At 40.3% G+C, this 72,089-nt stretch overlaps 2 protein-coding genes and 1 long non-coding RNA gene across 12 annotated transcripts in view; all 3 read right to left on the bottom strand.

Moving 5' to 3' along the window:
- Positions 1 to 22,059: 22,059 nt before the first annotated feature.
- Positions 22,060 to 45,261, bottom strand: LOC121322923 (tumor protein p63-regulated gene 1-like protein). 4 transcript variants are annotated; one of them, XM_041263539.1, is made up of 7 exons: positions 44,779 to 45,261; positions 43,065 to 43,281; positions 42,022 to 42,114; positions 39,992 to 40,168; positions 39,417 to 39,518; positions 24,077 to 24,230; positions 22,060 to 22,641 (listed from the first exon to the last, which is right to left on the bottom strand). In XM_041263539.1, the coding sequence occupies exons 3-7, from the start codon at positions 42,066 to 42,068 to the stop codon at positions 22,447 to 22,449; spliced, it is 675 nt and encodes a 224-aa protein (XP_041119473.1). In that variant the 5' UTR covers positions 42,069 to 42,114; positions 43,065 to 43,281; positions 44,779 to 45,261; the 3' UTR covers positions 22,060 to 22,446. The 4 variants fall into 4 exon arrangements, with proteins under 4 accessions (XP_041119473.1, XP_041119474.1, XP_041119477.1 ...); XM_041263540.1 differs by having other exon boundaries at positions 42,034 to 42,114; XM_041263543.1 differs by lacking the exon at positions 42,022 to 42,114 and having other exon boundaries at positions 44,779 to 45,252.
- A 3,278-nt stretch (positions 45,262 to 48,539) lies between these two features.
- On the bottom strand, positions 48,540 to 53,101 carry LOC121323501. The gene is made up of 3 exons (XR_005951142.1): positions 51,964 to 53,101; positions 49,712 to 50,946; positions 48,540 to 49,473 (listed from the first exon to the last, which is right to left on the bottom strand). It is a non-coding gene; the product is annotated as an uncharacterized LOC121323501 (long non-coding RNA).
- Positions 53,102 to 65,689: 12,588 nt separating this feature from the next.
- The window catches only part of LOC121322829 (lipoma-preferred partner homolog), a 128,953-nt gene continuing 122,553 nt past the window's right edge, over positions 65,690 to 72,089 (bottom strand). For all 7 annotated transcript variants that reach the window (XM_041263178.1, XM_041263182.1, XM_041263177.1 and 4 more), the window contains 3 exons: positions 68,821 to 68,999; positions 67,496 to 67,616; positions 65,690 to 66,599 (listed from right to left, as the gene is read on the bottom strand). In XM_041263178.1, coding sequence (XP_041119112.1) covers positions 66,471 to 66,599; positions 67,496 to 67,616; positions 68,821 to 68,999 — 429 coding nt within the window. In that variant the 3' untranslated portion in view covers positions 65,690 to 66,470. The remainder of the gene's footprint in view (positions 66,600 to 67,495; positions 67,617 to 68,820; positions 69,000 to 72,089) is intronic.

The raw sequence follows: 72,089 nt of genomic DNA, 5'->3' as shown, positions 1-72,089 counted from the left end.
AAACTGTAGTGAGTAGGCCTCGATGGCTGTTTCCCCCTCAGAACATGCGTGCTAAAGAGGAAAAGGCATGGTCGTTATGGTCTAGGTGGATGGCTCTGGACCAGAGAAATGCATTTCAAAGCCTGCTGGGTGTAACTACCTCTGATCAGCTTCAGACCGGGTCTGCCCTTTCTTCAGGCAAGGAGGCTCCTGCCAATGTGGGCACACCCATGTGGTCAGTGCCAGTCATTAGAATACCCTTTAACATCTCCAACACTTGCTGGCACTTCACCCACACAGCGGTGCTTCTGAAATCCATAACTCAGGGCTGCTGCCAAATCACAACACCCACAACCTCTGAAAATGTAGCTTCTCAGATGTGCTGGTTGTGAATTCTGTTGCTCCAGTACTGAATTTTGATTGCCGTCATGCCTGTAAAAACCTAGCTGCTGACACCTTTTGGGTGCAGTACTTCCTGATTCCAAAGAAATCACTCAGTGCTGTGACCTGTGAACTCTGCTGGCCCCAGCAGTGCTCATGACAAAGCTGAAAGGCCACTGTGGTCAAAAGTACTCAAAAAGAGCTGGCAACTAGGATTCTATAGGAACAGATGTCAGGTGGATTCTTATACCAAGATAAATTATTCAAATTCAAAACTGGAGGAGCAACTGAACTCGGAACCACTGTGTGAACATCATAAACGAGTCATAAAATTACACGTGAAGCTATTTACTGTGCTCTTTAACATGGTCAATTTGATGTGTGTCCGTTTTATGTTATTTCCAAAGGTCCAGCTCTGTTTCACTGGATTGGGTGCTACATAGATTTCTTTATTGATATTTTGTCATGCAAACAATAACAGTAGCTCCAACGAGATTGTATTTTTCTTCTTGATAAAAAAATGAATGTGCAAAAGCACAGATTCATTGACACAAGTCCAGCTTGAACTTCTGGAGGGAACAGCATTTTTGTGGTTTGATGGCACTATTCAGTTCTGTCTCTTTTTAATTCAAATCAGTTATCATTGCATCACGACTCATGTTTTCCACCTCCATAGGGTTTGCCCTGTTTTAAAGAGAGGCATATTTTTCTGATTGGAATAAAACGGAAGAAAGAGACAATTTAATTGCAACTGCAGCACAATCAGTTTAGGGAAGTTGCTAGTTTTATATCGTTAAAATAGTTCTCATCCCTGTCAGAAAATGTGCCTTTGTTGTTGTTAGATAGGGTCCCGAACTTTTCATAAAAGAAATCTGATGATAAGACTAAAGGTTGAACATGAATGTTAGAAGTTAAAAGGGTGTTCCCCTAATTTCTGTTTTAGCTGCTTGCTAAAGTACTTGAATTGTTTATAATACAAGGCAATTACAGACAGAACAGGCCTAACCCTAAAGCTCAGAACCCTAATCCTAACCCTAAAGTTCAGAACCCTAACCCTAACTCTATTCAAACCCAGACCTCGAACCCAGGACCTGTTATTACTTTTGCTCAAACCATCCTATTGATCCAGCTCAATGGAAAATCCTGGGAATGAGTATACAGAAGCGTAGGGATTATCACACCACACTGAGAAAATATTTCTGATCCCCCCTGATTTGGGGACAAATTGTGATTGAATGAAAGGTACAGTGGAACTGTTGCCCAGTTACCTTTTAGGCACTTTTATTTTTATCGAATTTGCATATAAGCGTTTGCTTGTTACATCACAAGGATCCCCGAAAGGCTTTGTCTGTTAGTCCACTTTTGTGTAAAACCTTTCTTGCTGTATCAGCAGCCATAATGTTCACGCAGCTCACTTGTGATCAGCACCCAGCTTGGCAGCTGCTTCACAAAAAGAGATGCTGAAATCTGTTTGTTGTATTATTTTTCTCATGTCATAACCCTGTCAGTCCTTATCTTAGTGCTGTATGTTAAGATGTCGTTGGAAATCGTGTTGAAACCTCATGGGACTCCTAAGTCCCAGTCTGAGGTCGTGTAGAAATATATGTAAAAAAAAAAAAAAAATTAAAAAAGAAATGTTGTCCTGTTCTTGTATACTGTACAGTCAATGAAAGAGTTTCTTTTTTAACTTAATTTGACATTCCTCAGCTCGACAAAAAACAATTCAGGACTGAATGGGTTAAGCAGTATTGATTTATTCACTTTTGCCGCAATAATTACTACTAATGAGAAATGTCACACACCAATTGCTTAACATGTATTCCACTGGTACAGGCAGCTTTGCAGCAGGTGTTGACAATATGCCAAATGAAGGGAGGGTTGCTTCGATATTGTTGTGCAGACGATCAGCCTGAATAAATGAGTCCTGTTTGACAGCTTTTGGTGGGAATCAGCATTTTTGTGGTTTGAAGTAAACAAGCATGTAGCATTTGTTGACCCTTTGAGGCCTTTTTCAGGAAGTACCGGTTACTATAAAAACATCTTTGCAATCAAAACATCACAATATACAAAATATATTAAAACTGTCTAAAGTGTCAGTGTGTAATAGAACAGAGGTGGACGTCCTGAAGCCCAATCCCTTTGTGAAGAAGAGGCACACAATGAATAAAGCTGCTTGGTATCGCATTATGTATTGCAATTTAGATTTAATAATCGAGGTTTGAATCAATTGTTTACACCGCTAGAAGGATATGGTTTCAGTTTATTAAACCTTTGCTCCTGTCAGTACAGAGAGCTGAGAACAATAACAAAAAACACTGCAGGGAGTTCCTATTTGCAGCCAGTTAAATCATGTAGAATCAGAGTGGAATAAAGACTTCAGCTGAACTGCCCTGATCAGAATCTTTTATTGGGACTTAGCACCAGAAAATCAGGGCTGTGTGTTTTAGAATGAAATCTCATCAATTTAGACAAAAATTTCCACAAAAACGCCAAACGTACCTTCATACCCAGAAAGCGGAGGTTGTGAAAGAGCACTAGAGATCACTCTGTGGCTGCCCCCGGAGGGAGCAGGAGTTGGAAGCTGTATGAAGGGGACCAGTGTAAACCAGTTCTGTACCCTGAGGGCACCAAAAACCTTATTTACACAAGAACAAGGAACAAGAAAACTTCTTTCTCAATACTGGCAGTAAATATGAATATGAATGACTAATGTTTGACAAGCTTACTGCAACCGAGAACCTGTAATCATGCAATAAGTGTTGAGCATTGCCCACAGCCTGTATTCATAGGATACGATGTATGTGAGAAACCCTGAGTCATTTTCAGAAGCAGGAAGAGACACGGGGGTCTTATTCACCCTGAAAGGGTCTGTAGAGTAAAGTTCTCCCGAAGTATCCTCACAGCACAAGCAGTGGCAATGAAAGATTCTTATACATTTCCTCATGAGCAGAGCTGCTCTAAAGCATGTCTGAGACCAGCCAAACACCTTTCACATGTGAACCAGATTCAAACCCAAACATCTTTCACATGTGAACCAGATTCAAACCCAAACATCTTTCACATGTGAACCAGATTCAGACTCAAACACCTTTCACATGTGAACCATATCCAAACCCAAACACCTTTCATATGTGAAGCCAGATTGAAACCCAAATACCTTTCAAATGTGAAGCCAGATTCAAACCCAGACACCTTTCACATGTGAACCAGATTCAAACCCAAACACCGTTCACATGTGAACCAGATTAAATTCTAGCCCCTTCAGGGATAAAACTCATTTCTGCTGCCCCACCTAGCCCCCATGGTGTTTCTAAGAAATATTCAGTCACACTTTCAATGACCTGCTCATGATATCTCATTGTACAGTATTGAATGTATCACAGTTTGGTATGAAGTCCATGTTAAGTAGATGTAAGGCATGTGAATTTGATAAAACAATCTATTATTTAAACAAGTACCTTACAATATTGGCTAAAGACAGCCAGCTGTTAATAAGACATACTGACCCTTTATAATAACATGTTTCCTTGCTAGTGAAGGCTCTATAATTATATTGTATATCAAATGGAGGAAAGGTTTTTAATAGCGCATATTTTAGCCGAGCGCTGCGCACAAACCTTTCAAACAGCAGGTGTTGTTAGATTAGAAAGGGCTGCCTCAGCAGCACACTTAGGTAATAATATCTTTCATATTCTGTAACTTTCTGAAATATAGTCCATGATGTAAACCTAGGGAATCATGTTTCATTGCTAGGATACTGGTAACCTGGGGACAGAAAGGGAAGCCTGATTGGTCTACAACAGAGACTGCTGCAGCCAATTAAAATCCTTGCTCATGCAGTATGTAAGGATGTTCATCCTGTATCCACAATCTGACCCCTCCACACACCACAACCCCTTGTAATATAAGAAACAGTGTCCTGTATCTTTTGTCACTGGATATGTTTTTAAAAATACTGCATCTAGTAAGCATGGAGAGGTTTTAAATGCAAGCAAATGTTTAAAGCAATCCTTTTATGGTGCCCTGGTTGGTGCTCATATGTGACTGTTTTTTCTTGTCCTTTTTCCTCAAGTTTGCTTATATTTTTGTTTTAGTAATATTTCAGATTCTGGCCAATACTGTTTTTGAACTTGGGGCTCACATCATCCAGACCCCAGGTGTAAATCTGGTACCTCTCAACCTCCCTGAGCATCAGTAATAAGAGCAGAGGAGTTAATAGCGGTTTAAACAAACACACTTGAGGCCCGCTAGGTTTTTAAACACCAGTCCATACAATGGAAAGCTGAATTTCTAAACTGTTTATACAAACCCTCGTGGGTCATCTCCGCTTCTGTAGGCTGACTTTCAAAATACTAGAGTCACATTTCAATATTCCAACAGAGGTGTGCAAAAAAATGTTACTCATACTCGGAATTGTCTTTAAGAAATATTTAAATCAGCAGGTATTCGATAAATCAGTTTACTAATGTGCTGATTTCAAAACAAGAAAAGCTCTCTCACATTTATAATTACTGTCACGTAAGAGCCTCGGTACGCCAGTGTGACAGTAAATATGTCAGCGCCCCAGATGAGAGGAAAATAATCTTCCAATCTTCCAAAACAATGTGGAAGTTAATTGCCATTGGATTTACTGAACACCTGTCGATAAATACTTAAAGGCAATTACGAGTAGGAGTAACGAGTTTCTGCAGACCTCTACTACCCATTCACAATGAGCGTCAACAATTCAAGATAATGATGTACTGTATAACTCTCCAGTCCTGTGATTTCCGTTAGGATCCATACTGCATCACCCACTGTATATTTAATTACAGCACAGTGCAAACTTTTAAATCAATTCAATACGATCAGTTCAGACTGGTAGGAGAGGTTGGCCCACCTTCAATGGACGCTGATTTCAATTTTTAATATAGAAAGCTTGACGCACAAACAAGGCACACAGGCGATGCTAAATGCATTATGCATATTCAATTTCTACTGAGTTCCGATGCGTTCTAATCACAAGATTGACCTTTTTTTTTTGTAGTCCTTGCAAGTGACTGCTTAATTCTGCTTAATTAGCTCAGAGGGCTGGTAATGTGTTTTTCTAACTGGAATGGCTTAAAGAATTGAAACAGTGATAGCTGTGTATGAAAGCTGAGCTGCAGGTTCCTGGCTGATAACGTCACTTGTCAATCTTTTCAACAGCTGCTGAGAGGGGTCGATGTATAAAATCAAGATAGCGCGATGGGTAAGCCATTTTGTTTTTGCTTTCGACACATTCCTGACACAGGGCATCATACGCCTTGTATTGTAGTTCCTGCTCAGATGGCCTGAGGTCATGCACAAGTCAACAACTGCTGAGCTGGCTTCTAATGCAAGGTGGAATGGGCAAGATAGGCTTAAAAGCAGGGAGGGTCGGGTGGCTGAACGAGAGGGGAGAGCGGAGCTGACAGTCTCATCTGAACCCTGATCTAGGGTGACATAAGGTGGTTAAAAGAACATCCACAGGGATTCTAAATAAAAAAATAGACAGCGCTAACCTGGCAACTGTGCAACACAATAGTCATTACCATCATAACAGGGCCTGTAAATGGGGTTATGTTGCAGTAATGAAGAAGAATGCTGATTTTGATCTATTTTGTTGGCACAATGTATGTAATTTTTTTTTTTACATCTTGGCCAACCACAAAACATCAAACAGGATATTGTTTCTTTCTCTCTTTTTTTTTTTTGTAAAAAGAATTATTAGTCTAGTTACAAACACTTCTTTAAACTATACCCCTATTTTTTGTAGTTTTGTTATATTAACATTTTTATTTTAATTTCGTAAAACAATGGTGCAAACTTCAGTTTGGTGTAAGGACCTTTTTCTAATAGGTGGATTTACTCGCTTGCATAATTTGAAATGCATATTATTTTACAAGGAACTATTTACTGCTCTCAGTTTACTAGCCTCTGAGCATCTGTCAAGCAGTCAGTAGAATCTTTCAGCCGAGGGGAATAACTCTGACGAGCTCCTGTATTAGAATCCACTCAAGTCCGATATGGAAATTCCCGTCCTGTACTGTGCAAACAGTATCATGCTTTGTGATTAAAAGTGCATCAAAGTGTAGCTTTAATGCAATCAATATCATGCATCAGAGTGTGAAATGAACCCTTTATTCACTCGTCTGTTTCTGATACATTTTGCATTTAAATGTGTGTGTGCAACCAAACTGGTTTTCTTTTACAGTAAGTGACTTGTTGTGTGATTAAACTTGTTCTGGTAAAGCCTGGAGTGGCATATACAGAGGGTCAAACCCGTCTTGGAAGCTGTTCTGTTGTAACTATATGATCCTTCTCTTTTTTCACTTGTTTATATGCTCCCTCCTTGTGCCTTCTGGGGTTTCAGAACTTGTTTGACAGGGACTGATGTTTATGACTATGAAAATACCCTCATAGAGAAAATGAAACATTCTAGGACATTCTATATCAATTACATACCATTTTAAATATAGAGGAAATATGTATTTTTTACATAAACCACGGAGTGTTTGGAGGGACAGATTAATGGTTACACTCAGGGTAAACTTATATTACAAACTAATAAGTATATTTCATTTGTTACCTGTTTAAAATCCTGGTATGTGTGCCCTCCATCATTCTATATTTCCCCTTGCACACTAACAACTTCAGCCAATATGTCCCTTTTCAATCATTGGGTCTGCTACTGAAAGGACTCTTAAAAGCTGACTCTCTGAAGTGAAGTGCTTTCAAAATTGAAGCCGTGTTGCTCAGCTTCAATTTCCATCTCCTTGTAACTGATTTCAGGATAGAGATATTTCCATTTACTAACTCTCCATTGCTACAGTTGCGGAGGGGTCGGAACCCACCGTAGCGGTCATTTCTGAACCCATCTCACTCCAGAAAAGCATCTTTCACTACTCTTTCTAGAAGCAGAAGCCCTTGTTGAAAGGCGATATTAGTAAGCAACAGATTTTTAGAAAAACACCTTGAGATATAACGTCCTGTTCCGGGTTAATCTGTCTAACCTTTAATCAAATTTGATTCTGAAGTAACCAAAAGCCCTACAGCTAATGTCTTCATTCTACATGTATACAAACAGGTTACAGTGACAGAACTGGTCTGTTCTGGATCGCTAAACTATCTGAATTTCCACCACATTGCATAATAATATGAACAATGCAAACACTGGCACTGGAACATGGCATTACGTTTTCCTAAAGGAATCCCAGATCAGTTAAGAGTAACTAAGAAACGATTCTGTCTCAAATGAACACACATTATAATACATTTCATTATTTCACATGGTTCCAGTTTTAACGTTAAGCTTACTGATTCTGTTAGAAGAAAACCAACATGTAAATCGCATACTGTAATAACTAAAGTAACCCACTGTTGCAAGAAATTCATCAAGATAACATACTGTATCTATCAATCAGACAAACATTTCTCAAGATTCTGAGAGAGATGCATTATAGATACCCTTATAACAGTTTATTTTTTGCATTGTATTTTTGCAGTTTTCCCATGCGTATTACTGTGCATTTACCATAGTTTACCCTGGTTTGCCATGTTATTTTCAATATACTTTCTCATGCCTTGCTATTCTACAGTGCTCTACCATGCTTTCACTATGCTTTATTACACTTTGCTATGGTTTTACCATGGGAAACTTTTATGAGGGTATATTTAAAACAATTGTTATTTAAAGAAAATTGATTTAAAAAAAAAAAAAAAAAAAAAACTCCAGAAGTGGTTTGCATAAAGTTGTGAAGAAATCCCCACTAGCCATTGTGGCATGCTTTCACTAGCAAGGTACTTTTTTGTACTCTTTTGCATGGCTCTACTGAGCCTGTAAAGACGATATTATACAATAAATCTCAAAATATTTTCTGTCCTGTCCTGCAGAGGGCATCACGGGAAAACTGCTACAGCCGTGCACAGGGCATCATGGGAAAACTGCTACAGCCCTGCACAGGGCGTCATGGGAAAACTGCTACAGCCATGCCCATTGCATCATGGGAAACTGCTACAGCTGTGCACAGGGCATCACAGGAAAACTGCTACAGCCGTGCACAGGGCATCACGGGATCAAAGTACAGAGAGCTCTACTAGGTGACCTTAAGGAGGCCAGGCTGGCAAGAATCCCATATATTATACATTTGCTTGGGATCACATTGCCCACCCCACATAAACAGGTTTATCCCTTTTGTTCGCCATTTAATTCATTTTTTTCTAAGGCTGTTTATCTGAACTCTATGGGGAATGAGAAGTTGCCTGCCAAGACTTTAAAAAATACATATATGCATTATAAAGAATAGCACAGTATGAAGAATAGCGTTGATCGAATAGGACTATTTGTGGTATAATTATACATGCAGTGAGCAAATTATTCTAAGCAGAAAAGAGGAGACTGCAGCTGGGAACAACTGTTAGAATTATAATGGGTTCACTGCAGTATTCTACACCTAATAAACACAATGGATCAAATTACCATGAGAGACCAATGAAGAAACAAGTTTAACACGTGGTCATGTGAGGAATAGGGAATTGTGGTGTTCTTTGAAATTCTAATTGACCGAATGTTGAGAAAAATTTGTAGAGAAAAGCACCCCAAAGAACAGGAGGTTGAGGGTTACCAAAGAGAAACAAGCTTGCTGGTGGAATCTCTTCATGAAGTCCTGTAAATGTGCCGTGTGACTGGAACTGAGGCCAGAGTCGAGGTGTGCAGCCTCTTCTCACATGCCTTTGAAGACTACACCCAATCCTCTTTTTCTGGGGTTTATTTGAGTCTATTTGAATATTTACTTGAATGCTCTTTTAATATATTTTACATTAGAAGATTGCTGTCAACGTTACTTTCCTGGACACTTAAAGCATGGTAGGATAATGGATGTAATTTATCCCATTGATAAGTTTTTGAAATACCTCTTTGTACTAAAATAACACATGGGGGTTTAAAGTAAGTGACTGAAGTAAGGATTAATATGTGATAAAATTTCAGACATTCAATTTGAAAGCGGTGGCCTTTGAAATCCAGTTTGCCTGCTCAAAGATTCAAGTGACCTATGGCTGAAATCAAAATCAGAGGCCTTACCTGTGGTTTTTGAAGACTGATTTTGTCAATGTCATCATGATTCATTTAAGGAAAAAGCCCAATGATGGTGTAAACAGTTCAATGTTAAAAACAAGAACAATTGAAAGAAAAATAAGTTAGTTGCTCGACCAGTTTGTTTAACCCTAAGGCAACTTGATTCTTCCCAAGCTTGGGTTCATAACACAGTATGGTTTTATGAGTGAAGTCACTGTGGGAACCAGTCACTGAGAGCTGGCAATGCCACACACCCTTCATTGTATTGGCTCAGAGCATTAGTTTGCTCTCTTTTCCAGTCTTGCCAGATTCACACAAAATCATTTCACTTAAGTGGCTGTACAGAGAAGCAGAAAGCATTATTAAGGCCCTATACTGAAGCTGGTGCAAAAGAAAGAATGCATTTGTTTTACGGCTATAAAAATAACACCAGAATCTTCTCAGAACAACAATGGACCTGCTCCTTCCTCACTGGGACTAGGCTGCTGGACCTACATTTGATTTTGGTCTTCTTTGGGTAAATTTAGTACATGATGGTCTCAGGCCAAAGAAAATAAAATTCACATTTGCCTGCTTGTCTCAACTCTTACAAGGGTACATTTGCGTAGTAATTACATAGTAGTTCCCCAAGTTTTCCTGTGGCATTGTCTATGCAATTAATTCTATTTGCTATCCATAGTTTTTTCAAAGCATTTCCATACTCACCTGTACCATACGTTCAGTAAACTGTTTTATGATAGGATACCACCATAAAGTGTAAGTGATACCTTAGAAATGATGTGTTTACAGTCCTGGATGAAATAACATGGCACTGAGACTCTACCAAGAATTTCAAGCAAACAAACCCACTGGTGGGCCAGGGTCTCGGATACATCCAATGTGAGGAGCTGGTCTTGCGTTTTTTTTTTTCCTCAGTTTCCCATAGTAAAAGCATAGTGAAGTGTGATAACGAGTGGGCACAGTACAGGAAGCATTGTAAAGAATAGCAAGGGACGGTAAAGCATATTATTATACATGGCAAACCAGGGTACACTATGGTAAATGCAGAGTATAACTGTGGGGAAAAGCATAGTAAAACATAGTAAAAGCATGGTAAAACATAGTAAAAGCATAGCAAAACATAGTAAAAGCATGGTAAAACTGCAAAAATACAGTGGTGAACATTTCTAAGTGACATTGTATGGTGATGTTTTAAAATGCAGATGTCCCTTTGAAAAATGAAAACTGCATTCATGGCAGATATGTTGATATTAACGGAGGCCACACTAATGCTTTATTAATATCTCACTGCCACTGGGCCATGGTGCAGGCCGGGCATTTCTTGTAATAAGTCGTCGATTCTGGGTAAATGTTTGCGACGAGTCAATCCTGTGCGTCACGTTCCGGTTTACACCTCGCATAATCCTGGCTCTGTGAAAGTACTCATTGAGCACTTAAACGATAAGGCCGCTGTGGCCCCTGCTTTCTACCGGGCCTCCTCAAGTTGCGGGAAGGTTAAAATGCCAGACATCTGGTTGAAACCGTAGCCCCAGCTGTCACTAAGCTGACATCTCCTTTCAGGCGGATTTATCTCCCTCTCCTCTACATCTGCTCACGGCCTGCCAGCCATCTCAAGAAAATATTTGAGAGTTGCGAGGGGAGGCCATGTACACAGTGGCGGAGTGACAGTATTGTGGGGTTTAACGAGACGATGATATCAGGGCTCTGCCACTCACAGCACACAACCATCACATTCCTGCTTTAGGGGTCAAGCAAGGGTAGAAATGAAAAACACACTGCTGTCCTATCTGTTCTCATCTATTGCTCATATCATATCTATCTATCTATCTATCTATCTATCTATCTATCTATCTATCTATCTATCTATCTATCTATCTTGTTTAGGTTTCTGATTAAATCCTGTATCTTTAGACTGTATCTAAAAAAAATGCCTTGATGAATAAACAAAGAGTGAAGTTGGCCAGTGCCCGAATATGTTTTAGTGTGTTAGGAAAACACTGCTTTGCACACGTGCAATACATAAATCTCAAATCTGCTATCTGCAAGTGTTAGCATTAACACTCCAGTTTAAATTAGCTCTGTTAAGGCTGTTGGTAGGTATCGCCCCCTATTGCTACATACCGGTAAGGCAGCAAGAGGCAGACTCAGCTAAAAGTAGTGGACAAAAAAATGGAAACACCAATGTAAAGTCACTTAATAGGGCGTTGGACTGCCACGTGCAGCCAGTACGGCCTGTATGCCCCATGTCAAGAAGTCTACCAGCCTCTGGAATTCTGCAGGAGGGATGCGGCACCATTCTTCCACAAGAAAGTCAAGCATCTCACGCTTGGTTGATGGAGGTGGAAAACTCAGGCGTCTCTGGCATCCTTCCAGAATGTCCCATAAATGCTTGATTGGGTTTGGATCTGGTGACTGAGAAGGCCATGACATATGGATAACATCAGTGTCATGCTCATCAAACCATTGGGCGACCACATGTGCTCTGTGGATGGGGGCATTGTCACCCTGGAAGACATGCTGCAACATGAGGTGAAGATGATCACTCAGTACCATTAAGCAGCGATTAGCATTGACCTTGCCTGCTAAAGGAATGAGTGCACCCAAACCATGCCAGGAAAATGCACCCCACAACATTACGGAACCACCAGAGCCCTTCACTGTTGGAACCAAGCACTCAGGGCTGTTCTTTAGATTGACGCCACACGTGCACTTGTCCATTTGTCGAGAACATGGTGAGCAGATCACATTCATCTGAGCAGATCACATTTCTCCACTGCTTGGTAGTCTGTTGGTCTTGGTTCTCTTTGCACCACTGGACTTGCAAACGTGCATTGCCAGGTGTGGAGTTGAAACTGGCTGCTCGCGCCCCAGGTTGAAATTTGCAGTCAATTGATCTGCAGTTGCTTGCCTGTTTTGCCTTGCACTATGAATTAATGCATGAATATCATGATCATGGAGTATGCGCTTCCATCCACTGTTGCCCTTTGTTGATGATGTCTTTCTCTCAGCGTTCCATGTCGACATCACCTTAGACACTATTGTTCGTGAAACATCAATAAGTTGAGCTGTCTTGGTCACTGACATTCCTGCCAAACGTGCCCCAACAATCACCCCTCTTTCAAAGTCACTGAGGTGACTTTTCAAAGTCCAGAGTTTTTATACATGACCCTAAGAATGCTGGGATGTTATTTGCTTAATTAACGCATGAGCCACACCTGTGTGGAAGCCCTTGTTCAATATACTTGGTGTCCCTCATTTATTGAGGTGTTTCCATTATTTTGTCCACTACCTGTATGTACAGTATTAATGTATTTTTTTTTATTATTATTTTTACTTGGGGTAAATCTGCATTTACAAAAAATGTTGGTTTTATATCTGCAGCACATTAATGTAACAGTATTAACCATTTAACAAAGAAAGCACTGCTACACACAAATGCATAACACTAAATGAAATGTTAACATGCGGTCACTGTCTTAATAAATGCTTATACTGTACTGACTCTTACTACTGAAATCAATATCAATAGCTTGTTATCTGATAGCTCCTCCCCCCCACCCGCACCTCGCACTATTCTTTTTGTCTGGTTGTATGTACACTTGTATAGTGCACACTGTAGAAACAGTCCCCAGTTCACCAGGGAAAGCCCCAGTCGACCAGAAAAATGTCCCAAGTCCTGTTATGAGCGAGACATTTTTAACACATGTGAGAAACAGTGCTGACTCATCTAAATGTACCCAATACCCTTGAGCAAAGCCATGTAAACTGAGATGTTTGCTGATTCCGAGCTCTGCAGAGTGTCCAATCTCAAGGCAGAGTGGTCAGTTTCAGTAGCAAATCTTCCCCATTTATACAGTCACACCCTACTGCTGTGCATCAGCCTGTTGCCCATTTGTTGTTCCCATTTATATTCCATCAATAACATCTTGCTGCAGTCACTATTTTTACGTTGTGGAACTAGAGATTGTATTGGAACAGAACTTTGTTACATTGTGTTACATGCTGATGTTTCCATGTGATAATACAGCCCACGCCAGGGGAGCACACTAACACACAGCAGGGCCAGAGTCTGAAAGCTATTTACTTCAAATTACCATCAGTGCAATTATTGCCTCAAAGTAAAATTAAAAACACAAGTTAAAATTCTAAAACTACCCCCGAAAACTCACAAACCCTGTTTTGTTAATTTCTGGTTGAGGTGCACCTTCACATATCTAGAAAAATCGTGTTAATGTTATTTTGGAATAAATAACTCTGCGTATCAAGCCCATTGGCTCTGCCCCTCCTTAGATATCAGTCCCACCAGCATAAAGCGTGACTACCTACCCTAGCTCCTAATAGAGATTACTGACCTTTTAGCAACCTCCTTTATTTTGATTGAGTGAAATCAAACAGCCAGTTGCCTAGATTACAGTAACACATTCCCTGCCTCAGAAAGCTGGATTTGAATGGAAATGGCAGTGTCACCCTACAGTCTGCAGTGACACCAGAGCTTGCTGTACTAAAAGGTCGGTCTTTCCACACCCCCACCAAGGATATGTACAGCTGGACTTCTACCGAGTCCCCCCCTCCACTTCCCTCTTTCTAACCTGTCCTCACCTAGTCCCAGCGCTGTTCGTTCTCTCAGCTTCTTCCTTGGCAGAATGCCCCCATCCTTCTCAGGAAAATCAGCCGCTGTGAAGGCAAATCAAGACAACTGTGTATATTCAAGGGGCTTAAGAAAAAACAACACGTTTGTGGGCCGATCCAGCACTTCCTGATATTCTGAAAATGGGAGGTATTTCTTTTATGCAAGGGTATTATCAAACACTAACCATGTCCATAGCTATTAAACACACAGGAGTACAGAATTTAAAAAAGTGTCCCATTAAGTCATTAAAGGCTACCCTGGAACTATGACCCAGTGTGCCAGATCCTCAGTCCTTTATCAAGTGTACAGCTGTGGCCAAATGTTTTGCATCACCCTATAGAATGAACTAATTTTGCTTGACAAAGTCGAATGAAACCTGTTGAATGATGCTACGTTAACATTGAATTACACACAGCTTTTGTAGTTTTCCATATATTTAACAACACATATTGAAAAATATTTTTCAAAATCTAACATGAAATACTGTCCTACTATTATGGCTTTCGGTAGACTTTTGCGATATCATTTTGTAGTTTTGATTACATGAAGTTAAATAAAAGATCTAAGTTATGTTCATATCGTTTGTTTTTTATTACATCTCATTCCAAAAATTCTAGATGATACAAAACCTTTGTCAGTAGCTGTACTGCTTCTTAAAGGTATTAGTTGTACATTGTGTAGTTTTGACTAGAGTGGTTCCTACACAGCACAGCATAGAGCTCAGCTCCAGCTGGTCCACTAATATCATCCGTGCTTCAGAACATTCAGCTCCAGCTGGTCCACTAATATCATCCGTGCTTCAGAACATTCAGCTCCAGCTGGTCCACTAATATCATCCGTGCTTCAGAACATTCAGCTCCAGTTGGTCCACTAATATCATCCGTGCTTCAGAACATTCAGCTCCAGCTCGTTCACTGATATCATCCGTGCTTCAGAACATTCAGCTCCAGCTGGTCCACTAATATCATCCGTGCTTCAGAACATTCAGCTCCAGCTCGTTCACTGATATCATCCGTGCTTCAGAACATTCAGCTCCAGCTGGTCCACTAATATCATCCGTGCTTCAGAACATTCAGCTCCAGCTGGTCCACTAATATCGTCCATGCTTCAGAACATTCAGCTCCAGCTGGTCCACTAATATCATCCATGCTTCAGAACATTCAGCTCCAGCTGGTCCACTAATATCGTCCATGCTTCAGAACATTCAGCTCCAGCTGGTCCACTAATATCGTCCGTGCTTCAGAACATTCAGCTCCAGCTGGTCCACTAATATCGTCCGTGCTTCAGAACATTCAGCTCCAGCTGGTCCACTAATATCATCCGTGCTTCAGAACATTCAGCTCCAGCTGGTCCACTGATATCGTCCGTGCTTCAGAACATTCAGGCAGATCAATAACGGGCCTTGCTTTGCCAGCCACTCATTCAAGCAGAAATCCGGGCACTGCACCAGTATGGAAAAACACCGGTAAGCTTATTCATTCAGGGAAGGAAAATGACAAATTCCAAGAAGATTCAATCGTTCCGTTACACTTTCATCTGAAACAATGTTGGTACTAGAAACTGGCTCAATTCAATCTGTCTTGGCACTCTCTGCACACGTTCCACAACAAGATCACTGTTTATTCTTACGGTACATGGAACGAGGAAAAACGAGTAGTGTGGGGATATGTGCGGTAAACAAATACAAACAATAGAATGGAAAATAAACTGGGGGGGTGGTAATACTCGAACATGGAATTGCCTTCCAGAAGCATGCATCGGCAGGTATTAAATAAATCCATTCATTAATAATGTGTGATTTCAAAACAAGAAACAGTCCCCTTCCCTCACCTTTAACAGCTGACTACCAATCTGCTTCCTCATTGAGTATTTTAAAGCATTTGGAAGCGAATATTCCCCTCACCCAGGGTGCTGACAGTGTTACTGCAGTACCGCTACATTGTAGTGGGAGTATCAGCACACCCCTCAAAATAACTATAGAGGGTCACACAGAACACTCTGAACAAGGTATAAAACAAGTATGAAGAACTGAATATGTGCAAAATATAGATGGCAAAGTATACTTAAATTGCATCCATACTCATAGAACATGGAAGAAACTATCACTGTGACTTGTTGATTATACTCTGTCACTGGTAACACACCCTTGTTCAGTGTTGAATCCGGCGCAGGGATGGACAGTGCACTGCTGCTTCTGTCTCTTAGGACCCCCTTGTGAAAGAGCCGTGAATGGCGACAGGTTCCTCTCAAGGTTACCGAGCGAAACATTTCAGCAAATAAAAATAATGTTGGCATTTGTCCCACTGCTATTGTTTTACAGCTAAAGAAGTTCAGGGTGTGTTCTTCTCTTCATTTTCCAGAGGGCTAGCAGTGTCGAGGCTCTTCCAAGTAATGCATATCCCTCGAAGTTCAACGCAGTTCCCCAGACACAACAGTGGCAGCTGTGACCGGTACAGGGGGAGAGAATAAATAAAAACAAAGTATTCCACTGGAGAACAACCTACTCATCCAGACAGACAGACAGCACATGGGCGCATACAGCTGTGCAAGCAACAGGTGGGGAAAAGTGAGAGAGGGAGAAGGGGAAAAAGTTCTGCAAATGTAAGTAATGTTGTTGAAGTCTTGGAGTAGCTGCCCTGCATTCCTGAAACAGCTGCAGAGTGTTTACTATGCAAACAAGAAGGGCAGACGTCGGAAAAAAAAAAAAAAAAAAAAAAAAAAACAGGTCACATGACCCTGTGACCCAGCGGTCATTGCAATCCGCAGTGGTCTTGTGACCGCTCTGGCATGGGCGGCAGCAATTTGGACACAAGGTGGAATTCTAAAAGATTGCTTCTTTTAGAATTCCATTAATGCCGCTTGTCTGAGAAATCCTGTCCAGTTGTAATTCTGCCACGGCTACATCCATTGAATTCCAGAATCTGAGTATCAGGGTCCCTCGAGTTCCAGAAATAAGAGTTAAAGCAAAACATCCAGGGTTTGTCTTTCTTTTAAAAACTTTCAACTTTCTGTTACTTAGTTGCCCAAAGTGCTTTGTCATCAAGATTTTCTTGATTTGTGTCTTATTATATTGTCTGGTTCTCATCCGCACATAACTGTTATATTGTGCAGAGTATACTGCGCTAAAAGCAAAATAAATAATAGAAGAAGAAAAAAACAGTTCAGTAGTATAATAAATCACAGGCAAATATGGTCAATCACAGATGACTATGGTAAATCAAGTGTTAAAACATGGTTTGCATAAGTATGGTGACTACTTTGTAAATGCATGGTAAAATGCACAATAATCATTGAGTCAAGGGCATTGAATCAAGCAATGTTTTATTTATTTTTTTTTTAAATCTAAGCTTAAAGAAAAAATATTTTTCATTTGGCCATTGACTGGCAAGCAGTTTCAGTAGGTGGAACGGGTGTGGTCTGGTATACACTTTAATACTTTCCCCCTCACAGACTCAGCACTACAGGGGTCCCACCAGTGCAACAGGATTTCAACACAGGAAGGTTAAGCAGCAACTGCAGAGGGGTTTAACACGTGATCTTAAATAACCTAGTCCACTAGTGCCTGTCAGCTTTAATTACACATCTCAAACCTTCTATCGAAATGTTCAGCAGAAGCCAGTTCAAAACCACTGAGATCAGCCCTGGCTGCTGGAAAAACGGGTCAGCAAATCCACCTCTGGGCTTTCTGCTTTAACCATAGTAATGATCTCAACCTGTTTCTAAACATTTCAGAGATTAACATTTTTTATTTCAAATGTTTATTTTCTTGGCAAATACATTCTTTATTATAGAGGATTTGACACTGATTTCATACTGTTTTATGAAAAAACCCAGTTCTATGATGAAAAAGATTTTTTTTTTTAAATGAGTATGTTTGTTCCATCCTGATGTACTGGATCTCCTAGTGGCTGATGAGTTAATAATACCGACATCAGCATGTACTTGCCTCTCGATTACAGAGATTGCTCTTTAGTTAAATAGTAAGAAGTTTGTCCAGTCCTTGTCTCCCCATTCAATTCAATAGGCTGAGATGCCAAGCCATTGACCGTAGGCCACTGACATTTACTGTGTTGACAAATTCATATTCTATACAGTGTAGACGTCTTTAACCATTTTGTGGGTTATAAAGTACAAAAATACACTAAACATTATGGTAGCACTAGTCTGTCCTGTAGCATGAATTCTGAAAAGAGATTCAGCAGGAACTCTGGATCAGAAGCCAACTGTCCCAAGAGGCAAGGAGTGCATTGGACTGAGAGAGAGTGGAAGACTAGCAAAGTGAATCAATATTGTCCAGAATTCCAACAAGGAATGCAGCAGGCCAGCAAGGGTTCTATACTGTTCTGTACTGCTTCATTCTTTACCAGGGTGAAAGCTGAAAGTAAGTTAAAGCATGAGTTTTAAATAATTCACTGGGTAATTCTCATATAGAGAGAGAGAGAGAGAGAGAGAGAGAGAGAGAGAGAGAGAGAGAGAGAGAGAGAGAGAGAGACTCACACACACACACACACACACACGACAGTGATATAGATGTTCTGTATTCTGTATCCCAGGGCTCTGTTCTATTTCTCCAGACTGGCACACGCCTGCTTTGTTTTCAATAATGGAGATAATTATACTTTAAAAACGTTGCACTGCAAATCTACCATGCAATTAAATGTGTGAGATTGCGTAGGAAAATGGGAAAAGGTAATAAAGGATTACAGCCCAAAACTATAAATCATATTACTAATACGCACTTACTCCACTCTCTGAATAACTTTAGCATTGCGTCTTCAGCCTGTTTTTACAGCTTGTGTGTGTTTTTTTTTTCTTTTAAGAGTTGGCACTGTCATTGTGAAAGCACTTTGTGTATCACTATCAGGGTTCCATTGGGTCCATACTGTGGTTTATCAAATGGTTTTAAAAAAAAAATAAAAAAAAATCGAAATCTATCACGCCTCTATTACATTATCCAGTAGTACACATAGCCAGCAAGGGGCGACATTCCCTTTTTCTTTAGTTTTCTACTTATGTTTAGATTTGTATCTGCGTGTAGAACAAGGAGAAAGCCAGGCTTCATGTCTTCATGTCTGAGGTACATTTTCTCATCACACATCATTGGTTTATGTAAACAAAGTCACTGGCTCACAGTTTAGTACTACTGTAGGCACATACAAGAGAAGTAATTTCTGGTCCTTCATTCTTATCTAGCTGCAGATCAAGTGAGTTTCTCATGGCTTAACCCAAGCCTTTCTTCACTGGGGCTTCATCACGGAAGACTTTCCCAAGGTATCTTCAACCTGGTAAATCGCTCTACAGCACGGGAACTTGCCAAGGTATCAACAGAAACATATTCCAGTAATTATCAAAAACATATAATTAGCAAATCCATGGGAAAAATAGACAGTCGCTCCTCATTACTACTACAAAGTGACAGTTGGAGCGATTTAGCGCAATCCTCCAAAAAAAAAATGTGCTATCTGCATATACTTTAAAAGGGGCCAGGTTATTTCCCTGCTTTGTGGATGACACAAGTGTTTCATGCAATACAGGCCCACTGCTGTTGAACTCTTTTATCGGTGTCCTGTTAACCAGTAACCCTAAATTCAGGAGTTTTATTTTCACATATAGATTTCAGGTAGAAAATATGTATCACACCCAGCATTTTAGCAACCAATCAGTCAGACGTCACCGTACAACCACTGAAGCATTCAGGGCAGGCAGGGCGAGGCTGCAAAGCACCACTCCACCTAATCCCTATTGGATAGACTGGAAACGGAGTACCTCCACAGCCTGCTATCAATCCAAGCAGCTTTGTCACCAACCGAAAAGCGACACAGATAGTAACGGCGATCATCTTTTGGGAAATTTTGCTTGTGTTTTGCCCCTATATTTAACACTGTCTCCCAGATGAGGCTTGATATTCAGGTAGGCTGGTTATTCCTAGATCTATGAGCATAGTCGTTTCGAACACACCTTTGTGTGATTTGCTGAGCTAGGCAAATAACCTTCCAGTTTACACTATAGGGAGCCTCAACATGATCCTGGATAGACAAAAATCTTTTCGGAGCTTATATGCACTTTCACTATTTAAACAGTACAGTGCAAGTAAATGCTTGCAGGTATACAGCTCACAACAATGTTAAAACAGAACAATAAAGTCCTGATTATCAATTCAATTCCATCGTTTAGAAAACACTGAAGGGGTGTTAACACCTGTCAGCTGCTTATATGACTTGGTAATGCCACTTTCTTTTTTACATCAACTTGAGTGCTAGTTTTACCAAAACCAAATACCTCAAATTCCCTTCACTTGTGGATGCCTTTTATACTTCCACACTGGAAGACAGCACTTTCCAAGCTAAAGACATCGATGTGGAAATTGTTTTCAATAATACCTGTACATGGAACACATGTGTTGCAAGGGGGGCAGATTATTGGTTACACATTGGTGTATCAGCTGTACTTTGAAAGTTCTACATAGGGCACAGGGGTGATTCCAGTTAACACAGTTAACAGTATATACTGTATTAATGTCAGCACAAACAGGAAATATCTATTTATTATTATTATCAAATAAACAAGCCCAAATATAATGATTCTTACTTCGTTTTGCACATTATTTAGATTTAAAAGCTATTTCAAACAATGTAAAGTGTCCCCGTGCTTTGATGTAGCATTGGCTGTTTTCCAGTAAAGGGGCAATTGAAGGTTGTTGGGAATTTCCCATATTGCAGATTACTGCCAAACCATCATCATGCCACTGTCTTAAACTAAAGAATGAAGACATTATACTTCAAGGTGCCTTTTACGGCACATATATAACATTACGCTATTGTAAAGGTCTGACATAAACTGGTTAGGCCACGTGATGTAAAAAAAACAAAAAATCAACACTCAATCAGAAACAGTAACAAAAACCTTTTTGCTTTGTAGTTTTACCCTTGATCTCAAGAAAGATTTTTTTTAGGTTTCTGATTCTAATGAAAGGGATTGGATTGGCTGAAATGGGGAAACAAATTTGGTAACGTACAGTAACTCCTGAAGTAACATTCAGTAGCATTCACTGTAAACAGATAGATACCTGCTCTCTGCAACGGTAACAGTTCATAAGTGCTGGTCAATAGCACTGATACAATGTTTTCCCATCACCTTGCAACAATCCAAAGAAAGAAAACATGAAACACCAACAGCATTTATAGCAACAAACATAAATTGAATAAGTGGACAGTGTTAACAGAAACACATTAGTTGACCTAAATTGCAACTGGGACTAATAAAGTACACCGTAATCTTCACACTATAACCTGCACCAGTGTGTGTGTGTCATCAATCAATCAATCAATCAATCTATTTTATATAGTGCCTTTCACAATGGAACACCATCACAAAGCACTTTACAAGATGCAATAAATACAAGAAAATGCATAATACCTCAAACAGAGAAATGCATAATACATGATATACAGTGGAAAGTACATAAGTACATGCAATGTACAGGTAACTTGTACACTAGGTGCTCAGTATACTTGTGTAGTATTCTATAGTATACTGTGTTTTTATTTCTAGGTTAGTATGCAACAGGTGCACAAGGAATGCAACTGCTCAGTCATGAACACTGCACAGTACACAAAACTGTATATGCTGAAGAATTATGGTAATCTTTGTTATATTTTTAAATTAAAAATCAAATACAAAAAAACCCACTGTATAATAAAAATTAGATGAAAAACATTTAAAAATGAAAAAAAAAAAAAGGTTTAACGTATTTACCTACAGTAGAACCCCAGAGTTACAAACAGCAAAACTTACGAACTGACTGGTCTACTGAACCCCCACTTTCAACAGGAAATATGCAATCACTCAACCATGCGTGCAATGCAACCAGATAGACGCTCCTGTAAGCGGCATGCTGGTCACAGAGAATGCAGAATTACTGAACCAACAAATGTATCCAGAAAGGTGAGGCAGATTTCAAAGCAAGTACAGGCACTTTTACTGGAACATTTTAGTTTTAAACATTTTTTTTTCCCCAAGCCAAACAAGCCAAGCTGCATGAATGCATTTTGTTTAAAACAAGCACTGTATTAACCCAAGTTTACATGGACGTTTTAATCTGTGTTTTTGCTACAGTTATGATTTCAATGGTAGCCTTTTTTCCATTTATAATAGGTTTTAAAGACTTTAGAACCAAAACAACAAGTATTTTACTGTACTGTATCATTTTATTATTCTTCAGATTGAGGGTGTAGGTAGCAGGTGTCCACATTTAATAAACCAAAGAGTTACACACATTTCAGACTTACGAACAACCTCCATTCCCATGGGGTTCGTAACTCTGAGGTTCTGCTGCATATATGATTGGTACAGAAGATGCCAAGGCGTGGTGGAACTGCATTTAGAATCCCATGTTCCCTCGTGCCAGGCAGAACCCCAGCTTGTTCTGGTTTCCAATGAAGGACATGAGTCCCACGTAGGTCTCTATGAGGATGGGGTGCTTCAGCACCGGGACTCTGTTGGCGTTGCCGGGGATCGGCTTCTTCTCATGAGCTCTCTGAACTGCCTGTGTCAGCTGATCCATGAACTGGTCCAGCTTGGGGGGGTGGGGGGGAGGGGGGAACGACAACAATAACTTAGCAATTATGAAGTCTCGATCTGAAATGGATTCTGAGATATTAGGTGTGGAAAGTGACAATACTTCATTCCAAAAAATAAATAAATAAAAAAATAAAGCATTACAAATCGCTCAGTGGAGGTGCAGTGAAACCATGTAACTTCGCTGAAAGTTAGCAAGGAACAGGAAAGTGGGCTGAGTGTTTCTTCAGTCCATTGTGCTTTTTGCTTCACTTCCGAGGTGTGGCTCTGTAAGTCACTTCCTGTTTACACAGCATGTTCCTTCATGGACTATTTCAGCCCACAGTTACAATTCCTATGAATATCAGTCATGACGCCCTGAGGCTACCTGTCTGACCAAGCACACATTTTATCACTGTTGCACATTTGTCAGACATTAACCCACAAACTGCTGCAAACTTGTGCTCCAAAAATAATTATTCTAGTTTATAATTCTTCCGCTAACACAAAGCATTTTTTTTTTCCTTTTACTGTTTATGTAAAATTTAGGCAGGGAAAGTAGGCAATCAAGTGACTGCTCTAAACCCTTACAAAGTGACTGCTCTAAACCCCTGCAAAGTGACTGCTCTAAACCCCTGCAAAGTGACTGCTCTAAACCCCTGCAAAGTGACTCCTCTAAACCCCTGCAAAGTGACTGCTCTAAACCCCTGCAAAGTGACTGCTCTAAACCCCTACAAAGTGACTGCTCTAAACCCCTGCAAAGTGGCTCCTCTAAACCCCTGCAATGTGACTGCTCTAAACCCCTGCAAAGTGACTGCTCTAAACCCCTGCAAAGTGACTCCTCTAAACCCATGCAAAGTGACTCCTCTAAACCCCTGCAAAGTGACTCCTCTAAACCCCTGCAAAGTGACTGCTCTAAACCCATGCAAAGTAACTGCTCTAAACCCCTTACAAAGTGACTCCTCTAAACCCCTACAAAGTGAACACTGGTTTGGTTCCACATGCACACCTACAGTACCCGAATCTGTTAAAATCTTTGATCAAAACACATTAAAACACCATGTGAAATTGTTTCAGCTGGATAATATTGTAGCAAATGTAGATGGGATGGAAATAAGACTCCTATTACACAGCAGTTTCACCTATTCCAGGTTTAACTATGAGCTTGATTAACCACAGTGTGTACAGATAACAAGCTGAGGTGTGTCTTATTAAACTACTAGTAAAATAAAAAATAGATCAAACCGCTATGCAATGGGAGTCTTATTTCCAGTATTATGTACTGTAATGAAATGAAACGTCTGAACTCTGCTACCTCTTTGTGATCTCCACTCCTTGTAAATGAGATGATCTGTCTTCATGGTTTTTCACCAGATTAAATATTTTAAACCATGAATAAATAAAATAACTGACTAAATAAATAAATACGCAGGACAGCTGAATAAAGTACCTACCGCACACATCTTAGTGAACTTGTCATTGGCCTCCAGAACTGGGTGCTTGGTGAAGGTGCAGAATGGAAAGTCCCCCGAGAAGGGGTTCCAGCGAGACAAGAAGGTTGGCTCACGCAGTCTGTCCCAGATAATGCGCAGTCCTTCCCCTTCTCTCCTTCACCAGACAACAAAACAAACACGTATAGGATTAGGTGATGTGAACTGGACTTGTCTTTTAAGACCCCTCCTGCAATTGCAACACCTGGTGGCAGCTTGTGCATCATTACAATGCACATTACAATGCACATTTAAAAAAAAAAAAAAAATAAAAAAAAAAAAATATATATATATATATATATATATATATACATACATGTAGCAATGACTAAGAGCACACATACTGCACCAGCACAGCAACGTGTAGCAATGACTAAGAGCACACATACTGCACCAGCACAGCGACATGTAGCAATGACTAAGAGCACACATACTGCGCCAGCACAGCGACGTGTAGCAATGACTAAGAGCACACATACTGCGCCAGCACAGCGACGACATGTAGCAATGACTAAGAGCACACATACTGCGCCAGCACAGCGACATGTAGCAATGACTAAGAGCACACATACTGAACCAGCACAGCGACATGTAGCAATGACTAAGAGCACACATACTGCGCCAGCACAGCGACATGTAGCAATGACTAAGAGCACACACACTGAACCAGCACAGCAACGTGTAGCAATGACTAAGAGAACACATACTGTGCCAGCACAGCGACATGTAGCAATGACTAAGAGCACACATACTGTGCCAGCACAGCGACATGTAGCAATGACTAAGAGCACACATACTGCGCCAGCACAGCGACATGTAGCAATGACTAAGAGCACACACACTGAACCAGCACAGCAACGTGTAGCAATGACTAAGAGCACACATACTGTGCCAGCACAGCGACATGTAGCAATGACTAAGAGCACACATACTGAGCCAGCACAGCGACATGTAGCAATGACTAAGAGCACACATACTGTGCCAGCACAGCGACATGTAGCAATGACTAAGAGCACACATACTGCACCAGCACAGCGACATGTAGCAATGACTAAGAGCACACATACTGCACCAGCACAGCGACGTGTAGCAATGACTAAGAGCACACATACTGCGCCAGCACAACGACATGTAGCAATGACTAAGAGCACACATACTGAGCCAGCACAGCGACATGTAGCAATGACTAAGAGCACACATACTGTGCCAGCACAGCGACATATAGCAATGACTAAGAGCACACACACTGAGCCAGCACAGCGACATGTAGCAATGACTAAGAGAACACATACTGCGCCAGCACAGCGACATGTAGCAATGACTAAGAGCACACATACTGTGCCAGCACAGCGACATATAGCAATGACTAAGAGCACACACACTGAGCCAGCACAGCGACATGTAGCAATGACTAAGAGAACACATACTGCGCCAGCACAGCGACATGTAGCAATGACTAAGAGCACACATACTGTGCCAGCACAGCGACATGTAGCAATGACTAAGAGCACACATACTGCGCCAGCACAGCGACATGTAGCAATGACTAAGAGCATACATACTGAGCCAGCACAGCGACATGTAGCAATGACTAAGAGCACACATACTGCACTTGGCTTTCGAACATAAAACCCTATAGTGCACTATTCATTTATATAAGGAGAATGGCTGGTAATATTTTAAAAACTAGTCTAAACGCTACTACCCTTATAAAAGTTTACCACTGGAAATTTGCACTGTATTTTTGCAGTTTCTCCATGCCTTTTCCATTGTTATACCATGCTTACACTATACTTTATTACACTCTGCTATGCTTTTACCATGCTAAACTTGTATAGGGGTAGATCAGCCAAATGTGCAGCTCTTTTGGCTAAGCTGGCAATAATTCCATATTACTAGTCCAGTTGTCCCTCCTCCTATTACAGCACCCCATCACAGACAGTACGTTACTAATGGTTTTATAGGATCAACCATTCCAAAATAAGTTCAATACAGTGTGTTTTTAAGCCTGTTTTAAAATGTCCTCAACATGGCTTACTGGAAACACTCAAGAATAAGTTCAGAGGAACCCTGCCCGAGTGAAGTCACACAGTGAAACTCAACAAAGCATCAAGTGCTGATCAACATCTCGACAGACTGGCAGGACAAACTGCTTCCAAAATAAACTTTCAGCTTGCGGGTGAAATGTTGTTTTGATTTTAGCCACTGGGTGAAAGTTACCTAATCACTCAGTTCTAATAAGCCCACTGTAGCATAACAGTTAAGATGGCAAAGCTACGGAAAAGCTGAGAGAAGACGAGACAGCTGATCAGAAGGTACTGTGTTGACTGGGAAGAAAAACACAATTCAAACATGAACACAATTTAGAGACGGGAAGAAGAGTGTAGCGATTACGGTATCAGGGGCCACATCTGAATTAAGACACAGATAGAAGGAGCTGATTAAAAGTTATACTATGTCAACCATCTTCCCTTCAGAGTCACTGCAATACTTAAAGATCGCTCCACGTACTGTTTGCTTGTAGTCCTGGAAGGTCATTTCTTGTTTGTTCACCATAAAAGCACCTAAAACTCTTTTTAATAAGGCTAAAAAAACCAAAAACAAACCTGAGGCACATTTTAAAAATGAATTAAACCCCCTAAGAGGCTTGCATGCCTGGTAACAACATCCAGCACTGTGAAATACACTGGTATACTTGGGGCTGAGATTACCTTGGCAGCCCTCCAGCATGTACTGCTCTTGCACAATGACATATTTTGTGCTTTGTGTATCAATCAGTGCTCACTGTGCAAATCAGTTTATACCCAGAAGGCATGAATATCTGCCAGTCTTATCTTAAAAAAATAACTAGCTTTTCCCCAGAAGACAGCTCTGCAGTCAGAGTTTTTTAACCGTGTGCAAAAAATCCCCAAAAACATTCTTTTGAGGGGTAGCACCAGAATATTCTGGGTATATTTTCTTATTACTTACCCAGTCCACCCTACCCTATAAAGACCTTGCAACTGACAGGGTGTGTGACCTTGCAACAGTAGACAGCTCTGTATGATGGTAGCACACTCGCCCCTGGGCTGCAGGATCGCAAGGTCCCAATCCTGCATGACTGGTTTGTTCTGAGCATGGACTCAAGACTTATTTGTGTAAAACATCTGTGTTTGCCACCGACTCCTCTTTCCTGAATACTCAATGCAAGCACACTCACTTTCACCAAGTGAACACTCAATGCAAGCACACTCACTTTCACTAAGGACCACACATGGGCGGAGATTGGGGTTGGGGGGGGCATTATATCACCAATTGACTTTTTCAGTAATTTAACACATAAAAAATTCTCCATCTCTTTCATAAACACTTTATACTCACCTGATGGCTACAGCTGTCACGACCCACCTGCTCTGCTTTTGGTACCGCCCCTCACACCAGGCATCGCGAGACTCGTGACTGGTGGGGTAAGCTTCTGGTGGTACCTACGCAAGCTAGTGCATCAATACACAACCATTTTGTGAGACAGGGAGCTTCTGCTAATTTCAATCAGTGAACTTCAACCTATTTCAAGCTCTGACTCGGTTAAGAAAATTACTATGCTATATTACTAGCCAAATTCTGATTGAGGATAAAATGGACAGTTAAATGCAACTGGTCTGCTTATTGATTCTTGTTAGCGTTAACTGCTCAACATGACAAAGACCAGCGAACGAAAAACTGCAAAGTCAAACTCCGCCTATGGTCTTGAATAGGCATATAGTTGCATGTCAGGAGTTCATTTAAAAAGTTTTTTTTGTACAATAGCTTTCTGGTTGTTTTGATTAAAATTCATACCATATTAGCCTTTGGAAGTCTCTTGTCAGCTAACCTCACCTCAGTCTCAAGTAAGAAAAAAAACTAAAACGGGAGATCCTGTGCACTAAAAAGTATAAATGGGAAGAAAGAAAAAAAAAAAAAAGGCTTGGAGCCTTCAAACAATTTTCTATCTCAATAGCTTGGTGTTGTTGCCACCTACTGTGCAATAAAAATCACTTTTTTTGAAGTCACTTGCCATTTTACTGCTTTTTTATTTTTAGATAGTGCTGTGCAGGTGAACCCATAGCTGTAAAAACATAGAAACATGGTCATTATACTAAAAGAACCTTATAAAATTATATGACAAACATTTCACCTAGCTGTCTTTTTCAATGTCTTCGATGTTGTCATAGTTTCTTTTACATTACAACTGTGGAGAAGAGACTTCTCATTAACAAACTCATCCCGGGCCTTCGAAAACCATAAACCCTCTATTGGGAAAACCCTGATTTAAAGATGTTGAAAATAGGAATAATGCTACAAGCAATCACTAGAAAAAACAACAGGACATAATGCAGTAGTCAGGAGATCGCTTGCAGCTGAGCACCATAGATCACACGTGCCCTTTCAAACTTCACCACCACAAACTCCAACTCAGGTCAGCCTTTATAAAGTGTTTTCTGTGTTTAATCACCTGTACATAAAGTCCACAATGTTTCTAAAGAGCTTGCGGTGGTCATTAGAAGCAGTTTTGGCAGTATTTTCCTAACAGCAGAACAAAAGATGAAACATATCCCCTTCTATACACCCAATAATAACAGCCCTCAAACTCAAAGGCCTTCGGTCTGTTTCTTACCCTGCAGTCAGTCGCCACCCAGACTGTTTGCTGACATTAAGAAAAGTAAATTTGCATTGGAGAGTGCTAGAGGAAATAGATGAGAAAGGGAGAAAAAAATGTTGCTTTGCTGACTGAATGACCTCAAGTGAGTTGTTTTCGTTGGAGCGATGCTGGCACAGTGTCAGTAGCTCGCCTAGGTTTTGGGTCTACCATCCTGTCATGCCCTCAGGACACAGGCAGGTGTTGCTTTATCTGCAATCCAGTTTGGTGTCATTTGGCTCAGCTTCTAATGTGGTTTAACCCTTGCAGTGCACCAGCTAGCCAACAAAAAAAAAAACATCATTGGCAGCTTTATCAATCGTTTACAGTTAATACAAAATGCAGCAGCCATAATCTTGACTGGCAATGGACATGGACTACCTGTCTGTTCCTGTGTCACTTTTATGATTCTGCTGCTGACATATAAGGCCCTTCATGATCAGGGTCCTTCTTGCATCACTGACCTTCTTAGTCCATACATCCCTGGGAGACAGCTTAGGTCTTCCAATTCACGACTTCTTCAATGCATTTCATCTAAGCATATTCCTCTTGGTGGGCGCAGCTTTAGTTGCATCCCCCCTTTCTTATGGAACTCTCTGTCCAGTTGCATTCCAAATTCTACTTCAGTTGCTCGGTTTAAAACTTCTCTTGAAACGCACCTTTATGGCTGTCTTCTCTTTTTAGGCTTCCTAGGTTTTTAAGTATGAACTGAGATTCTGTATCTTCTTTTTATGCTTGCACTGCTTACCAATGTATTTGGGAAAGTCTGCTTTTATTTAGTTTGTATTTAAGTTTACAATGTTTATCAGTGAATTTGTATCCTGGACATTTTGATTGTGCAGCAACTTGGGACACTTCAGTGTAAATGGCGCTATATTTGAATTAAAGTTATTATTATTATTATTATTATTATTATTATTATTATTATTATTGTAGAAAATCTGGACACCAATCAGGTTTCCCTCCTGAAAAATCCCAGCAATCAAACTGCATTCCTTAATTGTTTTCATAAAATTTGTTTATTTTTAAAATCCCAAATAAAGGTTCATTTCATTGGTTAAAACAGGCTTACTTCCTCTCATCTTGACAAAATAGAAACGTTAAAAGTTTATAAGATCTAAAATATGTAGCATCTCTTTTAAAACCTAAAAAAAATGAAATATCATTCCATGGTTTTTATATCCTATCCATATTGTGTTTCAACAGGGTGCAATTAACATGAATAGGTGTCCAAATCCTGTCCTACACCCTACCAGTGTCCTAATAAAGGTTTATCACAGTAAAAGCATAGCAAAATCCAATAAAACCTAGGCAAGCATTGTAAAGAATAGGGAGGCATGGCAAACCAGAGTAAACTATGGGAAATGCATTAGTATAACCATGGGAAAAGAATGGTTAAAAAAAAAAAAAAAAAGTGGCAAAATAACATGCAAAAATACAGTGGTAAACTTAAGAGTGAGGGACGAGAATCTAACACATTCAGTCACCAACTTCTCTCTTTTCTGCAACCTGTGACTAGTGTGAGTGTAATTATTTTACAAACTTTGAAACAGCTGAGGTTAGTATCTAAGTTATCACAACAAAATATTTTCGCTGCATGCAGCTGATCTTTAAAAGCTAAATACCTCTTAAAGTGTTTTGTTTTTTCATATCTCCAAACACAAACGCTTTCTCAATTAAAGCATGCTCATTCGCCATGTAAGCATCAAAGGGTGTAAGGAGGCAATGTAACGAGACACGGTTTATCATCATGCTGGCTGACAGTATAAAGGGTGCAGGATTCACCAACTTCTCTCTTTTCTGCAACCTGTGACTAGTGTGAGTGTAATTATTTTACAAACTTTGAAACAGCTGAGGTTAGTATCTAAGCTATCACAACAAAATATTTTCGCTGCATGCAGCTGATCTTTAAAAGCTAAATACCTCTTAAGGTGTTTTGTTTTTTCATATCTCCAAACACAAACGCTTTCTCAATTAAAGCATGCTCATTCGCCATGTAAGCATCAAAGGGTGTAAGGAGGCAATGTAACGAGACACGGTTTATCATCATGCTGGCTGACAGTATAAAGGGTGCAGGATTTATTCACCGTCTACAAAAATGCCAAAGATCTCAAATTAGAGAAGTCTGTGCAATGATTTATTTATGCTCCAGTAAACGCAAGTTCCGACCTCCAGGTTGCTGTTTGGGTTTTGTTTCTCGTGACAACAATTACCTTTCTTGCCTGACAATTTGCATAGATCACATTCAAGCTGTGGCTTGATTTCAAAGTGCTAGTTTTATCTTAAATAAAAAAATTTAAAAAAACCTGAATGCAAATTATAATCACACTGTGCTAAATAAAAAGAAACAGACCAAGTAATGAATGAAGATACAGAAATACATTTAGGACCGGGGGGAAAAGGAGGGGGACAAAGAATTAGAATCCAGTGCAAGTCCATTTCAGTCTCCTTGGGCACCACATCAGACCAGACAGGCCTGTAATTGAGGGAAGGAAGTAGGTGCTCACTTGGCAGGTGCTTCTGAATCCAAACCTACGGTTGTTTTGGGGTGTTTGGGGAACAGTCTTCATTGCAGATTTGCACTCTAACCACTAGAATTTCTGCATTTCTAGTGAGGTACACTTTTTAAAAATAATTTAGTATGCCCAATTATGTTACCCCCCGACTGTTTCCAAAATTACAATGTCCAATTATTTTTTCCCTCCATCACTGTAGCAATTCCCCACACAGCTCAGAGGAACTGAATGTTCACTGAAAGATCCTCCGATCCACAACCAAGTTAGGAACTCGAGAGAGGATATCAGCAAGCTACCGGCCTCTGGAGGACAAAGGACAGCCCTGCAGGTGTCCACCCAAGCTCACCAGGCACCTAACCGGAAGGGTCCCTAACCTGAGGGAGCGCCAAGGCCAACGTGACACTCCCCTCTGCGCTCCCCTGGCTGAATGACTCACCATGCGCACGTCATGAACCACTCTGAGACCCCTAAACTTCTCTTATCTGTACAATGGTTAGTGGGATTAAAATCAGGCAGATAACGCGTGCAAACCCTTGATCGAAGAGGCATTCTTCAGCACTGGCACGCCCTACACTTGAAAACTGAAAAGGGTTTATTAAAAAAAAAAATGTTCAAAGCATCTGTATGTGTTTGTGTGGTGAGGTCATTCCTGATGATGAGTGAAGAATGTATATGATATGTATTTTTGTTTTTTAAATTAGTTGCAAAATATTATTTTCATTCGGGGTAATTTAACTTGGAATTAAAATGCATTCGGGCTTGGTTATATCTGCTTACTTAATAGACATCTGAAAACTTTAAATGTAGTAACTTGTTAAATAAACATTAGGGCAAACAATGGTCTACAGCTGCAGGCAAAATTTCATGAAGTAACTTAAGTCATGGTACAAAGACCAGGAAGGCTGTGGAGGAATAGTGTTTCCAGTCCCAGCTCAGCTCCAGCCTCACAGTGTGACCCCTGGCTCGGGTTAACGAACCACCTCAAGACTGTCCCAGCAGCTATGAAACGAGGCACAAGCAAGACAGACAACCACCTGGCAAACAAAACACAGAGCCTTGGGAAAGAAAATAGTGTCTAGTAATCTATCATTTACCAGGGAATGGTGGAGGTTAGCATACCAGTCATTTACAAAGTAGTTGCCCAACTTTTCTAAAATCTTTTCTAAAATCCCCCCCGCCTTCCAAGTAAAGCAAAACAGGGACTTTGTTGAGAGACACAAAAGAGACGCTACAGCCAGCGGAGTGTTTGAATATATTCAGTTTCTGGGGGGGAGGGGGGAGGTGTTGTTGCATATACTTCCTTTTTAAACACTGAGCGGTTTTCTTTGTATCGAAAACCACAGAATTCCAAAAGCTATCACTGCGCGTGGACCAGCCCAGACAGGCTGGCTTCATTAATAAAGCACCTCGTTATAACTTCACGCTTAATCTTATTCATGCATCGAGTGTTCAGACTTTCACTACTCACAGAGAGAGGGAGGGAGGGAGGGGGAGAGAGAGAGAGAGAGAGAGAGAGAGCAAAAGGTAAAATATTATTCAATCAAATCTGTCACTATTCCTTGTCAGTTTGAAGAAAATAATAATTTCCCCACCATTCAGACAGTCCTTAAAAAAGAAAAGCAAACAAAAAGTAAACCAGCTGCAAGACTCTAAAGCAAACACAACAGACAAGTTACTTCATAAACGCACACCCGCACCCCTAAGTGTGTGCACACAAAAACACACAAACGCAATCGCTCTCACACGCACTCACATTCACTCTCTCACACACACACAAACAGACACACATGTATTCTCACACCCACCCACTCACTCTAACACAGACTCTCACACACTCTCAAACTCACTTTCACCTACACAAACAGACACAAGCATTCTCTCACCCTCTCTCTCTCACACACACACACACACGCACGCATTCTCACAACCACTCTCTCACACACACACACTTTTCTTTTGGTTAAGCCTCTAGGGCATGAATAGAAATTCCAATACCTTCTCTTGCAACAAGGCTGTGTTCTGGGTAAGTCAACGCTGTGGATAAACACCAGGCTTGGCCTCAGCTGTCGTGGACTCTGGCTTACGGCCCGCATTGTCTTCAAGCCAATAAACAAATCTCCTGATTGCTCAATACTATTCTATAACACCCCCTCCCTGCTCTACCCAACACGTACCCCTGGAGGTAATGGCCTTGCTGGCTATGGAGTAATAATCTCCATTAAAAAAATAGACAGCTGGCAGGTGTGTCCAACATTTGTTCTCATCTTAAGAACACCAGCTCCCACACCTCGGGGCATGAACGATCCTTTATTAAAACTGCAAAATTAAAAAACAAATCCACATTATTATTTTTCTGATGTGTGTCAAGATTGTTTAGGGCGGTAGCAACAGCAGCAGCAGCAGCTAAGTTCACTCATGGTTTTCTTTGTGCAAGGAAACACACAACAGTATGTTAATTTCGGTGGTCCAGCTTCATTTCCCACCGCTGGTAATTATCTTCCCTAAATTATCATTGGTGTGATTTTTTGACAAAGGAAAAACACACCCAGGAAAGGAAAGTTACCAAACCAGAAATATACAACTCCGACATCTCATTGAGGGGCTTTCAGAGTTTTTTCTTCCTTGTTATAAGAGAGACTTTGATTGCTCTGCTTTTTTCATGGTATACTACACTTCTAGAAGGGTAAAGCAAAGTGTTGTAAAACTAAGTACATTTTACTTGTGGTAACATGAAACGTTTACCGCTTGGATTAACTCTGTATATATTTTCAAGTTAAAAGTCGAAAATACACTTCAACAACATCTGTCAGATGGGGTTTCTTTAACATGGGACTATATAATACAGAGTATGACATGGACTATACATGCAGTAGAGAAAAAAGAGAACAAAAAAGAACTGCTACATTTCAACAGGATGGGCAGAACCATTATTTTAAAACTGGGCACTAGCACCTCCTGCTGTTCACCCAGTGTAATTGCAGCAAGTGTTAACACAGCACAGGATGAGCCATCTACTTGGAATTGCAGCAGCATGCATGCAAACCATCACTAGCAACACAATGGCATGTCTTTTCTTGTGTGTGTTGTACTTGAACGTGAATGCAGGCTGTCATCGATACACGTGTATGTGACAAAGTGAGCTGCTATTTACAACGGGGGATGAAGCTGAACTCCTTTGTTCGGCTTCCAAAGAACAGCAAGTTAAATCCTGAAAAGAAGAATGAGGAAACACCAAGTCAGAAGCTCAGTATGGTGCTCGTCCCCACAGCTTTTCAAATTGCCCTTGGGCATGCCTGCTTTGCATCAGCAGGTAACCTGGTGTGGCACTCAAGCTGGCCTGTGGCAGCCCTTGCAGTCACTTGTTTTGTTGCAATGTAACACGACTGAGGATCCTTGTGCAGTCCAGAGGACGTATCTTAAGTCTTACAGTATTTGGCTCTCATGGAGCATCCACAACATGGCTGCTTTGATATAGGAGTGAAGTGTCCTATTCAAGGCTTTCAAAAGATTTGAAAGCCTTAAACATGGTATTGCAAATTGAGCTCTACAGCTCTGGCCAAAGGCTTTGCATCACCTAGAATCGTAGGATGAGACAATTTAAAACAAACAAAAAACCTACATGAACAAAATTTAGACCATGTAAATCAAAGAAACTACAAAATGATATCACAAAAATCTACTGGAAAACTACAAAGCGGTGGTATGTAACTCAAGAGGTTAATGTAACATTATTGAGCTTATTTCACTTGACTTTATGAAATTTGTTCATTCTATAGGGAGATACAACACTTTTGGCCAGAGCTGCATTTTAAAGGAGTTTGCTTTCAAACTTTGTTTTCCGGAACAGAGAGTCTCAGCCAGACTGCAGTAGCTCATTTTATACCTACAACAGAGAAAACTTTACTTGAACATGGGACAGGGCATCTACAGAGTTCTGTCTGTCCACAATGAAAACTATTCTGCAGACAGATAAAAAACAATAACTTCTAAGGGTCTAAGGGGAAATAACTGTGAGTCTTAAAACTGCGCTGCAATCACCTTTGGGTGAAACAAACATTTCAAATACTTTTATAGGTAGTGCGAAGTAATTACATTGTCTAGACAAAAAAAAAAAAAAAAAGCAGCTTAGAGAATGTTTTACTCTCCCTTCTACCAAACCACAGGGATGCTGTTTTGTTATACCTCACAGACAGACACGAGCCAAGAGAAACGCACAGAGATTACTAATGGTTTTCTGTAGCAAAAGTGCAAAACAACATGAATGGGTTTTCAATTAGGAAATCTCGTCGGGAAGATACACAAAAAAACACCTGACTGAAGAAGATAATCTCTCTTGTCATGTGTGGTGAATTATAAATATCTATCTATCTACAGTGGCTCTCAAAAGTATTCACCCCCCTTGGACTTTTCCACATTTTATTGTGTTACAACATGGAATCAAAATGGATTTAATTAGGAGTTTTTGTCACTGATCAACACAAAAAAGTCCATAATGTCAAAGTGAAAAATCCACAAATTGTTCTAAATTAATTACAAATACAAAACAGAAAATAATTGATTGCACAAGTATTCACCCCCTTTAGTCAATATTTGGTAGAGGCACCTTTGGCAGCATTTACAGCCATGAGTCTATCTGAATAAGTCTACCAGCTTTGCACATCTGGACACTGCAATTTTTGCCCATTCTTCTTTGCAAAATTGCTCAAGCTCCGTCAAGTTGGATGGGGACCTTTGGTGAACAGCAATTTTCAACTCTTTCCACATACATCAATTGGACTGAGGTCCAGGCTTTGACTTGACCACTCCAGGACATCGACCTTTTTGTTTTTAAGCCACTCCAGTGTGGCTTTGGCTGTTATGTTTGGGGTCATTGTCCTGCTGGAAGATGAATCTTCTCCCAAGTCCCAGGTCTCCTGCAGACCAGCAGGTTTTCCTCCAGGATTTCTCTGTACTTTGCTGCATCCATTTTGCTCTCTATCTTCACGAGCTTTCCAGCCCCTGACGTAGAGAAGCATCCCCATAGCATGATGCTGCCACCACCATGCTGTGTTGACTTGGTGGTGTTAGACTTGCACCAAACATAGAGCCTAGCGTTAAGGCCAAAAAGCTCTATTTTGGTCTCATCAGACCATAGAATCTTCTTCCACTTGGTCTCGGAGTCTCCCACATGCCTTCTGGCAAACTAGCTGAGATTTGATGTGAGTTTTTCCACTTTCCCATAAAGACCAGCTTTGAAGCACCCGGGCTATTGTTGCCGTATGCAGTGTCTCTCTGCTCAGTCGTGAAAGACTGTTACTCCTTTAGAGTTGACATAGGCCTCTTGGTGGCCTCCCTGACTAATGCCCTTCTCGCCCGGTTACTCAGTTTTGAGGACGGCCTGTTCTAGACAGATTCATAGTTGTGCCATATTCTCTCCATTTCTTAATGATGGACTTTACTGTACTCCAGGGGATATTCAATGCCTTGGAAATGTTCTTATATCCTACCCCCGATTGGTGCTTTTGAAGAACCTTATTCCGGATTTGCTTTGAATGTTCCTTTGTCTTGATGATGTAGTTTTTGTTAGGAAATGTACTAACCAACTGTGGGACCTCCCAGAGACGGGTGTATTTAACCTGAAATCATGTGAAACACCTTAATTGCCCAAAGATGGACCCCATTCAACTAATTATATGACTTCTAAAGACAATTGGTTGCACCAGAGCTTATTTAGGTGTGTCATAGCAAAGGGGATGAATACTTATGCCATCAATTATTTTCTGTTTTATATTTGTAATTCATTTTGAACAATTTGTAGATTTTATTTTTCACTTTGACATTATGGACTTTTTTGTGTTGATCAGTGGCAAAAACTCCTAATTAAATCCATTGTGATTCCATGTTGTAACACAATAAAATGTGAAAAAGTTCAAGGGGGGTGAATCTCTATATCTTTATCTATATCTAAATATAGTGCCAGGTTGGACACACACACACACACACACACACACACACACACACACACACACACATATATATAACTTTATGAATTTAAAAGGTTAAAAAGGATGCCAATGCATTTAATGCTGTGTAAAAAAATGTCAGCAATAATGTTTAATAACAAAAGAACAGTAAAAAAAACAACCCCCCCCCCCCCCCCCCCCCCCCCCCCCCCCCCCCCCCCCCCACCCCCCCCCCCCCCCCCCCCCCACCCCCCCCCCCCCCCCCCCCCCCCCCCCCCCCCCCCCCCCCCCCCCCCCCACCACCCCACCCCCCCCCCCCCCCCCCCCCCCCCCCCCCCCCCCCCCCCCCCCCCCACCCCCCCCCCCCCCCCCCCCCCCCCCACCCCCCCCCCCCCCCCCCCCCCCCCCCCCCCCACCCCCCCCCCCCCAACACCCCCCCCTCCCCCCCCCCCCCCCCCCCCCCCCCCCCCCCCCCCCCCCCACCCCCCCCCCCCCCCCCCCCCCCCCCCCCCCCCCCCCCCCCCCCCCCCCCCCCCCCATCCCCCCCCCCCCCCCCCCCGCCCCCCCCCCCCCCCCCCCCCCCCCCCCACACCCCCCCCCCCCCCCCCCCCCACCCCCCCCCCCCCCCCCACCACCCCGAAATAGGGATGGAAAAAACTCTCATTGCATAGCAGTTTGATCCATTCCTGGTTTTAATATGAAATTAATAAGACACACCTGAGCTTGTTACCTATACACTGGCTAATCAAGCTCATAGTAAAACCTGGAATGGGTGAAACTGCTATGCAAGGAGAGTCTTATTTCCCTCCCTATTCTTTAGATTTGTTGTTTTCAAGAAATTCACTGAGATGATTCAAGAACTACTGAAAACCTGCTATACAAGAGTGTGTGTGGGAGTTGTGTGTCTACCTCTGTTGTGAACCACAGTGTATTGTGTTTATTTCACTGTAAGGGTGGCCCATTCAAAAGTGAGGACACAACATGACATGGAAATATTAGATATCTGGTGGGATAAATATGATCACATATCGAGCCATACTTACTGTACACACATCTGTACATGTACATTTAAAAAGTTCATGTATTTAGAGGACACAAATGGAAATGTAGAGGCAATCCATGTATTTAGCCTACTTTGCAACTTGTGTGAGCAGTAATCTGTCACCTGATAGGGAGTGAAGTGTGAACCAGTCTACGTGACTGATCATTAGATATTAATGACGGAGTGTTATGGCTGGGAAGCCCTCTAAACCCAACAGTGAGACAATCAAATGAGGAATGCAGGGCGGGGCAGCAGGGTGGAGCTGCGGATTAATGTGAGAAATCTTTTCACCTGGGAACCCTGAGGTACAACTCAGCCCTGCCAAGGACTGAGTCAAAACAGCTGTCAGCAACCACGCCAACGAACTAAAGCACAGACTCAAAAAAATAAAAAACCTGCTTTGTAAGCTGACCAGGCACGCTCCCTTACTAATCTACCTAGGGTAGCTTAATACCTAATAATACCTTCCTTTACTCAGCTAACATGCACATGAAGTCATAGTGACACCTGGTGGACATACTGGTCACTGCACAGAGCTCTACAAGGACACTTTTTGGCTTGAGTGGCAGTTACAAACCCTTTAAAATAATGTCAATCTTTCAGATCAAAAACACATCCACAGTAAAACCTGAAGAACCTCCTTTGACCTTGTTTCTATTTGCAAGTCATATACACTTTTACATGACATATTATTTATAACTGAATGCAATGTGGGTAGCCAAGAACTCCAGCAAGGTCTCAGTACCATGCGTATGTTATCCTGGATCTTCATGATACCATTACCACAACCTCATCATCCCACCAAAAATAGACACATACTGGACTATTACACACATTAAAAAAGAAATGCAAGCAGGATTACTTATATACCTCCACTCCAGTATCTGCAGTACTGCTGTTATTTTCTGATATAGCTGTGCACTGGTGCAAGAGGCACTCCGATGCATTCCGTGCACCTCTCCTCATCACCCTCACAAATATATGAATGGGTGTGCGTTACACTTTGAAAACTACAGTACAGTTCCTAAAGTTGCTTTCAAGTCCTCTGAGGTCAAGCAGGGCCCTTGTTATTATAATTGAGTTGACTGCTGCATGCAGGGACAACAGCCCCCAAAAGCCACCCCCCTGCTCATTTCCATGTGTTTATTACCTCTCTGTAGCCCCAGTGTCTGTGACGAGCATGTGGGGTCTTGTTGGGACTTTTATTTCCTGTACACTTCCTGCAGTGTTAGTGACCTCCCAGTCACAATGTCTGGACAGGAGGTTAAAAGCAAATACTGATGTGCAAACAGAATACAAAAAATTATTAAAACAGACATAAGTTGGGTCCGAAAGCCCAATTTATGAAGCTCTTGACACCAATATGCTAAACATTAAACTGGTAATGTTACCAAATTTGTTGCAATGTGATTTTGTCTTAAAGACAGACTGAGCAAAAATTGGTTCCTAATAAAAGATGAGGTATGAAAGTATGAAAGTCTTACAGCACAGAAGCGTAAGGGTTATTTTACAGTTTCAGAATGGGTTATGCTCCTCCATGTAGGCAATGTGCAATTCCATGTTTTCAGAAGTGAAACACAACATGTAATGATTCATGCCTGCTTAGTCAGTTTAATTACAAATCCTTTAGCTTTTTATCAAGTGTGGTTCTTTCGGACAGACACACTGGATATTAACAGTGTATTCAAAGGGAAACTTCGTGCTTCTTTATCAAGGGGTACTCACTTGTTGAGAGACTTTTGGGGGAAGGTGAACTCCCCGTGACAGATGCGGTCGATGCAGTTCAGTGGGATTCTCTGAATGCGCTCACATCTGAGCATGACGAAGTCATACTTGCAGATCAGGAGGGAGTTCTCTGCAAGCAGCACAGTGTGCTCCTTCTCATTGTTCCAGTGATCCACCCTGCACAAGAAACAAACAACAAGGATTATTTTTATTAGCAATAAAATGCAATGCAAACTGATTTGTACAACAAAACAAGAGAGCTCACGTGTACAATACACTCCAGCTGCAGCCAACTATATAAAAGCATGTTCAAAAAAGTATTTTTTCAATTTAGACTTAAAAAAATTGAATGTTTCAATCTGCCTAATGTCAACCGGAATAGAGTTCCACAACAAGAAGCACAACAGCACAAAGCTCAAAGCAGATGATTTTTGGAACAAGTAAAAGTTCTTCATTTTATGATCTCAAGAACAAGTAGGAATATACAGAGTTGGTAGTATCAGTGTTGTGGTGTGCGCTGGACTGAATCCTGAGTAACACTCATATCCTTCCCCACCTCAGTGATTGTGAGCTACCCATGCCTTGCCTTAGTAACACACCGAACATGTGATTCCTTTCTTACACAGCCAAGCAATGAAGGTTAGTGACTGTGAGATTTGTATCCAGGCTTGGAGGTATTTTAAATATGCTGCTTATATCCACAGGGGTGTGGTTATCTAATGGCGAGCGACCAACAGCTTCCTGTTATAATTAATAGCACAATTAAATGATAAGTGTGTGAATGAGTCACTCCTATTCTGCAATCAGTTCTTGTTATAATAATTGGTAGAATTCAGTTGAAGACTATCAGTAGAGTTGAAGCAAGGTACATTCGATAACAAGGCACTATGGCTTCATTATTTTGACATTAAGCCAAGACCTTTATAGTTATGCGCGTTCATAATTCTCAAACAGCTGCCTTTAATTACTCAACTCCAGTGCTGTTTAGAATGCATTAAGCCTAGCCTTTCCCAAAGAACCTTTCAAGTGACACTTGAAAAGGAAATGATGCTGGCAAGTACCTTGCAAGAAGCTGTTTTCTCATCAGAATGTCTGAAAGACTAATTGGATGAAGTTTATCTGGATTTGAAAGATAACCCTTTTAGGAATGGGTGGTATTTGGACTTGAAGAAAAGCTACTATAAGTGCATCTTCATGGTACTGTATTAATGCAAACAGATTATCCGTGGTGATCCATTAATGACATTGTTTGTTGAAGCAGCAACACACAGTGTGTACGGTCTACCTGCAGAAACTCAGCAGCAACACACAGTGTGTACGGTCTACCTGCAGAAAATCAGCAGCAATACACAGTGTGTACGGTCTACCTGCAGAAACTCAGCAGCAACACACAGTGTGTACGGTCTACCTGCAGAAACTCAGCAGCAATACACAGTGTGTATGGTCTACCTGCAGAAACTCAGCAGCAACACACAGTGTGTACGGTCTACCTGCAGGAACTCAGCAGCAATACACAGTGTGTATGGTCTACCTGCAGTATGGAGTTAGGGGTGTCTTACTGATGCTAGAATTTTGTCTACAGTACTTCCTCCAAGTAGAATTTAGTTAATTTTATTTAGCAGGAGTCTGTTTAGTTTTTCACTGTATGTAGAAGACAACTCTATCTGTAACCCCTCTCTGCTACAACACCAAGCCTGTACAGCCTCAAGCTATTAACACCTTCACTAAAGAAATCAGGATTCACTGCAAACCCCAAAGTACATTCTAGTCAGGAATATATAAAACAATACCCATTAAAAGTACAGACTACTACTAACAACAGAGGGATAATGTGTCAAATAGTATCGACTCATTTCAATGGTCTTGCACTGAGTGCATATTTAAACACTGTTGTGCATGTGTTTTATTTCTTAACATGTGTCTATCTATGCTGCATTGTTATGATTATGAGGAGTATGATTATTATTAATACTATATAGAACCTGTTACACTGTTGCCTTTTGTTACAGGCAATCCATTATTAGACTCACTCAACCAAATACCCAGGCACTTTGGACATTGCCATCTTCCTTTTCATCCATCATGGGCTGTATGTCTTGAACTGCTTGTTCAATAGCACCAGGCTAGGGAGAGACACAAAGACAGGGGCAGTGGAATGATACAGTGAAACAATAGCGACTGCACCTGCTAAATACTAATCACTGAATACCTTTCAACGAGGAACCCCCAAATATGTTATTGCACTCAGTCAGAATACTGGATAGGACTTGCACAAAGATGTAAATAGAGTTTAGCTGTAAAACAAAGTACTGTATAAGGGATCAAACCACTGTGGCAAAATAGTTTGCCAGCGCGTTTTATAATACCAATGTATGTATTTGAAGCAGATACAGAAACAGGAGATTATGGCAGTCTCCCAGAAATGTGTTCTTGTTTTTGGTGGGCATTTCAGATCAAACTGTTCTGTATTGTGGTTGAATGTGAGCGTGTGAGAGATCCATCATTTTATATTTCATTTTTAAAGTGAATCAAACCTAAGAAATGCTTCACACTGAAGCTGTAGAGTACAGTCTTCCCTGGATTCCTTATAAGTCTAACTGGAACTCACAACAGTCTGTCTATCAAGCAGAGCACTTGACTGATTTGATTCCATTTTCCCTGTTGATCATACTTCATGACTCAGCCGAGAATCAAATCCTAACAAAGCGTTCTGTAAACCTATCAATCCGCCTGCAGTTTTCACTTCTAAAAGGGCCTCTGAAGCAATCTACAGTCCAAAGCACTTGGCTGGCAGTGAATTGTAAAGACCTGCAACGCTACATTGACATTTCACTGCTCTCATCTGCAATCACTGAACTATTGTGCATTTTAAGGCAAGTGTACTTATACTGATATGCTTTATGCATTGAATTTCCACTGCTGTATTTATATTTGTTGTCCCGTCTTTGCTACCTGTTTAAAAAAAGACTGCTGAAAACAAATTACTACTACTACTACTACTACTACTAATAATAATAATAATAATAATAATAATAATAATAATAATAATAATAATAATACGTTATTGCATTACCCTCAGGACAAAGAATCTCAACGGGCTCCCTCCTGATGCGCGGTGTCAGGGTTTGTAAGGGGGATCCTGTCAGTGGGCTTCCCTGGCTGGGTGTCAGAACCCCTCTCCGCTGGCCCGGCTGGTTCTCCATATTTAGTGGGCTGCTGCTCCATGGCCTCCTCTCCCAGCTCTACACACCTGAAATCACTCTGCTCCCCGACAGACATCTTGATCCAAGCTTAAAAATAGTAATAAAATAAAACAGGAACGAAGTTCAAATGAGCACATGAATTGCAGCTGCTTGCCATATTGTCCAACATGCTTTCAGACTGCCAGTAACTTGCTGTGACCCAGAAGACAACGATGGGGTGAAATGACTAAAATAAAGCAGTACTAGAAGGCAGGGCAAGCGATTTGAGAACCTCTTTTGTGCTATAAACAGTGGCATAACTTTGGTTTCAAAAGTGCGGGGGGTGGCAGTTTCTGTAGCTGGTGCATGCATAAAGATTATTCTATCTGAAATAATGAAAAAGTTAGCCAGCCATGTCCCCAGTGTAAATTATGCCTATAGCTATAACACTTGTTTGCCTGTTCAAATGTGCATTTAAGACCCTCTGAATGGTAACAGAACTGCAAAATGGATAAGATTTATGAAGTTTTTTTTTTTTTTTTTTTTTTTTTTTTTTTAGATACAATTACTTTAATAGCATGCATTTCACAACACCTCTTGTTAACATCAATCAGCAGTATTTGTCATTATATCACTCATCATAACCTGTTGCATGCTCATCCACAGTGGTTGTACCTTTGCAGCACCTTTATTCTCCACAGCAGAACCAAGCCATCTGCACTACCTGACTGCATGTACTGTATACTGTAAGAACTCAATGCGAGTGTAGACTGTGGAAGTTAAAGGCTAATAAACAAGGGCAGATTGGTAGGTGACGTTTCAGAAGTTCAGTGGTGTGCCCTTCCCAGTTGCAAGAAAAAATACACAGGGTGCTAACACGAACTGCTGTGATAGATGAGGGCGCTGGCTGTTATTTGTGTGTACCGTGCCTAACATGACAAAATATGAGTGTCAGCTATATTATTAAGTGTAAAACTATCTGGGAATGGGTTAGAAACATTTAAAATGTGAAAAAAAGGCAAGTGTGTCAAAGAGCATACATTAGTCACAGTTAACGCGAAACCCCTATTTTGCCAATGTCTCTCTCTCTCTCTCTCTCTCTCTCTCTCTCTCTCTCTCTCTCTCTCTCTCTCTCTATATATATATATATATATATATATATATATATATATATATAATGTTACACAATTTACAATGTGTTAGACGTTAGTCTGGTGTCTGAAGGAAGATTGCTCTTAACATGTTGAATTATATAAAATTAGAGATGTAAAGATAAAACTCAACGTACGAAACCGAACGTTTATGACGTGTTGTTATTTCTTTATATATGATCGAACCTCCGTTTTCCGAATCATCAATAACATAATATAGGTTGTTTTATTATTATTATTATTATTATGAAATACAAATACGTTTATATGAACCAGGATGTGGCTTAAAAGCATACATACTCGTTTAATCTGTACTGTGTAACTGTAAACAATTTTAAAGATTTTTACTCAACATACATTTCTCACAAGCCATGTATTACTGTATATTAAGAAATCACGATATGAATTTGCGAGCTTATTAAGAGACGGTAATATGTAATAAATAACTACGTACCAGTCCGGCAGCGTGTCAGAGAATCTACATAGACTTGCAGGTGCGGTCTCCGTCACGTGACGCGACTTCCTGGCTTGTTCTGTTTTGGTGCAAAGAAACCGATTCTGATCGCACCCCTCACGTGATGCTAAGAACGAACGCAGTTAAGACTGTGGTGCTATAAATAAGAAACATGACTGGAGCATTTGGAAGTAAAAGTCGCGTAACCAAGCCGAGCTTATGCATGGGAGCTCTTTTCACCGCTGTATATCATATATTATAGTTCAAACTTTGTGTTGCTTTTTTTTGTAACTTTCTATGTTGAAGATACGAAACTTGTTAAACTTGTTTCAGGTAAACCAACTGACAAAACGATGTGCGCCAGTAAGTGTTGAGAATGTGGATGTATATTTGGAGGAAGTCTGTGAAGTCTTAATTCCTGGACACTAAAAGATAGGTTAGGGTTTATTAATTTATTAATTTATTTCTCTCGTATCTAAACCTCAAATGAAATTTAAATCAACAAGTGAGTGTAAATGCGTGAACAACTTTATTAAATGTGTTTAATTGCGGTGGCGATTCTATCGGGAGAGCATCATAACCACAATAGCAATATATATATTATATATATATATATATATATATATATATATATATATATATATATATATATATATATATATATATTTATTATATATAGCGCCTTTCATAGTGGACCGCCATCACAAAGCGCTTTAGGAAGTTAAGTGACTTGCTCAGGGTCACAGTGAGTCAATCAATGGCAGAGAGGGGGAGGGGGGTGTGATTTTAACCAGTGACCTTCTGATTACAAGCCCTGGACTTTAACCGCTGGACCACACATTAAAATCGTATTGCTTAAAATTGTATATAGAAAACAATATCTGTCAAAATACTACAATTCCGTCGTTATAGAGAAGTTTGCATTCACCCGCACTCTTTATTGTTTAACCTTGTGGTTAAATTATGATTATGTTTATTAAATATTTAATCCTGCTTCACAGAGTCCTACGCCAATTAGACAAACACAGCAAGTCAGAGAGCTGTATCGGTCTGATTGATGGAAACGATACTCACAACGATCCTCAGACAGGTGTGCACTTTTAGTAATAGTTGGCAAAACAGTTAATTTCCTTTAACGACAGTTCACGCAAGTCACACTCACTTGACATGTTCAATAAAATGAACGAATGTGCAGTTAGAGAGATGAGCTGAAAAACCTGACCCGTCTTGTGTTCCTGAATTATGGGGCCAGTCGGCAACCCTACTGGACAACAGTAATGTTTGTAATACAAAAAGGGTGATAAGAAAGTAAGTTTATCACATTAATGGTAATGGGCGTTTCTAATGTACAGCCTGCAGTTGTGCTGTGTACTTCTAATTAGACAAGGTAAATCACAGATAAATACAGTGATAAAACATGGGCTTAAAAAATGTGGTTAATTAAAGGTGTTTTCAAATTGATGAAATTCGACAAGATATTGATGACATTTGCATTTGGCTTCTCGGCTACCAGGGACTGTTCTTCCTCCTACAATTGCAATAGTCACAAAGCCTGCTGTCTTATATCGTGTGAGTATATCCTATACTGGTCTGATACAGTGCAATGCATCACAAGAGAATAGAAATTAAATTAGGCTACTGAGCTATGAACTTGAAGAGAGGAACATGCTTAATCGTTTTACTGGTAATGTGCAAAAAACTCATGACGAGAAGTAAGTTTTACAGTTCTGTACAGTAGTATCTCTTGAGTACGTTTTTTTCCCCTACAATGCTGTAGTACGCGTCAGCTTCCACAAGATGGCAGCGTCAAGAATCATGACTCCATGAAAACGAGTGCCCGTGTACATCATTTCAAATGCTTGAATGTGTCACAGTTCAGATTTCAGGCACCTGAGTGTGACTGATGGTAATTTAATGAGATCTGTCGATAGTCTAGCTTCAGAGCGGAGCAACATTACATTGGACGTTTAGAGACAAGTTGAAATATAGTTATAGTGTCAACAAGAGTTACAGGACACAGGCTGCTTACTGAAATAGACTATGATGTCACTGAAAAAAAGAAAAAAAAAAGCTTGTAAAAGGTTTTCTTTGTGTACCGATACGTTGAAAATGTCTAAAGCTATTGAGGTGGAAGAGGAGAATGTGCTGTAGCTGTAATATAGTATTTATTTGTCTCCTGGAAATTAACAGTAGATATGCATGCATACTGTTACTGTAAGTAACACACTGCACACTGTTTGCATCTTGCATAAGCTGTAATAGTTGCGCTGGGATCAGCTCCATGTCGTTTTAAACAAGACTGCAACTAATAAGACAATGCAGTGAGGCATTCCTTTAAAAAACCCAAGCAACTCGACGACCTCTTTGCATGTATATTAATTGCATTTTAAAATAAAATTTATTTATAGTAATTGCATATCAAAGCTGACACAATATGTCATACCTCAATCTTTATAGTAGGAAGCATGGTCTGTGTGCACTGTACTTTATTAGAAGGCTAGATTGTCAAAGCTTTTCTCTGAATTGTCATCAGCAGGATTTATTTTCCCAGAAAGGAACAACACACCCAATAACAACTCAGACATTTAATGTAGGGGCTTTTAAGTGTTTTTGTTTTACAGGAAATACCTGCAGATTTGAACACTAACAGGGTGATTTTCAAAACGTTTTTGCTCCAGAGCAAAATCTACCAAGAGACAACAAAAATGTGAAAAAGAGAACTTCGTTTTGGAAAATTAGCTTGAGTACATTCAGAGTTAGAAAAAAGGGAAGCACGTTTTGCACTGGAGCAAAAAGCTTGGAAAGACGTCCCATAATTGTGTTGACTTTCGAGGCAAATGCAGTTCTAACCCCATTCCTTAATGTACAAACTGATACAGTAGCCAAGATGCTACAGATTACTTCAGCTCAGTGAAAACTCTCTTCCAAAAAAATAAAACAACACCCTGACTCACTTTAGCAGATGTGGCCACGGGTGGGATACCACAGAGAATACCACGTGTTTGAAACCCAGCCAACAACCTGTCATGATGGTTTAGTCTCCTACTAACCACATTACTGGAATCTAAGTCTTTAAATTGCGAGGAGCATTTCCTGGAAGTTGCTGTAATCTGCTACACAGTAACACAGTAACACAAACAGCTTCTCTCGCACCTGTCTCAGATTACTGTCCCAAGGCAAACTGTTCAACAGTAAAGATATCCGTCGATACCTCCTCGTCGATACAATAATATTTGGCTTCTAATGTTATGGGCTAACCCAGAAGAAGAGATTGCAGTTATTCCTTTCTTTAAAATACAACCCCCCCCCCCCCAGCAGACTCAATGCACCTAGTCCAATGTTCTTGAAACTTTATGCAGCTCCATGTCTCGTTTGACTCTTTTCCAAGACTCGCTATCGACAAAGGCAGCTTCATTCATCCTTATACTGTATTTGAATCGTAAGCCCTAATGGAAGAACATTGTGAAATGGATCATTATCCATCCAATTAAGCTCAAAATAATATATTGCATTTTGAAAGTTCACATGCTGTAGTTTTCCCATTTGTATTACTCGACAGGTGGAATGAATCTCCCTGCCATACACGTTTCAGTGGGTTCCCAGTGAGCGGGAATGTTTAGTCATTCAGGTAAAGCATGGACATTTACATATTCATTCAAGGATGTTCCATTTGAAAAGCACACCGTAGGTATAGGTACAGTTCGCTACAGTCATCACAAACACACCACCGGCTAAAATTATAGAATTGTATTTAGGGCTCATGAAAATCAGCTGGTCGGTTTGTGTATAAGAAAACAAACAAACAAAAAAAAAAAAAAAAAAAGGAGTTTGAGTTTCAAAATAAAGTTATCGACCCCACTGTATCGACTGGAGAGAGAACAGGTGCCATCAGAAAACTTTGCAGGCTTTTAAAAGGCTGCCAAATTGCCACTCAGCAATGTGGAAACAGTTCCACAGTAGGACGGTAACTGCGACGTTACAAACAGTTGCAGATTCCAGGTTAAGCCACCAGATGGCAGTTAGAGCCACGGTTGGTGCACTGCACTAGCTTTAGACTTCTGAGAGAATCGATGAGCACTTCCTCTTTGTAGAAAATAAATAAAACGTGTTACTTCAGTAGGGCACTGAACGATCGGCGAGTAAAGTTCATTATAAAATGAGTGTAACCACGCAAATACGATTAAATAAACCTTGTGCAATTTTCCTTCAGTCCTATGGATTGTGAAGTGCAGTGAAGTCAGACACTATGTTAAAGATTGCCCAAACCATGCGTAACTTTGGTACAAAAAGCAAAATTACTGAGCAAAGTAACTAGACAGACGTTTATAGGGAAGCTAAATACAGTAGGTTCGGAGCACAGTGTTGCAATAACCCATGACCATATCCTAGAACTGATAGGAAGAAACCCGTGAACTGGGTAATGCGCATAGCAGCCTGTTCAACTCCCAAACAATTGAAATAGGGAAGTCTGAGAGGAACGCACTAAATACATCCACTACTTTCCTCTCTGCTGCTTCCTTCAAGAGCATTGAGATAATTACAAGTTAGATAAGATCATTAACAGAAGCATCGTTAAGACTGTTAGGTGCTCTGCGTGAGATTTGTGGTTGAGAGATGAACCCTGCATGAACAGCAATGAGAGTCGCTGCGGGCTGCCAGATGGTAATGCTTTCATTCTCATGGGGCCATTTGTTCCTGGAATACAGAAAACAAACACAACAATGTGAACTCAAAAGTGAGAAGGGATTTATTTTTTTTTATATAGTGAAAAGGGGAAGGAATTATGCAAAGCTATGCTATGCTATGCTATATATATTATATATATATATATATATATATATATATATATATATATATATATACACACACACACTCTCCAATTTTGACAGTATGTGAGTAAAATGTATTTTGGGTGAGTAAAATGGAACATTACCTTGAATTCTTGAGTACTTTCAGTAAATTCTATATATATGGCTCCTTATTTTCCACCTGAAAAAAATCGCCATTATTTACTGTTGTCCTGGCGTAATGATATCACAGTCTGGGAAGCTGCTGCTCTCGGTGTAGTTTAGTCTCCTCCCACTAATACATGTGTGTTACTGTTTTTATACTTGTTATAGTTTTTTAAATTAAAAACCCTGACTTACTGGTCACGTGTTTCTGGCAATTCCCAGTCAGGCTACAATTGTTTGTCCCGACATTTTTATGATCCATTCTCTAACTTCCGCATGCACTATATTCACAATTCAACACTGGGACGCTGGGAACCGACTAAGTACAAGGAGGTCTGAAATCATTAGCTAGCTGTGGAACATTGCAGCTAAGACCAAATGGATGCTGGACTACTGGTTTAAAATTGGTGGGTCATACTTGCACATATTGCTGCTCTGGAGTCTATTTAATAACACAATTCAAATAGAAAACAGTACCTTTTCTACTTTCCTTCTCTCACCAGCCAATTTCCATTTCATTGACAGCGTTCTGTCATCAGATTTGTCCCTTGCTCACTGCTAAGACAGAACACGACAGTAGCCTTTGCAAAATGGCATTAGGTTGTAATCAATTGATCTAAATAATAAATTAGGATCAAACTTGTAATTGCACTAAAGGTACACCTACTGTAAGAGACTCCCCTACACTGTTAAGAGGTGTTGATAATGCTGTGGAGATAGACACACTGAAGCTCATGTTGGGTGTGTACAGCACATCTGTTCCATTAGAACTTCCCCTGTTATACAGTAATACTGTATAACCCCAGCCTGCTCCACATCACAGCTAAGCTGTTTCCGAAGCAAACTTCTTTGGAAAATAGGAGCAAATGTGCACACAAATATTTAGAACAGGCATAAAGACAGAGTGTCCCTTTTTCATGGCAGAACTAAGATAAGAATTGTGGTGCAACCCTTGGCAATGGAACCAAAAGTAGGACAGTTCAGGCTTTTCAACTCACACCCCAATGAGTTCTGGGAAATGTAGTCCTGCTGTGAAAGGTACCTGAGACAGGTCAAACATACCAGAATTCATTGGGGTGGGTTGAAAAGCCTGAACGATGTCAAACAGTTTTAGTGTACAGGAGGTCATAGGGTAACCCAGGTCAGAGATGCAAAACCAGGAAAAGACACAGCTTTTCATTCTCTCAGCTTCCTTGTCTCATCCCTGAAGGGCAGTCTGAAAGTTAAAAAGCAAATGAATAGTTTAGCAGGTTCTGCAGTGAATTGATTGTTTTTGTATTCCTCGCCCACGTCCCAAGTACAGTGCAATATTCTTGGGGATTTGGCTGGTTGCCTGTGAAGGTGGTGTGTGATGAGCTCTCAGAATAGCCCTGTCACCTACTTTCTCACAGGACTCCAAGGCACTCAGTTTTAAACATCACATAATAAGACCTTTAACTTATTTAGTTACTAGTTGAAAAAAGGGGGGTGGGGATCTTTTTTTGCAAGCTACTGATGAATTCGTATATTTGCATTTGGCAAAAATGCAAAACAAAACAATATATCATAGTTGGTAATGGTGCAAGCTGCCCAGTGATGGACATGCTGTATTAGTTTAAGCCTCATCTGTATACATTACAGTGTATAACACAAAAGGCATTGACTAAGAGTTATTCAGAGCTCTACTTGATTGTTAATGTGTGCACTTTTTCAGTGTACAAAACAATTCACTTGGCACACTCAAATATATTTTTCTGTGCATGAGATTATGTTTTGCGATTGTGATAATAAAGTCTAAAGGTCCACGAAACACGAAGCTTGAAAACTGCCGTGCTTCGTGTAACAATCCAAATCATAACCCTGCATGTGCTGTCCCAATGGGCGAACAAAACCTACACATGCTGTCAGAATGTTCTAGTTTGGATGAGACCTCTTTGATAGAAACAGGAGACATGTACCAGAATTCAGTTCAATTACTCATTTTATCTGAAATAAACATCTATGCAGTTTGCATATGTATAGATTAACAAAGAGCATTCTGATAGATAGATAGATAGATAGATAGATAGATAGATAGATAGATAGATAGATAGATAGATAGATAGATAGAGATCTTTTTGTTCAATTCAATTCTCATCAGTTGAAGTTCATGTGGTCATATCAAAGTAATTTTCATGAAACCACAACATAATCCAACATTACTATTATACTTTTAAAGAACGTGCAATTCATGTAAATGTATTACATTACTAACCTCATGGATCAGCTATCAATATTGCATACATACATGTCTTTGAATCGAGTACTGTGTTTTATGCACAGATTGCATGTTACAACACTGCCTGTTACAGAAAGCTGATGCTGAAGACTAGAAGGACCTGCAAACACACACACGTGTGCACATCCATGTGTCCAAAAAACAGAGAGTGCAGTTTCATTCAGGGGTTAAAACCACAGTTCCTCGACATTGCTCATTTGGCTCCGCTTCCCAACATTTTACGAATGTCAGAGTCAGAATCCGGCCTGTTCCAAGAACAAACTGTACCCTGAATCCCCTCCAAGTTCTAGTCTGTAAACCAGCACAGCGGTTTCTTTTTTTAATTATTGGCCTAAATTGAAGCTTGAAGAGGAACTTGGATCTTGGTAAACTTTCTGGTAGTTTAGCAGATGCAAAGCTTTTTATACAATTGAATCCGTGTCTGTTGATGGAGAATCTCCCTGCACTCTGCTTCCTTTAGTGGCCTGCCTCTTGTAGTTGTTTGTGTAGCCCAGATACTCTAGGGATTCAGATGACTGAAGCAGATCCTCAGCTTATCTTTATCATCGAGACACGTCACTACTTGAATCATTTCTTTAAATAGCCGCCCGTCTCTATGCTCTAGCTGCACTGCTTATCTCTGGCACTGTAAAACACTCCAAACTGCAAGTTAATTTTAATTGCCATTGTGTCCCACTCTTCAGATTGTCTACCAGAGCTGATTCAATATTATGTTATTATTGCTAGTTTAATATAATCTTTGAACTTCCCACAGCTGGTAAGCTGAAGTTGTTTACAACTTGTAGACCATCTGCAAGTCGCTCACACCCATTTCAACTCATCACGTCTGCCATGATTGAGAGCGGCATGCTGCTTTGCAGTTACTTTCTGTGCTGTTCGCTCTGTAAAAAACAATAAAAACATGTTACACTGCCATTGTCCAAGGCTCTGTGGCTTTCTCCAGCTCTGCCATTGCCTTCCTTTTACCTCAAAATACAGCCATGCTTAAAATACAGGCAGGCTGATTTAATTCCCTGTCCTTGGCATGGGTGACAGCCTATTAGTTGCTTTCCTAAACTATTTCGCACAGGACCCTATCAAAAGCTGCCTGAAACACTTATTTCTCCTCTCTTCTTTTTTCTTTTGCACTGTTTTTTTTGATTGCTGATATTGGACGTTTCGAGTCATTTCGATCTTCTAAACTCGTTCAGAGTCTTTGGCTTGGCCAGACTTCTCAAAACTCTACTGGCTCATTCCATGTGGCTTAAACATCCCTCTCTTACAATATTAGCTAAATAAATAAATGATAATAATTATAATGTGACCTCTTAGCTGGAAAACAGTGAGGACAAACAGAAATACTGTGTGCATCTCCTTAATGACAGCTTGATGTTTACTTAGTAGCCATCATATTTGATAGGGTTTGATCAAAAACATGTTCAGTTTTACTATGTTGATGTTGCACTTGTACCCAATGTTCTGGTATCCAGTGGAGCACTGGCACAAAGTGCTGGATGATTCATATCTTATAAATATACATGGCTTGTTGCTGCAGTTTACAGCAGAGCATGTGATGCTTGATAAGAAACAAAGCAGACGAAAAGGACACTCAAGTGATGTCTAATAAGGTACAACAATTCAGTTTAGTTTTGGCATTCAAACAAAGTGTGCCTCTTTTTTTTCTAATTTTAGTTATTATTTGTAATGTATTTAGAACATATAGTAGGCCTGCTCTAAATTCATTGCTAAGAATTTTGATATTGATTAAGAAGAGTTCAAATAATTGTAAGACAATGTTGACTTTATCAACGAAGAGATAAAGGCTTCTCTTGGGAATGTTTTTTCAAAGAATTGAACTGATTTCATTTTTCATGGGCTGGTATGAGAAGGAACAAGTTCAAATGTTTTGGAGACACATTTCAACAAGAAGACTTTATTGGTGTCGTCTTTTGGTTTAGGGAGCATATTTATATATAGGAAGTTGAATGTAAAATTTTGGTCTGGTGCTGGCCAGGAATGAAGGCAAAATGAAAAAGCAAAAAGACAGAATGTAATGAAACTGCAGAAATAAGTTAAAAATAGAGATAGCTGTGATTAAAAATAATAAATGTGGGTGTTAGTGTTAAAAACTCAGTGAGAGGTAATTCTGTTTTTGACAGCTGAGTCTCTCACCTCTCAATGTCAGCCCCTAATAAGCCAAGTCACGCTGTACAGTGCTGTGTGGGTCAATTATTTATTCTGATTATTGAAAATAAATCCCTGTAATCTCCCATTACCTGTGATAGAGAGCTGCAGTCTACTCCACAGTAACACTTTGCATTGCTACATCATGAACTTAAACTAGAGCTTTATAACGTAGAAGCTGAAGGCAATGTGGCTCAGCTCAGTGACATGAAAGGGGCTTTTCACTCAGTCTGACAGCTTCATGAATGCAAGTCAAATGCACCTTGCTCTTGCTTTCAGTTCAGAAATAAAACGGGAGGCAAAAGCAGATAAAATTGAGCTGTCAAAAAAACAAACAGGAGAGGTCACATAACATGAGGGGCATTACTTGTGGGATCCCTGCTCAGTTGAAGCCCCCACATTTTGATCTGATAGGGATACACCACCAGGGAGTTGGGTTGTTGTGGCCGCTAGGACTATATCAATGGTTCCACATTGGGGAAAACATTATTATCTTGGTCACATGATTCATGGGGGTTGCGGGATTGTAGTCAGTAGTTGATTGTAGTCAGCCACTACTTATTTTGAATGAGTGACATGGATGGCTATATAGGATACAACGGCAATGTGTTAAGTAGTAATGAAAGGCATACAGCAGGTTTTGTCAAGATGGCAAAAGCCATCAACAAGGTACAATTTCTATGTCTGAGGGAGATCTCTTTTCAATCAAAAGAGATGTACGTAATGTAGACAACTACTGTGTATATGATGTCTCTTGTGATCACTGATCTGACATTACTTCCAAACTCTCTAAAGGGTTTTGAAAAATAAGTAAAAAAAAATAAATTAATGAATACCAAACGGTAGTTAAAAAACCTTAAAATAAAGCAAGATTTTATCTCATGGGTCAGGCCCACTAAAGACACACTGTTACAGGCATAGGCTGTGTAAGAGAGACTTAGAGACACTTTACCTTTAAAAGCTAAAATTGGCACTTCTGAACTGCATCGGCTGATCGGTGGGAATATATACACAGATTTTTTAGTGTTGCAAATGTAGTCATGGTTACCACCAACCAAGAAACAAAACAAGTAGCAGCTGTAAATTGCAGTTCCAAGTCAAGATAATTCTCTGAAGTGAAGGTATTACGCAATAACATAACTAAAAAATAAATACAAAAATAATCTGAACATCCTGACGATTAGAGCAGATGTCAGCAATGCTTGCCTGACAAACTAATGTGCATTGTAAAGATTTTTTGAGCAGCCTGACACCTCATCATAACTGTCATTCAACTCCCACCTGAATCCCATTGCAAGCCAATATGATGATGGATTTCAGCTGGTTGTATGACTGGGAGTTAATTTCTTTTTAAATATGCTTTCACCTGCTTTGAGCTGCTTGTCTGGAGAATCTTAACTGCCGGGACTGAGCACCCTTCCTCATTCCATTCGAACTATATGACAGTGTGACTCTGCTAGCCCCTCCTGCTCGCTGTCTAGATAGTAGTAGATTAGGAAGAGCTGGCAGAGTTGAAGGTCACATGGTCACATCATCTGATTTGAATGCAATGAGGAAAGAAGTTCATTGCTGGTATTTAGGATTCCCCAGACAAGCTCAAAGCAGCTCTAAGCCAGGTAAAGTCAGAACAATTTAAGGGAAATGTGAACAATAAATTAAAAAGACATTTGATTCTATGTTCCTGCAGGTTTGATCTGTCTGATTGTTAGACAGCTGATGCCAAGCCGACAGCGAACTAGCAGCCCTCCGCTACACAAGACAAAACTGCATCACCTCATCCTGACTGTAGGGGTCAGTAACCTACTGACACAACCTACCACTTACACTTTTACTTTCACAACCTGACCCCTGTCACACTGAGATTTTACTGATCTGGTCTACTGCTTCATTCATTCTCTTAATTAGCTGGAAGGTAAACATTCAACTTGCACTTTATTCCATCCCTTTGGGTCATGACAGATAAAGTCAACAGTGGCCCATTTACAGTATTGTGTAAATCTAAGCACAAACCAAACAGAGAGAGATCAAAGGACTGTACAGTATCTCATCTGAACAGAGCATTGAATATTATACTTGATAATACTTTTCATACATGTTTCGTGATTCACATTGTTTAGTTCTAATAACAAGCACCTTACATTAGAGAGCTCTACATTCATTGTTCAAGCTGTTAGTGCTGGCTATCAGAAAATTAAATACAGAGATGGAAGCTAATGACTTAGTAAAAAGACATTAACTTTTATTATAGTCATTTCACACCACTTAACTACCAACTTATCCCAGCACATTTTTCACAATGAATTTGGTCAGATCTTTTCATGGGTTGTAGTAATATATAGGGGAGTCTGAGAGAAAAAAATTACACCAAAGTTTCGTTCTTCTTTCATTTGTTTGGTGTGCAAGGTAATCAAACATGCATTCCTCAAGTGTGAAAAAGTTATAGCCTCCCCTAGTTAACTCAACCCAATTAAATGGATAGTTAGGGCCAGCTGTTTGAATACTTCTGTTAACAATCAGACCTGATTTGGGCCAGCCCTGGCCAATATAAATCTGACTAACTTTGGCCCTTAGCATCAGAGTGAAGTTGTCAGCACACAAGTTCTAGAGGCACATCATGCCACGATCAAAATAAATTCCTGAGGACCTCCGGAAAAAAAAAAAAGTTTTTGATGCCTATCAGTCTGGAAAGGGTTACAAAATCATTCATAAGGCTCTGGGGCTCCACCAAGCCACAGTCAGAGCCATATTGTCCAAATGGAGAAAGCTGGGGACAATAGTGAATCTTCCCAGGAGTGGACGTCCTGCCAAAATATCTCCAAGAGCAAGGAGTAAAATCATCAGATAATTCACAAAGAACACTCAAACAGCATCCAGTGATTTGCAGGCCTCTCTTGGCTTGGCTAAGGTCAGTGTTCATGACTCCACCATCAGAAAGACACTGGGAAAAAGTGGGTTTCATAGCAGAGCAGCAAGGCGGAAAGCACTGCTCACTAAGAAGAACAAGAATGTTCGTCTCAATTTTACCAAAAAGTACCTGGATGATCCTCAACAATGTTCTATGGACAAATGAGTCAAAAATAGGGGCAACATGGTCCCCGTTATGTCTGGCAAAAAACAAATACTGCATTCCACAGTTAGAACCTTATACCAACGGTCAAACGTGGTGGTGGTGTCATGATTTGTGGATGCTTTGCTGCATCAGGACTTGGACGATGAAAAAAGGCAGAAAATCAGACAGGGGGCAAATACTTTTTAACGGCACTGTGTGTGTGTGTGTGTGTATATATATATATACACACACACACACATATACAGTACTGTGCAAAAGTTTTAGGCAGGTTTGAAAAAATGCTGTAAAGTAAGAATGACATGTAAAAATAGACATGTTAATAGATTATATTTATCAATTAACTAAATGCAAAGGGAGTGAACAGAAGAAAAATCTACATCAAATCAATATTTGGTGTGACCACCCTTTGCCTTCAAAACAGCATCAATTCTTCCAGGTACACATGCACACAGTTTTTGAAGGAACTTGGCAGGTAGGTTGGCCCAAACATCTTAGAGAACTAACCACAGTTCTTCTGTGGATTTAGGCAGCCTCAGTTGCTTCTCTCTCTTCATGTAATCCCAGACAGACTCGATGATGTTGAGATCAGGGCTCTGTGGGGGCCATACCATTACTTCCAGGACTCCTTGTTCTTCTTTACGCTGAAGATAGTTCTTAATGACTTTCGCTGTATGTTTGGGGTCGTTGTCATGCTGCAGAATAAATTTAGGGCCAATGAGATGCCTCCCTGATGGTATTGCATGATGGATAAGTATCTGCCTGTACTTCTCAGCAGTGAGGAGACCATTAATTCTGACCAAATCCCAAACTCCATTTGCAGAAATGCAGCCCCAAACTTGCAAGGAACCTCCACCATGCTTCACTGTTGCCTGCAGGCATTCATTTGTGTACCGTTCTCCAGCCCTTCGGCGACACACTGCCTTCTGTTACAGCCAAATATTTCAAATTTTGACTCATCAGTCCAGAGCACCTGCTGCCATTCTTCTGCACCCCAATTCCTGTGTTTTCGTGCATAGTTGAGTCGCTTGGCCTTGTTTCCATGTCGGAGGTATGGCTTTTTGGCTGCAAGTCTTCCATGAAGGCCACTTCTGACCAGACTTCTCCGCACAGTAGATGGGTGTACCAGGGTCCCACTGTTTTCTGCCAATTCTGAGCTGATGGCACTGCTGGACATCTTCCGATTGCGAAGGGAAGTAAACATGATGTGTCTTTTATCTGCTGCAATAAGTTTCCTTGGCCGACCACTGCATCTACGGTCCTCAACGTTGTCCGTTTCTTTGTGCTTCTTCAAAAGAGCTTGGAAATCACATCTGGAGACCCCTGTCTGCCTTGAAATTTCTGCCTGGGAGAGACCTTGCTGACTACCTTGTGTCTTGTTGCTGTGCATGGTGTATGACTTTTGACAGTAAACTGTCTTCAGCAACCTCACCTTGTTAGCTGAGTTTGGCTGTTCCTCATCCAGTTTTATTCCTCCTACACAGCTGTTTCTGTTTCAGTTAATGATTGTGTTTCAACCTACATATTGAATTAATGATCATTAGCACCTGTTTGGTATAATTGTTTAATCATACACCTGACTATATGCCTACAAAATCCCAGACTTTGTGCAAGTGTACCTAAACGAATTGATGCTGTTTTGAAGGCAAAGGGTGGTCACACCAAATATGGATTTGATTTAGATTTTTCTCCTGTTCACTCACTTTGCATTTAGTTAATTGATAAATATAATCTATTAACATGTCTATTTTTGAAAGCATTCTTACTTTACAGCATTTATTCACACCTGCCTAAAACTTTTGCACAGTACTATATATATATATATATATATATATATATATATATATATATATATATATATATATATATATATATATATATATATAAAATAAAATGCAGTGCAGTGCTGATAGCATGCATCTACTGTAGTGATCTTAATAAAGAAATAAAGAACTGACTTGTCATACTAGAATCAGTTTAGTTACTTCTGGATCACGATAGAAACTCTACATGTTTTAACAAATGTTATTCGGCCACTAAATTTGTGTATGACCCACAGGTATCAACTGTGTCTCTACAGACACTTGCTGTAGCTTGCAGAGGAGAGCTGATTGACGGATGTTTGCATATCCGCCGGGCACAGAAGCGTAATAACTGTCACACAAACTATCAGCATGAAAAGGCTTATCAGGTATCTGTAACAGATAATGGGATAAAAGAACATAAAAGTGAGTGATTTGGAAATTAAAAGCGTCAATATTCAAAAGAGAAGAAACCATTTGAAAGCATTCTGTGTTGATTGATTGAGCATTTCTCTTGAGATGCAGTGTTAGTGTTTAAGCTTTCCCTGATCTCTTTTGTGATAGGGCATTGTGCAGCTCAGGACCTGGCATTCTGATTTGCATGCAGCAAGTGGATTTTCGCTACTGTATCTAGTCATATGGGAAGAATATGAATGGTTTAATCTAATAGATCTAATCAACATTAGCAGCTTGCCAAGGTACACATTGGGGTTGTTACAGATCACCAGGACAAATGGAGATAACATTTGCCCAGGAGGTGCACGAAGGTGACAGTGACAGTTGATTTCATTGTAAAGGTAATGCACATACATTAAACCTGTGGAGTATAAACCATTTCTTTTATCCCTGTTTTCCACTTCCATGGATCAACTCCTACTGTTATTTAGGCATTGCACATTTTTAAACACTGGGAGTTGAAAAGTTCACATTTTGCAATCCTGGATTATAATTTGAAAAGTGAACTGTTTCATTGTTTCATTTGCTCACACCGGCTACTTTTCTCAATTAAATGCAGTGGACTTCAGTTAATAAATTGCTATTGTTTTTATATGAGTAATGCATAATGCATTTGGTACAGCAATTGGCTTAGGAAATGGCTCAGAATGTGACCTTAACTAGCCCTTCAGGTTATGTGCATATATGTATTACTTTATGTATGCAAGCACAGCCTCAACCATGATAAAAGCATTCCCAATCATGTGGCCTTTAAAACCTTGCCATGTACCAGCAGATCCTGGCATCTCTGCCGTTGTGTACACAATGCACTCTTTGTTTACAGTTGCAGTTAAGTAGTTGGCTACACTACAATGCCTTTCCACATGCTATTGTCCTGGCATGCCCAGGCTACTCTACAGCCTATTTATTTTGTAATTATTTAAACGCATTCCCCAGATATTCTTTAAACATCTTGTGATTTGTACCTTCCGTCCAAAAAGAGCTGTTTCTTCCCCTGGCATGGAGGCAGAGTGATGGAGCAAATAGCTGCTTGCTCATTCCTGCCTTCCTTCACTGATTCAGCCACAGATTCAGACAATGCGCACATCATAATGCACAAGTGATCAGCAACAGGACATCAAGTGTGGCTTGCACAGCACACATTAATGTTCCACCACTAAGTCTATAGGACTCCAAAACCAGGAGCACAGTGCAACATCACCAAAGTGTCTGGATTTGAAATGAAAGTGATATGCCTGCCTATTGCACAACATTCTTCACTTTAGCTATAGTGTGAAACAATAGCATTGAAAGGTATTTCAACACAGGGGGTGTCTTAATGTGTAAGGACAATTGGAGCATAACACAAAGATGAGTCAGTGTGCACGCAAACCCTAGCATGAGATTTTATTATATGGGCTACAAAAGTATTTGTAGGTTAGTGAAGTTCAGCTAAGCTTGGGTTATGTTGTACATGGGCTCAAAGGGTTAGGTCTGGATCAGGGATACCAGTATGTGCCCAATGAATGCCAGTACAGTACATCAGATGATGTCCCATGCTGTTTATCTTGAAGAGTCCAGACATTTGAAATTTCCTTTATCCAGATATATTTTTTGGAATGAAACAGACCACGGCAACATTTAATTAAGACTTGGATCCAAAATACATAAATCAGCTTGTTTGTGTCTTGTGTGACTGTTTGGCAGCCAGGCTACAGTCAGTAAACAACCCATAAAAGCCACACAATCCTCCCTGCTGACATTGAAAACTATGGTTAGACAGTCACGATGAGTTGTGTGGGTGTGGCTTCTAAGCTGTACAGACCCCTTTTACTGTGAGCATGCATTTCTATAACGCTTCAAACGCAAAACTCGAAAGCACTGATGAAATGCAATACTCCAGCTCGAACCATCTTACACACATGTAAGTAGTTACAATTACTGAACTGTAATTAAATGACATTTCATTTCAAACATTGATTTCTATAATGAAAACAGTCATTTTTCAAACAAAAAATGCAGCTACCAAACCTGAATGTTGCATATTACTATCTGTTCAAAAAGTAAAATTCAAAGTATTGGCAACCCTACTGTAGGAGTCAGGTTAAGCAATTGCATCACTAGCATTTGGCCAAGACATTGGCTTATTGACCCTCCCTTCTAGTTGTGCCAAGCAGTTCTGTGTGTTTGGTAGCATGCAAAGATGACAATTTAGCTCATACAGGAATGATATGGTATCAGGCATACAACACATCCATAATTGATATGTTCTGTACCTGTCTTCCCTACTGGAAAACATTGGCATTACTTTGGTATCTTAGCCATCTTAAACCTCCACAGCACACGTGCAGCACTGGGCACAGAGTAAGAGTTGCTCAAGATTGGATGGGCATGAAGACTGAACTGATTGCTGCTTTGTGAAGTGCTGGTAGGGCAGTATGGGAGAAGCTCACTACCCCTGCGGATAAACAAAGATGACTAATTTCTCGTGTTGCCTAACAAACTCCAAACTCATACCAGCTTTGAAATCCGGGCATCGTTTGTAAGAGTACACTGCTTGTTCGTTTCAGAAGCTGACTAATTACAGCCCCAGACTTACCCCTTCTCTATATTTTTCCCTGTGAGCTGTTTTGGAACGTGAGCAGATCATAACTATTTACAATACAGAAATGAGCTGAATTGTCGCGACCCAGATGAGAAAGAATTATTTCAATTCAAATGAAATGCCATCCAGAAAATACAGGTTTCACTGATTACTGCTATGATTCACAATAATTCAGGCTTGATGGATATCTTTGGAAAACCTAGCTGATCCCTCTCATTCTTAGGATAAGCCTCCTTTACTACAGCCGCAGCAGCAGCTCTGCTGAATATTTCATTTAGTTGTTTTCCCATTCCATTTTAATATATTCCAGTTCTCATTCTCTTTTAATATATTCCAATTCCCATTCCCTTATAATTCCAATTGGAATTGGAATTGATTTTAAAAAGGAAATGGAATGCTTTGGGTATTGGTCCTGTTCACCTGGTATTGATTTCATTCCTAATTTAAATTGAAACAAAGTTAAGCAATGAATCTCTTCCTAAAGTAAGTGAGAGCAGGTCCAGGCAGCAGCAATTACCCTGGGGTGGAACTCTATAAATCACACAGATGATGCACAGATATATGACCTTCAGTACTGCTTTAGTGCTGTTTTTATCACAGTCCTAAAAGAACATTCACCTCACTCCGCAGGATATGTGGTTGTATTGAAAACCACAGCTGAGAAAATCAAAAACAAAATGAGCTGCTTTGAAGTGCTCAACATACACCTTCTACCAAACCACTTAGGACCATGACATCACCCGACAAAGCCTAACAATCGGTCTTCTAATCCGTTTGGAACTGAGAGCAGTGGTGTCTCTAGTTTTGTAGGTTTGGAAAATTATCCTTTCCACGTGGTTGTCCTCTGTAAAGGTGCAGGTCCATTGCAATTGAGAATAGTGGGCAAAAAAGGAGGGAATGACTGCCTCTGGGTCTATGCAGCGTGAACCAAGCTTTTAATATCAGTTTGCTTACTTCTTAATAGTGCGAGCAACCTTAGTATCAAGGGTCCCATTCTCATTGTGATGAAAATCTGTTGGTTCCTTGCTCGTTTGTTTGCAACTGTAACACTACAGATCCCCAAAAGAATTAAACCATATCATTTCCCTTGTATCTAAACATGTTCAGTGTCAAATGTGCAGAGGAAAAAAAGCCTTATTAATCAGATTAATATTATTATTTTTTATTCAAATGTTCTATTTATAGTAAAGTTCCTACTATAATTGATATCTAAGTTGTGCTTTTTTTTAATTATTTCAAGTTGTTTAAAATGGTGAGGGAATGGCTCATTGGAGGCTATGCCACGCTCTCAACAGGAACTGCCCACACTCCTACCAGTAACACAATACAATGGTCTGATGGCTTTCTGCATCAAACCAGCTATTAATTGGCGGCATGGGCAATTAAAAATAACAAAACAACAACAGCCACAAATGTAATATAATATATATATATATATTATATATATATATATATTCATATATAATATATATATTATATATATATAACTATATATATATATATATATATATATATATATATATATATATATATACCACCAATTTGCTACCTTGAAAGACTCAATGTTTGTGCTCAATCTCAGGGTTCCACTATAAACATTGCCAAGCGAGCAAGCATGCAGAAGCTTTATCTTTGTATAATAACCATAGTTAATATGGAATAGTGGAATCTTCGTGTATATTTACACATGCAGGAGTGCCCCCAAGGCAGCATGGTGTTTATTTTTAGGAGACAGACACGAGTGAGCATTCCTGTACATCTGCTGTCCACAAAGTAAAGCAAGCTGAGGATTAGTCTTTAGAACTGAAAGATTTGAAATGACCTGGAGCAGGAAATTGTATCACTTCCATTACTTAACGACTTCAAACTGTTTTCATTACATTGGTTAAACCCTGAACTGATTACACAAAAACAACAACATGATCTAAAAATATACACAGAATACGGCATACAGGCTTCTATTTCTGTTCCGTGGTTCAGTCTATTTCAAGATGTTATGTACTCTGCAATCCTTGGGTTACTTAATTAAAGTTACTTACAGTAAAGGATCCCAGTCCTATTTTCCTTTGAAAACAGGCTGGGGCAGTAGAGGCTGTTGGGGTGGAACATCCTCCTTGTTGGAGGCGCTCAATCGTGCTTCTGAGGATTCTGTTTGAAAGATCCAGAGGAAGGATCATGTAGCGAATGTAAATTTGGCCCAGGGGTCTCAGGAGAAAGATAGCAAGTTTCCAAGGCAGGTAGAGAGATTCAGGGAAGGCCCCATTGCATAGGTGGTAGAGGAGCAGACAAAAGCGAAGGCACAAGGTCATTGATTTGCATTTAGAAACTGTTCTGCCCCCCTGAATCACACAAAGGCTTTGAAATAAACAAATAAAAAATACAAAATCCATAAAAAACATCTTTAAAACTAAAATAGAGAAAAAAAAAACAAAAAAAAAAACAGGTGATTCAGCATCTTTACCAAAGTGTGCTGCAACACAGGACATTACAGCAGGCCAATCTTTCATTGTCACGTCCCAGCCGATTACAGCAAATTGTGTTGTGAATGATTCACTCCTCAACTTGACTGTAAACACTTATTCCTCAGTGGGGAGCAATCACTCACCATTATTCTGACAGTTTACAGGACAATTTATAATCTGGCAGCAAGATCACAGTTTCTATAATATTCTTAATTGAGACCTTAAAAAAAAGGCTATAAAAACTTTTTAAAAAGTTTATAGAAACAAAGTTAGATAGAAAAGAGTATATTATAGTATAACATGATATATTGTGTTTATACCAGTGGGTTTGCTTGTATCAATAATAAGCGAAAGCATGCTGCTGGCACCACTGTGTAGCTGGACCATACAGTCCCATTGACAACATACCCGGATCTCAGATTCTGGATTGCAATCAAACATGTGAACATGGTTTTAGATGTCATCTGGCAAAAGACTTGATACAGGAGGCTCAATATGTATCTATGATTTGCATTCAATAGCTTGATTTTCTCTGTTGCCTTTAATGGAGGATTTCCTCAAGGATGTAAAAGGATCTGGACAGCATTAACAGCTGCACCTGTTAAAACACAACCCTTTGTTTCACTTATTGTCCTTTCACCCGTCTGGTATAAACATTACAGTTATAGCGAAGTAACCTGCATAGCTCCTAAATAAAGTGTCAATGCAAATGATTGTAAATGCATATCGATTACATATACAGAGAGAGAGATTTTGTTTGAAGTTTTCATGTACAGTCTTTGGTGAAATGAGCTATATCTTTCGACACGGCTATAGGTATATTATTGTTCTTGTTGCGCCTTACTACGCATTTATAGCTAAATCATTTTAACAATAAAAACTAATGAAGAACTTGGAATCAACTAGGTCCAAAATCCATTTAAAAAAACAAAAAAAACACCCCAAAAAACACAGATGGCCAAGGGTGTACCGTGCAATTGTCCCATGGGAGGAGCTTTGCATATTTGCATTGGTTGACCAACACGAGTCACTATAGATAATTCCAGGTTCTTAGTGATTAACATACAGTGAGTGTGAGTGTATATTATATATATATATCTATATATTATATATATAAATATATATATATATCTATATATATATATATATTATATATATAATGTTTGTGTGTGTGTGTTTATGTGGTGTGATTTTACTTTATTTTTTGTTTAACCCTTTCCAAGTCATAATACATTTACATTATAAAGGCATGCATGGTCCATTTGCGGCACTGTGTGGTACAGTTCATGCTCCCTGCACAACCTGAAAGGCACGAGGAGTCACAGCATGGAACTGGTGTGCTTCTGACACTCAGGAGCATGTACAACAAGCATGCAGCCATGTCGCTGGACACGCAAACACTCAGCCCAGACAGCAGGGCTTACAGTTCTGCCATTTCATTTCTCTGACTAGCTGTTTGATCAGTGAATGGAATGTGGCATGCAAAACGGCAGTTGGTTTGAGCTCTGGGCTTCAGTACAGAAGGGTGTTGGTTCAAACTGTTAAGCACTCACAAGCATAAGCACCATTACCTGTGCAAATGAAACAGCATTTAACTCCTCAGCAACGTAAAACTCTCAGAAACTTAGGAGTTGTCTCAAAAATTCTTATTTTCTTTTGTCCTGCAGTTTAAGTCTCTCAAGGCAACCCAATTGCACAGCAGGTTAGTATACAGCAGGCACTTTTTGAATTGCAATCCAGACTCGCTGCTTGACCACGTCTGATGTCAGAAACACACCCTACAAAACTCTCTTTTTTTAAATTTAAAATCTGGACCGGAAAGGGTTGACATTTTACATGAATGTGAGTTACAATAAAATATGTGATTGTGTGTATACATATCTGTGCTGTTTATACTGGGTGCTTGTGTGTGAGTTTGAGCTTTCTTTCTATCGGTAAGGTATGGTCCCTCAGAGGTCTGTGCTGGCCTTCGCAGTCAGTGTCTGAATGCGCTTGGTGTTGCAGGTTTTGCAGAGGATGTGTCCGTCCAAGGGGTAGCAGCCTTGATTGTCCCCCTCCGAAAGCAGGGATCCACAGTCCTGCAGCGTGGGATGAGAACGCGTTAGAAATCACAGACACATCATGACCTGAATCCCATCCTTGTCACACCACTACAAGGTAACTTGTTCAATTTCTGTTTTTTTTTTTTTTTTTTTTTGACATTTTATTACGAGCCTGATAAAATGCAAATTAGCTTGCAGCTGCCCTAGCCTGTCATGCTGAATTCAGATGGCAAAGAGAAACAGGGTCAGATTGGGTTGATTAAAGTGAACTGTTAGAAGGGTGGGCCAGTTAGATGTTTTGATTGCTTGATCATATCTGCAGTGGAGCGATGTTCGTTATCGCACATGCAGTACATTATGCAAAGACACAACGTGATACACAGATACAAAGATGTTGCATATCAGATCAAACACTGCTCTGTTGGGTGCATAATGGTTTTATGCTTCAATAAGTCCACAAACTTTGGTTGATTTTTAACAGTCAGAGTGCATACATTTTTGTTTTTGTGTTAAATTTACATGCACCAACTGACTTGACAGTGTAGAGTATTGTGGCTCAAAGTGGGCTAAAAAGTTGATGTCTGACCCAGACATTGGTGCCTCTCTTTTAAATTATAAAGAGGTGTTCTTATTAAACTGGGTGCGAGGAAATTGCATGGGTCTATGTAAGAAAGCTCATATTGACAATGTCTCTGCTATCTGATTCAGGGAGAGAAATAAGACACCCATTGCATAGCAGCTTGATCCATTCCTGGTTTCACTACGAGTTTAATAAGACACACCTGAGCTTGCTACTGCACCTTTACACTGGGGCTAATCAAACTTGCAGTAAAAACTGGAATGGGTGAAACTGCAATGTAATAGGAGTCTTATGTCCATCCCTGCAATTACATGAGCAGCAAAATGAAAAGCCTTGTGGAATGTGTACCAACCTCACAGCGGTAACACTGCACATGGAAGTCGCGGTCCAGTGCCACGATGCGGACAGTCTCCTCCTGACCAGTAGCCGGCATGATGGGCTCCTTACACACAGAGCAGCGCGGAGCAAACTTCCTGCAGGGGATCAAAAGCCTGGTCAGTCTTTGCAAGAGAGGACAGAGCACAGCAGTGTCAAAGTGCAGGGTCTGTACCGTGTGACATCACGAGACACACAGCACAGCACCTCTGCCTGGGTTAGTGTCAGGAGAACAGCAGGACATTGCATTAGAAATACAAGGGCAGATTAAAGCAAGGCTCAGGGCGGAAAACAAAAACACATTTAGAAACACTTCAACACAATTATTCAAAAACATTCCGTTTTGATATAAGTGTAGCAAAAGCTATGGAATGTGCATGAAGCCTAATCAGTGTAGATGTAGTACACCTAAAAACAAACACCAGGGAAGGTAATTAAGCACAGCGAAACCATCTGTATTACTCATGTTACTGGCCAGCAGTTTCTTTCCAGAATACAAGTCGTTTTAGCTTAAGTGCTCGCCTGATGGGAACTCCTATTGGTCAATGCTGGAGACAGCATTTCAAGCTGAAATGGGATTAAGCAAACTCAGGATGGGAATTGTTAGTGGAAACACCTTATTCTCTCTCTTTCTCTCTCAAAGCGCCTTTTGTGCAGTGCAACGTTTCCCTTTATTTGGGCAGTTAACCCATTGAAAGCATGCTGTGAACGTAAAAAAAGCTTCCATTGTTCCGTATTTGTTTTTCAAAAGCTTTTTGTGAACTTGTACAAACTTCCTTTCTGTTACTAACTAGGTGCAGGTGAAAGAGATCAGACACTAGAGATTGATTTTCTTTGCACATCTGAAGCCACACGCAGAATCGAAATTTAGTGAATTGGTAATTGTTCAGCTGGGCTTTCTAACTATTTATGACACACCAAGAGCTGCAATTGCAGAGTGCGAACAGTAATGATATTTCAGGTATGGGAAATGCAATGATCACTGACAGTATACAGACCCTGCAGGAATCCTACCACATCTACTTGACTGAAGACACGATGTGTATTAGTTTACAAATATACAAATTCCCTCTTGGAACATTTTAAAGAAAGACCTTAAAGAAGTCGACAGGCAGTTCTATAGCACGGAATGAAATAAGACTCCCAGTTTGATCCATTCCTGGTTTTACTATGACTTTAATAAAACACCTAAGCTTATACACTGTGGTTAAATCGAGCTCTTAGTAAACCTTGGAATGGGTGAAACTGCTATGCAATGGGAGTCTTACTTCCATCCTTGTACAGCCATCGGCGTGCTCTTACTTGTGGAAGTCCTCGATGCAGTGGATGTGGTTCCCTGCATCCACGGTGAAGGGGATGCCGTCCAGGCTGCGGTGGCACTCCACACAGGTGAAGCAGTGGGGGTGGTAAGCCTTGCCCGTGGCTCGTAGGATGCGCTCCATGATGGGAGTCTTGCAGATGTTGCATTGCTCCAGAGTGTTCTGCGGGCAACACACAAAACGCTCGCTCAGCAAGGCAATACGAAAAGGCAAGGGGGTGGAGAGACCTGTGGTGCTCTAATACAGTATGTGTCTGTTCTCAGTTTGTGGGGGGGGGGGGGGGGGGGGGGGGGTGGGGGGGGGGGGGGGGGGGGGGGGGGGGGAGAAAAATACGTATGTTCTCTATGTTCCAGACGTGGTATTGTAGTATTTTGAACTGTCGATTGAACTGTTTCAGCAGGTAAAATATGATACATCCCAGGGCACCACAACAGGATTCACTTTGTGCAACATCTTCAACAACACATACATAAAATACATACAAAAGATTTCTTCAAACACAACCAGCCGTTAGGATGTGCTACATGCCTTACAGAACTACACTATACAGTGGGAGTGTTCCACTCCACGCTTACCAGATAATTAGATCATGGACTACTTCAGGTTTTGGATGGAGGTTTTAATTAAATTAAGCCATTTAGACTCAGAAGGAAACAAAGACCAAGACTGGAAGAGCCAGCTTTGTCCATCCCTGCTTTACTTAATCATTGCGCTACAGGGTTCTGTTTGTCTACTGCAGTCTTTGTTCTTGAAATCATCAAATAACCCTGCAATAAGGAATTACACCGGTTCTGCAACCAGCAATACATCAACTACTGAATCTTATGATCACATAAACAGGGTATGGTAGATTCTGGTAGAGCAGTGCAGGTAGCGTCATTCACTAGAGTGGGGGTGAGGTAAAGGGAGGGTCATCCCACTTTATCTTGACAGACAACTGACAGTCTGAATGAACAGGAGAGGAGTTACTTAAGGAAAAGCAATTTAATACTGTACATCTGTGCCGTATTACAAAAATCAACTTCATAAAACCAACAATAATGAAAGCAGTGAAAGAGAATGGAGGGCAAGGTTATGACTGATCTCCTGAAAAATGAAAATAACATGAATGGTTGCAATGGAAATGGTACTGGGCTCTAAATGCAAGGGGTGAGGAAAATGGAAATAAAAACTGTTGGAAATTGCGAATTGGTTCGGAATATACAAAAGGCTCTACCATTAAATAAATACATGAATAAATCAAACACGGTGACTACTGCTTATTTAAAAACAGATTTCTCTGGCTTAAGAATGTGTTTTTGTATAAAACTACAAGTAAAATACAAATTGGACACATTGTTTCTCAAGCCTCTCCCACTCCCTCTAAAGCTGAGGCCACACAATGACACTTTCAGAAACATTAGATTGAAACCTAGTTCCAGGAGACCAGGAGACCTACTATGAGGCAACTTTGCTTTCTCAAACCCCAAGTGTCCCCTGGTGTGCCATGCAGTGGCCTAAAACCTAATCTCCTGAAACCAAGTTCCAAGCCACAAAGTGGCTTCGTGTTCCCTGAGCTTTAATTCTGAGAAAACTGTCCGCCTCCTATTCAGTATTTCCTGACTGGTGTTTATTGTCTTTTAAAATGACACAAAATGTTGTAGCCTTTTAAGCATCTTCACCTGCCTTCTGTATGTTTACCATTCTACTTATGTATAATGTGAGCATGTGTGTTTGCTTATGGTTCCATATGATATATAGTGTAAAAGGCACTGTGTCTTTAAAGTATTGGGTATTTGTTCCAATACTTAAAAAAAACTAAAGCAATAGCAGATTAAACTGTTGCATATGTGAAATCCAAAGACACATTGGACTGGATTAAGTTTTTGGTGTGTGAGGTTTGCATTTCTCTCTGGCAAGCCTGCTGATTAGATCTGAAGACACTGCTTTATATCCATGCCTGAGACACACAATATCACTTGTGGGGAAAAAAACTAAACAAAACCTTTGCCAGATAGTGAAGAATCCAGAGGAAGCTGGCACAGAGAGAACACAGTGCTGATATTATTTTTCTACTTTTTAAAAACATCCAGAGCTAGTTATTGTTATAAGAAGTAAGTGTGTCCTTGGCAGTCCCTGAAGCTCTGATGAAATCCCACTGGAGTGGTAATTGTTTCTCAGAAGGAAGCTTTCGAGGACAGCTGAAAAGAACAAAGAAAAGCCAAAACATGGCATTAACACTGCAGACTTCTGTGCTTTGATGCTTTATTGAACTGGAAAAGTTCACTAGAGGGCTGTAGATGTCTAGGGAATAGTGACTTTCTGTACTTTCATACCCTGATGAAAGCTTTGCAGGCAAAACGTTAGTTTCTTTCGCAATACATTTTGAAACCCTTTAGGAGTATTTTGAGTGAGTTACTTCCCTTTTTCTTTGTTAATTTAAGCTTTGCTCCATTGTCCGGCACCTCGACTATGCTGCTTGGGTGTGCTTCTTCTCTTTGTTTTTCCCTTTTCCCCTTTTATCGTGGTGCATTAAAGCCGATCTACGCTTTTCAGCCTGACATATTTCTCAGTGTGTTTGCCTGGGAGCCTAAACAAACGTCTGGGCAGACAGTGTATAATGGAGGCAGGTCAACTTGTTTCCCAATATCTGCTGGAGTGATGGGCAAGCAGAGTGCACTAAAGTCAGTGTTAGCCCTTGGTTTTCATTCTGATTTGCTGTTAATATCTCGTATGCCAAACTATTGAAATGTACACATATCAGCAAGCAAGCAAACAAGCAAGCACAGGGTATTCTTTATGGTTCTTATTTTTAACTTCAAACGATGTCTGATCTGACACAGGCAGCAAAATATGAAGTGCATCAACTTGAAAATCCTGAATCTACCCCGAGTTTTAAATAGTTTGATGATGAAATGCATTGAGGTGACTTTCATAACTAGTAGGGTCAGGAATTTGCATCTTCACAATAACTATTCAGACACAAGAGTGAAAAATCAGGCAGGTGATCAACAGTAAGCCTTTCGTCGATTTCATTGCTACTTCTTTTCCACTGTACACCCAAGGTACAGGAGGAGCCTGGCCATGTTTCCACTGCGAAGAGTGCAATGCCCTTATCGAGATGACGTGACATTAAGAGCCGCTGTGTTTGAGTTGAGAATGGAGGTTACGGTTGTGTTTTTCTTCATTTTCATTCTTCAAACTGAAAACGACTCTCTGCACACCATGCTGTTGGTCTTCCTCAAGTGCATGGACTTACACAGCGTAATGATG

The sequence above is a fragment of the Polyodon spathula genome, chromosome 11 (genome assembly GCF_017654505.1).
Source record: "Polyodon spathula isolate WHYD16114869_AA chromosome 11, ASM1765450v1, whole genome shotgun sequence".
Classification (NCBI taxonomy): domain Eukaryota; kingdom Metazoa; phylum Chordata; class Actinopteri; order Acipenseriformes; family Polyodontidae; genus Polyodon; species Polyodon spathula.
This window is presented reverse-complemented; position numbering and strand designations above follow the sequence as displayed.

Bases quoted from the DNA above. Each gene is read 5' to 3' on its own strand.
- LOC121322923 (XM_041263539.1), bottom strand. From the start codon at position 42,068: ATGAAAAGGAAGATGGCAATGTCCAAAGTGCCTGGGTATTTGGTTGA. The intron at 40,169-42,021 runs GTGAGTCTAATA...TTTCTTGTGCAG, and splicing joins GTGCCTGGGTATTTGGTTGA to GGTGGATCACTGGAACAATG. The intron at 22,642-24,076 runs GTAGGTACTTTA...CACCCCCCCAAG, and splicing joins AGTTCACTAAGATGTGTGCG to CTGGACCAGTTCATGGATCA.